The sequence below is a fragment of the Microcaecilia unicolor genome, chromosome 2 (genome assembly GCF_901765095.1).
Source record: "Microcaecilia unicolor chromosome 2, aMicUni1.1, whole genome shotgun sequence".
NCBI lineage: Eukaryota > Metazoa > Chordata > Amphibia > Gymnophiona > Siphonopidae > Microcaecilia > Microcaecilia unicolor.
In genome coordinates, this window is record NC_044032.1 from 11,863,140 (window position 1) to 11,934,650 (window position 71,511).

At 45.3% G+C, this 71,511-nt stretch overlaps 2 protein-coding genes across 4 annotated transcripts; one reads left to right on the plus strand and one right to left on the minus strand.

Annotated features, from left to right (window-relative positions):
• Positions 1 to 1,271: 1,271 nt before the first annotated feature.
• Positions 1,272 to 33,692, minus strand: LOC115462769 (zinc finger protein 501-like). 2 transcript variants are annotated; one of them, XM_030192755.1, is made up of 5 exons: positions 33,448 to 33,692; positions 14,642 to 14,774; positions 3,238 to 3,351; positions 2,731 to 2,765; positions 2,470 to 2,559 (listed from the first exon to the last, which is right to left on the minus strand). In XM_030192755.1, exons 1-5 carry the CDS (start codon positions 33,478 to 33,480, stop codon positions 2,545 to 2,547), a joined length of 330 nt encoding a protein of 109 aa, XP_030048615.1. In that variant the 5' UTR covers positions 33,481 to 33,692; the 3' UTR covers positions 2,470 to 2,544. The 2 variants fall into 2 exon arrangements, with proteins under 2 accessions (XP_030048614.1, XP_030048615.1); XM_030192754.1 differs by lacking the exon at positions 2,731 to 2,765 and having other exon boundaries at positions 1,272 to 2,559.
• An 869-nt stretch (positions 33,693 to 34,561) lies between these two features.
• On the plus strand, positions 34,562 to 53,806 carry LOC115462770 (zinc finger protein 79-like). Of its 2 annotated transcripts, XR_003940955.1 has the most exons (3): positions 34,562 to 34,600; positions 48,646 to 53,347; positions 53,643 to 53,806. XR_003940955.1 is itself a non-coding variant. In XM_030192756.1 (2 exons), the coding sequence occupies exon 2, from the start codon at positions 48,692 to 48,694 to the stop codon at positions 50,594 to 50,596; it is 1,905 nt and encodes a 634-aa protein (XP_030048616.1). In that variant the 5' UTR covers positions 34,562 to 34,600; positions 48,646 to 48,691; the 3' UTR covers positions 50,597 to 53,806. The 2 variants fall into 2 exon arrangements, 1 of the variants encoding a protein (XP_030048616.1); XM_030192756.1 differs by having other exon boundaries at positions 48,646 to 53,806.
• The last annotated feature ends 17,705 nt before the right edge of the window (positions 53,807 to 71,511 follow it).

Below are 71,511 nucleotides of genomic sequence, written 5' to 3' on the forward strand. Positions count from 1 at the left end.
CATATCAGCGGTAACAGTAAAAAGATTCCAGACATGCAAATGTTTTTTCAAGGAATCCTTTGTCTTATTGTCCTGAATATATTTCAACAACTGCCATAACACTGATTTCTCAAAAGAGCCGTGCTCAGGCCAACCCAGAAATGAATTATTCTTGCTATATGTTAGCCATTTTTTATGTAAATCTTTAATGCGTTTTTCATCAAAAGGAAAAGCAGCTATAACATGTTGCAAAGGAGTAAATGTGCTAGAACTATCTACAAACAAAGTATATTTAGATTCAGAATCCTGTGCAGGTACTTCTATGTCAATGTTAATGTTAGCCATTTTACAGCAGGTACAATAATATTGTAAATAATATCCAATAATAAACAATAAAAGAAAATATAAACAAAAAAGCGGGAAGAAAGAAAGCAGCGTTAAAACGTGAAGAAAAGAGTTAAGAATGACGTCAATATTTTATACTCACCATCCGTTGGAATCAGAAGATTGCAGAGCACCTCTCACGAGCTGATCAGTATCGTAAGACCGATGCACCGGTGATCAATCAACATCCGTAGGTATCGGAAAATTGCAGTGGACCTCTCACGAGCTGGCCAGTATCGTAAGATCGGGACACCTTAATGCAAAAATCGAACCAAAAAAATATTGGCTGTGCGTGCACGGTCCTGCCGCGCAGGTCGCCAATTGTTTAAACCTCCTCGTCTAAACTTGTTTACTGAGTATCTTCACCAAAAAAGAATAAAGAATAAAATAAAGAAATAAAAGCAAAAATGCTGTATAATTTTTCTTTTTATTCAACTGCCATTTGGATGACAGGGCTATGCAAGAATATTACATAGGAAGCAAGTTAGGAACAATCTCATCAAATACAGAGATGAAGTTGCCTGTTAAGAAGAAGTTGCTTGCATATACAAATGTCTCCTTTCATATATACACATAATTCTGGCATCATCACACATTCCTTGCATTTCATTTAGCTCGTTACTAGTTTATCTCAAACCTTCTGGTGTCTAACTTTCTCTCCCCTTTTTTTCCCTCATGCTGCACTATCAGACACCTGTTTCACATGTCTTGCCAACCTCTGTTCTTACTTTCATCTCATGGTCATGCTGGAGACATCCGTGCCTCTACTCCCTTTTTACTCAGGGTTCTCAGTACATTCTTTTATTAAGGTTATTATAATGTCAGATTTTCAGTGTCAGCTATTCCAGCTGCACTTCTGGAGTCCATTTTATATTTGCGACTCCATTTTGTCAGTTTTAATATATACATTATTCTGTAAATCTTCTGTCTTTGGCAACACATGCATTGAATATTATCTAGGAACCTGAGGTCTAAGAATGTGTGGGGAACACTCAGCCTCTCTCTCCATTTTCAGGAAACCAGATCCAAGCATATTTGGTCCGTTTCTGATTCAGGGCTAGGTGTATGTAACAATAAACCTAGGCCTGCGTTCACTCCGTTGGCCGATGTTCTGGTTGAGGAGATTGCTTTATGGATCAGAACCCACTGGTTGGATGGGCGGTGGGATTAGACTGCTAGTTCTGTTCACATATGTGCTTTGTGGTCCTGAATCTGTGTGGATTTTCCTATGTAATCTAAGAGTCCTCTTCTGGCCAAAGTTCTGCCCACAGTAGGAGCAGATATAAGGTGTCTCCCCTGTATGCTTGCTCATATGGTCCACGAGGGATTCCTTGCGGCTGAAGCTGCGCTCACACTCTGTACAGTGGAACGGTTTCTCTCCCGTGTGCATCCTTTCATGCTGGAGGAGCAGGGACCTTTTCGTAAAACTGCGCTCACACTCTCTGCATTTGTGGGGCTTGTTTGCTGAGTGTAGCTTCAGATGCTCCAAGAAGTTTCTCCTCTGGCAAAAGCTCTTTTTGCAATCACTACATTTGAAGGGACGGTCACTGGTGTGGGTTTTGAGATGCTCTACAAGATTTCTTTTGTGCCGAAAGCATTTGCTACACTGAGAGCAGTGGAAGGGCCGCTCCCCTGTGTGTGTCCTCTGGTGCTCGACATGCGACTCTCTGCGACTGAAGCTTTTCTCGCATTGAGTGCAGTAATATGGCCTCTCTCCTGTGTGAGAGCGCAGGTGATGAACTAGGGCTGAGCGTCTGCTGAAGCTCCTTTCGCATTCATTGCATACATAGGGTCGCTCTCCTGTATGTGTCCTCTGGTGGACTGTAAGATACGAGTTGGAGCTGAAACTCTTCTCACACACAGTGCATCCATAGGGTTTCTGGCCCAAGTGGCTCCTGTGATGCCGGATTAGGTGGCCTCGCTGCGTGAAGTGTTTATCACAGTATAGGCAGCTGTGAATTCTGGAGGTGAAGGAAGGCACAAGCTGCCCCTGATGTCTGGCTCCTGGACTGGAGCCTTCTCCAAGATGCGTGTACAGGATTTTCACATTTCCCAGCTGCTGTCCAACACCTTCCCTCCGCTCCTGACCCTGGACAGCTTGTGCTCTGTCTGTCTCCGCTGACAAAGGCGAGTGTATCTCCTCAGAACAAACAGAAGGCTGTGGCTTCCTCGTGTCGTTTGTCAGTCTGCACAGAGCTGGATTAAAAAGAGAGTGGAGAGAAAGAGCAGGGAGGGAGAAAGAGGTGAGGAAAGGAGAACATGGCGAGAGAAAGAGGGCGGGAAGGATAGGGAGTTGGAGGGAGAGAAAGCAGAAGGGATAAAGATGGAAAGAGATAGACAGAAAGAAACGTTATTTCCTGTGCTTACCAGTGCTTTGTTATGTGGGACAATTGTTACAGAACCTGCAAAAATGAGAAAATATAAACATTTACCAAAAGCTCCTGAAAAGATAGTTTCTCCATCTGAAGAGATTTTATATGGATTTCCAAAACCCTTCTGGTATTGGCCAGATCATGAACAGATATCTCAGTTTGGTCCATTACACTTTTCTACTCTCTCTTGCCTTCATCTGAATCAATTTCCTGGTAGGGGATTACCAGTATTTTGTTGTGGTTGAGGATGTGATACCTGTGACCAGATTCTACGCAGCCTATTAAGTGGGCACTGGTTCAAAGGAAGGAAGTTGCTGAAGTTCTCAGGAAGGTCAGGATAACTGCATGTGTATGTGAGGTATTCACAGACATGGAAATCTAACATCACCAAGTAGGATCAGTTAGACAACCAGACCCTAAAGAAACCAAGTCTTTGAAGGGTCCATAAAACCACAATGTAGCTCCCCACAAAGGACCCCTTTCCAGTCCTCCGATCACTCACCTGTGCCTGCAGCACTCTTCTTTCCTCGTTTCTCCAGGTATGAAGCATTCTGGACAGATGGCGCCTCCCCCGCATCAATCTTTGCTATAATTTCTGGTTTCATATTTGTTAAGCCTGTACAGAGAAGCAAATTGTTTTAAAGACTATATGACATCAGTGGCTGCTCCCTGCCAATGTTCAGTTCTAAATCCACAGAACAGCACACTCATCGTTCCTGCTGGCACATGAAAACGGTCCCTGCACTTGTCCTTCTGCTTCTAATTTTGTGTAATGACATGAGAAGCTGTGAGGGGCTGAGCACAGAAGACTCCTTGCTATGCTGCTCTTGCAGCTGAATGGAAAGATGGACATAGATGCTGCTTTTTTATTATCAAGGTTTAGTTCCTTATAATCTCATCTGCACTGGAGCAGTATTACAGAAAACCAGTATTACAAATGAAAAGCAACTCATCCGGAAGGTTTGGAGCCTCCCTATTTCTGGTTGGATTTATTTATTTATTTGTTGCATTTCTATCCACTTCCATATGATCACTGGTCTTCTGCCAACCTCCTCCCTAAATATTTAATTTGTGCACTTCAACATATATATAAATGTTGTGTATCCAAATCAAAACATAACCACAGCTACTTAGCTTTATTGTTGCTAGCTTAAGGGCCTCCCCAACGGTCCCGTTTCGCCAACTGGGGCTTCATCAGGGAGAGAGAGCCCCGCAACATCCAACTGTGGAAAAAACCAAGCAAGCTACAAACGCCGCCGAAAAAACGGATTTGGATACACAGCATTTATATATATGTTGAAGCGCACAAATTAAATATTTAGGGAGGAGGTTGGCAGAAGACCAGTGATTATATGGAAGTGACTATATTGTTGTGATCTTACTGATCAATAACTGTCACTGGTCTGAGGTCTTCTTTCTCTCCATTATTGAAAAATTTATCTCGCAATCCATTATTATTACCCATTATTTTTGCAAGTTGTTATTTTACATAATTTAGCGGAGTTGCTCCCAGAGTTTCTTGTTACCTTTGCATTTGTACCCACATTTTCTCACCTATTTGCAGGCTCAATGTGGCTTGCAATGTTCCGTCATGGCATTCGCCATTCCAGGTTAAAAGATACAATTGGTATTACATAAAGAACATGGATAACATAACAGAATTAAGCAATCAGGTATAGAAAGAAAACATTCAGAATAACAGGTAAGTGGAGAAACCATGTGTGGTGACAAATCTGATTTGATTTATCCTCATTACCATTCAGCCTTGACTTTTCTCCATGAAAACAGCAGCCCCTTGAGAAAACAACTTTCAGACTTCAAAGAAAGGAGAGAAAAAGATAGCACAGAGGGGGTGTCAGTTACAACCCCTAAACACAAGGGGGAGGTAATCCAGGAGTCTCACAGGTAGACCCCTTGCAGAGCAGGCTGGCATTATTTGCTGCCAGTTATTCTGTTACTATCCTGATACAGCTCAGATTTCCTGAAACGCAACATTTGCCCTCCTCCTCTTTACCCATTAATTCCCTTGCCCGTTCTATGTCTTGTCTATTTGTTCTACCTAGATTGTAAGCTCTTTGAGCAGGGACTGTCTCTCTATGTCAAGTGTTCAGCGCTGCGTGCGTCTGGTAGCGCTATACAAATGCTATTAGTAGTAATTAAGGCTTCCAGTAATGGATAAAACATTTACCCTTGTACATGTACTTTTACTTATTTATTTATTGCATTTGTATCCTACATTTACCCACCCACTGGTAGGTTCAACGTGGCTTACGTATTACAAGAGAGACGGTTATAGATTTCAGTTTAGTTGGTATATAGCACTTAATACAAAAGATCAGTACTAGCGTAGACTTATGTTTACAGTTTGTCTGAGGGGAATAGGCTGTATTTGCGAGATTGAGGTTTGCATTGTTTTACTCCATTTCTGAGGTAATTTCCGATATGTTTAGGTGGTTTTTGAGATTAGGCAGATGCAGAGGGGAGGAACTTCCTGAAAAGCTGTGTTTTTAGGATTTTAATGGAAGTTTTAGGTAGTTGTTCATGAGCGAGTTCCAGAGTTGGGTGTCTATAAAGGAGAAGCTGGAGGTGTATGATGATTTCTATTTCAGGCCCATCTGGGGTAGTGGAGGGTTTGGTATGATCTCGTTGTTTCCATCATGTTTCTTATTGGTAGATCAATTAGTTCGAGGCTATGGGATTCGTGCAGTATGGTGAATTTGGTGAGGCATTCTGTTAGTAGTTTGGCCACTATGCCTTCCATCATCTTGGTTGTTAGGGTTAAGGATGCAATCGGCCTGTAATTTGTGATTTCTTCTGCTTTTTTTTAATGTCTTTTGGGAAGGGTGTTAATAGAATATTTTTTTGTTCCTTGAGAATAGGTAATCTTGGAGCATGTAATTAAGGTGGTCCGTGAGTTTGGTGATGAACCGCTTGGGGGTGGGGGGGTACTTCAAGATATTGTTGGGCCAGGTGTCTAGTTGGCAATGGGTGGAGAACTTTCTAATTGCGTGAGCCACTGTTTCAATAGTTAGATGGGTGAAGTTAGTCCAGATACGGTCTGCCGGGTATTCCCCTGGGTTAGGATCTAGTTCGTTTATGAAGGTTTCAGGTTTAATGTTTCCCTGATGCAGATTTTTGCGTAGGTTGGTAATTTTTCCTTCAAAGTATCTGGCTAGTTTTTCTGCATGTAGGAGTTTTGCGTTTAGTGTTGTTACTGTTTTGGTGTTCAGTATAATGTTCACTAATTTGTATAGTTTCTTCATGTCTTTGTTGTCTGTGCCTATTTGTTCTTTATAGAATTTTATTTTTGGATTGTCGTATTTTATATTTGAATTTTTTAAAAATCTCTTTCCATGTTTTTAGTGATTGTTCATTTTTTGTATTTTTTCTCCAGTTTCGTTTGAGTGTTCTGGATTGTGTTTTTACTATTTTTAGCTCTTCGTTGAACCAGAGTATCGTGTTGCGTTTGTGTGCGGTTTTAGTTCGTATCGGTGTTATTTTGTTTAGGACTTTGTTACATCTTTTGTCCTATTCAGCGAGCTAGTCAGTGGAGTTGGTTTGTGCCGACCAGTTGTCATCGTATACATATGAAGTATCACATCATACCTTAGGTAATGAGTTTATCTTGTTGGGCAGACTGGATGGGCCGTACAGGTCTTTACCTGCTGTCATCTACTATGTTATTATGTAATTCTTGCACCAAATCATGTGTTTGACTAAAGACTAGATCTAAACTTATCTCCACCTCATGTTGTTCCCGAGTATCAAGTGGGAGTGCTAGTTCTGCTCATCTCCCCCACCCATGAAGCACCTCAAAAACATCTCGGCTCTTTATGAAGCCTCTTCTCCCAGGGGTATCCATAGAAATGTAGGCAGATTGTGAGGGCGTGGATAGTATAATGAAGCACACGCCCTCACGGATGATGCAGTTCAGCATCCTTGCAGCAGGGGGTACTAGTCTGATGAGGCAGTTGCTGAATCAGTGGTGCAGGGCTCAGATCAGGATGGAGCTAAAGGCGCTGAGGCTGAGTAGATCAAAAAGGCTCCGATACAGAGGCCCTAGGAGGAGAGAAGCTACCCTGTAATGTAAGGGTTCCCCTGCTAATGTGCAGTGATCGTGACCTGGCTGAGGGAAGCCACTTTTGCTATTTGACAGAGACTTGCAAGTTGTTTTGAGGTCTGGCTGGAGCCAGACCTGGGCCATGGAGAAGAACCAAGAACTTACAGGCTGTGTTTGGGGTGTGGCAGCCCTATCAGCCACAGACTATGTTTGGGCCTGTCAGCCAGAGGCCTGCTTAAGAATGTTTATTGAATGGAGAAAGGAAGGTTTTGCATAAGTACATAAGTATTGCCATACTGGGACAGACCAAAGGTCCATCAAGCCCAGCATCCTGTTTCCAACAGTGGCCAATCCAGGTCACAAATACCTGGCAAGGGGGCGCTAGAGAGCGGTTAAAGAATGGCAGCATGATTAAGGAGCTCCTCACCTCCATGGCTTAATAACATGATTTAACCTTCTTTTTCTACAAATAAGAAGTATATATTTGCTTAATAACACTTCATTAATGGCTACTAGCAAACAATCGAAGAGTGAGTCGACTCTTACAATGGGTTCCAGCTCTAAATGATCAAAACCGGATCTATCATCACCGGAGAAAGTTACAAGATTCAAGCCTGACGTTGTTGCTACTTTTGCTTTAATAATGGTGCAACATCTCGATAACTGGAATGCTCTCTGAGAATTCTTCAGATGTAAAATTTATCAAGGCAGAGGTGGCTTGCATCAATCCGCGTCTTGATTTATTTGAAGGAAGAATTGATCAATTAGAACAATGCCTTAGCTGCATGGAAGATCAGGCCCTAGTATTTCAATGTGCTACTAAAATGGTGCAGGATATGCAACTAGCCATGGACGATGCAGGGAATCGACAGCGTCGGAACAATATCAGTCTGCTAGGTCTTCCAGAGCATTCAGAGGGGGAAAATCCCATTAAACTTCTTGAGGAATTTATCCCAAAGCTACTGAAGATCTCTTTTCAGCATTCTTTTGAAATAGAAACAGCACACAGAATTCCATCTGGTAATTTTTCTGGCGGGAAAACGCCATGCCCTATTAGAATTTGGCCGGTATTTACCGTCCTATATCTTTGTTAAATTATGACTAAAATATTTGCAAAAGTATTGGCTAATAGGTTAACATCAGTAATTGGTCATTTAATTGCTCCTGAACAAAATGGTTTTGTGCCTAATAGAAATGGATCAGACAATTCTAGTTTTTAGTCATATATTACACCTGTCTAAACAACTTGACATTCCAACTTGTGTAATTTCTTTAGACGCTGAAAAGGCGTTTGATTATGTTGAATGGCCATTTTTATTCCAAGTTTTGAAATGGTTTAACTTTGGTAACCATTGATATGGTATCTGCTTTGTATTCATCACCGACTGCTAAACTTTTGATAAATTCTTCAATTTCAGACTCGTTTCCTCTCTATAGAGGCACTAGGCAAGGATGCCCCTTATCACCTTTACTATTCCTCCTGGTATTAGAACCTCTTCTCATAGCTATTAAAAGTCAGCCAGAAATCCAGAGTGTTCCTGTTGGGAATACTTCAATTAAACTTTCTGCGTAAGCAGATGATATCCTGTTGTATATCTCTAATCCAGAAACATCTCTTCCTTTTCTAGCCAATTTGTTGAAACACTTTGGTTCTCTTTCTGGATATAAAGTTAATTGGTCAAAAACTGAATTAATGCCCTTGAACATACATTGTAATAAATCACAAATAACAGCCTTCCCTGTAAGATGGTGTCCAACTCAAATTAAATAGCTAGGAGTCTTTTTTGGGGTCTCTTGGGAAGACACAATCAAAATCAATATGAATTTACTTTTGAAAAATACTCGAGACACCTGTACTATATGGTCTCCCTTGCATCTTAGTTGATGGGGGAGAATTGAGACTATAAAAATGGTCATTGCTCCACATATTCTGTATATAATGAGTATGCTTCCGTTCCAATTTCCTAAGTCCTTTTTTAAGGTTTTAGATAATATTATTTCTTCTATGGAAAAATAAGCCTGCTAGAATTTCATTATCTAAATTACGTATGCCACGCAATTTAGGAGGTCTGAAATTGCCAGATTTCTATTTATATCAACAGGCATTTTTACTAAATGGAGTAGTAGCATGGCTTAATTGTTCTAGTGTGCCTGCTCCTGCATGGCTTCTTTTGGATCAAAAGATGGTTCATCCTCTTTCATTAGACTTTCTACCTTTATTGTCATCTTCCGCCATAGTTCTGGTCGTTGTATCTCAAATGCTTATCCCACGCGTGTTTGAATTCCGTTACCATTTTCATTTTCAGGAGGTGGTGGAAATGAAAATGGTAACGGAATTCAAAGATGCGTGGGATAAGCATAAAGGAATCCTGTGCAGAAGGAATGGTTCCTCAGGAGCTTAGTCAAGATCGGGAGGCGGGGCTGGTGGTTGGGAGGCAGGGATAGTGCTGGGCAGACTAATACGGTCTGTGCCAGAGCCGGTGGTGGGAAGCGGGACTGGTGGTTGGGAGGCGGGGATAGTGCTGGGCAGACTTATACGGTCTGTGCCCTGAAGAGCACAGGTACAAATCAAAGTAGCACATATGAGTTATCTTGTTGGGCAGACTGGATGGACCGTGCAGGTCTTTTTCTGCCGTCATCTACTATGTTACTATGTTAGTTACCTGATGGCCCATTATTTATGACAGATTCTTATTTTTTTAGATTCTACTTGTGAAATATCCTTGTCCTCTTCTCAGATGGCTCATATAAAATTGGTTCTTCTTTTATTTGGAAGGAGTGGATTTCCTGTGGTATAACTGATTTATGTTCTGGCACTAATAATATCTCTTTTAAAAAGCTAATGCAAAAATTTCACCTGCCTAATACTCAATATTTTAGGTATTTACAATTGAAGTCTGCACTTGCCAAATGGCTGAGGAAGTATTATAATGCACAATTAAATCCTGGCATTTTTCATATATTTGACTCTATAACTAAAACAAAGGGAATAGCCTCACAATTTTATTCTGTACTCCTACCATCTAGTCACTCGAAAATTGTGGCTCTTTAAGATATATGGACAAGGGACACTAATCACGCCATGTCTGATAAGTTATGTAGTGGAGGAGTGGCCTAGTGGTTAGGGTGGTGGACTTTGGTCCTGGGGAACTGAGTTCGATTCCTGGCACAGGTAGCTCCTTGTGACTCTGGGCAAGTCACTTAACCCTCCATTGCCTGCCGCATTCAGCCTGCCATGAGTGGGAAAGTGCGGGGTACAAATGTAACAAAAAAAATGGTTTTGGATTAAATCTATGAAACCTATTGCTTCTGCCCCTATATTGCAATCTCTTTTCTTACTTTCACATAAAGCATTATGGAAACCAGTTAAACAACATAAGGTGGATTCTACATATTCAAATTTGTGCTGGTCTTGTAATGGAGATATAGGTACATTAGAGCATATGTGTTTTTCTTGCCCAGATCTTCAGGATTTCTGGTTATCAGTTTGGGACAGAATTTGCGCTTTCATTTGAATCTCCCTCTTTCATTCCATGTTATAGTTTTTCGTTCTGCAGGGTTGTCACGTCTGTGGTTGTGACCCCTCTCAGACTTACCTTATTTCTGGGGGTCAGCTTCTGAGCTGGCTTCTGTCTGTCCTTTCTGACTTAGTTCTGTCTCTGTGTGCTGGCTGCTTCCAGCGTGGCTCTAATTACTCCACTATACTGCACCTGTGTGTGTTGCCTGACTTAGCTCTGTCTCTGTGTGCTGGCTGCTTCCAGCATGGCTCTGATTGCTCCACTGTGCTGCACCTGTGTATGTTGAGCCTCTCTATGCTTCAGTATGCTTTCTGACTGCTTCTTGGTTTGTGCTCCCCTCGCCCTCTGGTGACCAGAACCGGTGGCTGCCATAGACTGTCTTGCTGTCCCTACCCCTTCCAGGCTTCAGCCCAGTCCGGGTCTTCCAGGCTGCCAGACTTGTCTTTCTTGGTGCCTGAACAGCACCCTTAGTTGCCTTGAGATTGCTGCAACTGAGCCTCAGGTGCTGATGGGCTTCATTTATTTATTTTTTTTGTTACATTTGTACCCCACGCTTTCCCACTCATGGCAGGCTCAATGCGGCTAGAAACTTCTGTGTTTGCCTTTGCATCACCTAAGGTCCCTGGTATGCTGAAGTGCTCTGTGCACTTCTGCCTAGCCCAGTTTATTGTCTGAGATTCTTGCCTGATTCTAGTCTAGTTTTTGTGTAGTTTATCTTGTACTGTATTGCTTGTTTCCCAGTCTTGTTTCTTGTTTGTATTTCTCTGTCTAGTTCTTGGTTGTCTGTGTTTCTTGTTTAGTGGCTGCCTGGCAGCTTTCAGTTCTGTCTCTTACCTGTCTGTGTTTCCTTTCTTAGTGGCTGCTTTGCAGCTTTCAGTCCTGACCCTTAAGCCTGTCCATTTCCTGCCTAGGGTAGTATTGTCTGTCTGTGAGTCCTAGCCCAGGTTCCTGTCTTGCTGCCCATGTTTATTCCTTTCCCCTCTGACCCTTAGTCCTAACCCTGTTCAGCCTAGTTGGTATCCAGTTCCTGCCCTGTCCGGTAAGTCCTGCCGGCCACCTGCACCCAAGGGCTCAACTCCTGGGGAAGGGTGGTCAAGTGCAGGTGAAGTCTAGCTGTCCCTGCCAGAGTTCTGCCTTGTCTCTGGTGTGGGGTGGTTTTGCCTGCCGCTCCTCGGCAGTGGCCCAAGGGCTCACGAACCCAGGTTCTGCCTTGAAAATGTGACAGTTGAAACAAGCAGGAGTTAAGTGTAACTATAAATTATTTGATGCATTATTAGCGGTAGCAATCTCTACTATTATAAAAAATTGGAAAAACCATAAACTGGTTTCTTTTTGCTTTTGGTGGGCTACTGTATGTATGACTTTTAAATATGAATACTACTACTATTTAGCATTTCTATAGCGCTACAAGGCGTACGCAGCGCTGCACAAACATAGAAGAAAGACAGTCCCTGCTCAAAGAGTTTACAATCTAATAGACAAGAAAGTAAGCAAATCAAATCAATTAATGTGTACAGGAAGGAAGAGAGGAGGGTAGGTGGAGGCGAGTGGTTACTAGCTGAACGTACCAATTCTTTACCGGTATTTAATAAAACGTGGGAACAAGTAGCCACATTTTGTCAAACTTCAACAGTGAATTAACTCCTTGATAAGGAAACCTGTCTGTTTTGTTCTTCTTTAACCGTCTGTAATAACATTCTATATTTAAGGATATTGCACTGTATAGAACGTTTTATGACATCCTGGTTAGGACTGTATTTCTTTTATTTGTATATTTTTTGAAAACTTAATAAATACATTTGAAATTAAAAAAACAAATACCAGGCAAGATCCCCCAAAAGTACAAAACATTCTGTACTGCTTATCCCAGAAACAGTGGATTTTCCCCAAGTCCATTTAATAATGGTCTATGGCAGTGGCGTAGCCACAGGTGGGCCAGGGCCCACCCACTTAGGGCTCAGGCCCACCCAACAGTAGCACACGTTTAGTGGTAGCTGGTGGGGATCCCAAGCTCTGCCACCTGAAGAATTCCCCCTGATGGCAATGAAAATGCTACTCTCCACGATACTGGAACATGCGCATGCTCAGTTTTCAGTGCATGCCTGCTTCAGACTCCCAAAGTGGAAAGAAGCATTTTCCTGCCAGCTGACATATTTTTTTGGTGGTGGTGGGGGGGGGGGGGGGGGGGGGGGGGGGGGGGAGGAGAACTTGGTGCCTACCCACTTCTTGCCCAGGTCCACCCAAAATCTATTGTCTGGCTACGCCCCAGGAAGCCGTCCAAACCTTTTTAAAACTCCGCTAAGCTAACCGCCTTTACCACATTCTCTGGCAACGAATTTCAGAGTTTAATTACATGATGAGTGAAGAAACATTTTCTCCGATTCGTTTTAAATTTTCCAACTTATGTTCCTGGCCCTGTGAAGTAACAGGCCTCAGATAAATAAATAAATAAATACTTTTGTTCATACCCAGTTGTCTGGCTGAGTTCTTACGCTGGCCCACCCTCAATCCTCACTCAGGGTATCACACAGATAAATACCATATGGCCTATCCAGTCTGCCCATCCATGCCATCTACTCTCCCTATCACTCCCTTGTGACAGATACAGCAGGACTTGAACTGGTGACCTGAGTGCTCCCAGATATCAGTTTCATTAAACAAAGGCTATATCTTGGGTTATTATGGTCTAGCTCCAGTTTATCTGATTCGATCTTTTATTTTGTCAAACCTTGTTCGTGCTTCCAGGTTTATAAGTTTATTTTCCTTTCCATCAATGAAGGGCTAGAAAGAAACGTATAGATTATCTGCTTTCTTTTCAGGCAGCTAAATTAGGCAGAGAAGTTTCCTCTTTCCTAATTCAGGAGTCAAATTAAGTACGTTTTCGACGATTGCTTGCTTAAGACTTATTTATTTAGGAACTATGGAAGGAGATGAGTGAATTAATTACTTTTCTTACTGTATTTCCAGGGATGTCCAGTCTCTTTATGTGTAATCTGCTTTGATCTGCAAGGGCTATAAGAATAAAATATTTTATGTTATGTTATTAGGTCTCTTATGGGACAATCCCATTCCAAGACACAACCCTAAGCCACAAGATCTTTGATCATTTATTCTTCTCAAATAAACTTAAAATAATCAGTAACAACTTCAAATAAATATTTCCACAAAAACAACTGTGATCAAATACAGTACTTAGATCAATTCATGGGAACAGCCGTCCATTCTGTCTTGACTCGATGTTCACAAATATTGTTCACTGCAAGCACTCCACATTAACGACTAATTAGCATTTCAGCAGGACTCTCCTGCCTGCTTCTGGAGTCTTCCCATGCTCCAAACAGATCGCTCATCATCAGAACCACCACCAGGTGCCTTTTTGACTTCAATAAATGATCAAAATCTTGTGGCCTGGAGTGGGATGTTCCATAAGACACCGAATAACCCAAGATACAACCTGTGTTCAATGAGGCCTATATCCTTCTCATACTGAGTTGTGCAGTTCCTGTTTACCACTATTTTGTATATTTTGACTATTTGATCTTAAAGTAGTGGTTTGTGACCCTCTTTTGCATAGTACTGGCTGTATCTAGTGCTTAGTTTCTGCTCTAGGCAGCAAAACAAATTAAAAAGAAGCCTAACACCTGCGCTGCATGAGAACCCAAAGCGAGGAAGATAAAGAAGCAGCAAAGAGTACAGAATAGTTATGGCAGTTTGGCGCAGTTGTTGAATATTTTAAAAATGTCTGTGTGAGATTATTCACGTTATCTTTCTGTGAGAGTTCAACACTGCTGGAGAGACTGTGGATACTGTTGGATTAATAAAGGGCTGCTTAGGTCTACTACAAAGTTTTTTTCATAATGTAAATAAGGTTGCCACGTGTTTTTGGGACAAATATCAGGATTCAAATAATTAAGCTCCCTCCTTAATTATTATTATGTTAATCGTCTATCCAGTAAGGCTGAAAGCAGTGTGTAGAATGATCTACTGGCATTTATTAATAAAGGTTTAGGTTATTTTCTTTGAGGGAAAACTATCAAAGTGGAGTAGTTTTATTATATAAAAAGTCTGGACAATTGTCTGAAAGGAACTCCGTCAACCTAAAGGAAAAAAGATAAAAGCACAATTCCTTCTCTATGCTAATGCTAGAATATCTTAGAAAGGAGCAGGTTAAATACGCACATTAAATGGATCTCGAAAGAGATGAGCCTTCAGAATAAAGCAACCCAGCTGTAACCATAGAAGGTGTAACTAACTACAGTAACTTTCTGTTGTTTGCTCAGTAAGTAGCAGGGAAAAATCAAACATTAGGAAGCAAAAAACCTCTTTACCCAGCGACAGCAAAGTTTCATAATTCTCCCTCATGGTGTTCTTGTAAACTTCTTTTTGTAGCTCGTCCAGAAGTTCCCACTCCTCCTCCGAGAAAAACACAGCCACATCCTCGAAAGCAAGTAGCGTCTGAAACTGCAAGACACAGGGTGAACTAAACATTTTACAAGCCAAGGCAAACAATTCTTTATGACTTAACTCTTTTACCCTATTTCTTTATTTCTTCCTTTCCCTCTTCCTATCACCCTTCTCTCTTCACTTCAGTAGACTTTGCATGTTTTGTGCTAAACGTACCAAATCCAAATAGGAAATATACCCATTTTCAAAAACAAGAAAAACGTCATATCTTTTTTTTTTAATACTGTTTTGAACAAGGTTTTGTGCTTGGTGCGTTTATCTTTTAGGACATTAAAAAAATAAACCCACACAAATTAAAAACATCCCAAATCAAGCCACTGGGATGTAGGAGGGGCCAGCATTTTTAGCAGACTGGTCCCTCAGACGTCCCAGGACAGCAATGGAGCACCCTAGGGGGCCACCGCTGTAGACTTCAAATAAATGCTCCCAGGTATACATATCACTGTTGCCCCCTTATCTTGTCTGCTGAGCCATCCAAAACCCACTACTCCCAACTGAACACCACTACAATAGCCCTTGTGGGTGAAGGAACATCGGTATGTGGCTACAGTGGGTTTCGGGTGAGTTTTGGAGAGCTCACAGTTTCCACAAGTGTTAACAGGTAAGAGGAAGTATGGCCTGGGTCCACCTGCCCCAACCACTAGACTAATCCAGGGACCTGCATTCTGCTCTAATGGACCTTGCTATAACATCCGAGGCTGTCATAGAGGCTGGTACTATTATTTTTATTCACATTTTTTGTGAGGGTGGGAGGGGATATCTCTGAATCCCTCCGGTGGTGATCTAGTCATTTAGGGCACCTTTTTGTGTCTTATTCATTAGAAAAACAGGTTTTCTTCCACTATGGCTACAAAACGTCCAAGTGACAGGCACGCCCTAACTCACCTTCGAAACACCTCCAACACACTGCAGATGAAACACATAGATATACATCTGCAAAATAGGTTCTGAAAATACCGATTTGGACATTTTGAGAAGGAACCTGTCCAAATGGTGCTTTACAACATTTTGTGGACATTTTTCTCTTTTGTAAATGAGCCCCATACCCCTAAGTGTATGATACAATCTAAACAAGACAAACAATAAAAGATACCTCCTGAAATGTATTAACTGTAGTAAATATGACTGAAATATACAAACAGTACCAATAAGGTGAAATTATGTCTTACCTGATAATTTTCTTTCCTTTAGTCGCAGCAACTGAATCCAGGAACTGGTGAATTATATCCGTCTACCAGCAGGTGGAGAAAGAGATAGACAAACTGAAGGCAGTGACACCAGACAGTCAGCTCCTCCATCAGTTCGTATGTCACATTCAAAAGCAGTAGCAAAAAACCCACCACATAATGGAAAACCTTCCTCACAACTGAAAGTTGCAAATGAGCAACTGCAAACAGAACCCAGGTTGCAAAAACTTAAGAACAGATTTCCTAATTTGTGGTGTCTCCTATCTGTAGAATCCCTTGAAGGACACACCAGCTGCACCTGAAAAAGAGCAAAGGATGGAAATAAGCCCTCGGACTGATTAAAAAAAAAAAAAAAAAAGAGTAGGAAGGCAGAACTCGCAGTGGCCAAAAAACAGGAGAGATCTTGGATTCATCTGCTGCAACTAAAGGAAAGAAAATTATCAGATAAGACATAATTTTACCTTCCTTAGTGTCAGCAGCAGATAGAAGCCAGGAACTGGTGGGATGTACCAAAGCACTCCTTAAGCAGGGCAGCAAGCCGCCAACCCTCAGGACAACACCGCTACTCCAAAATGCGTTGCCAAGTCCACCCTAACAAACGAATGGTGGGATGCCCGACAAATCTCCTCCAATGGGAAAACCCATGTTTCCATCCAAGAGGTCGCCTCAGCCCACAAACCAGCTTGTGGGGCTTGCCCATCCAAAATGTAGGCCAATATGATGGCTTCCTTAAGCCAGCGAGCAATAGTTGCCTTAGAGGCCATCAATCATCCAAAAAAACAGAAGCGAGGCCCGAAACAGTGGGGACTCCCATAAGGATCAGTGCCTCTGGCTCCCTGATCCATGGCTGTTGTTCAGGCGCTACTCACACAGGTCAGCACCTAAGCGGCTGACTGTGAGATTGACTGACTGTGTTCAATTCTGGTCGCCGCATCTCAAAAAACATATAGTGGAATTAGAAAAGGTGCAGAGAAGGGCGATGAAAATGATAAAGGGGGTGGGACGACTTCCCTATGAGGAAAGGCTAAAGCGGCTAGGGCTCTTCAGCTTGGCAAAAAGGCGGCTGAGGGGAGATATGATAGAGGTCTATAAAATAATGAGTGGAGTTGAACGGGTAGAAGTGAAGCGTCTGTTCAAGCTTTCCAAAAATACTAGGACTAGGGGGCATGCAATGAAGCTACAATGTAGAAAATTTAAAACGAATCGGAGAAAATGTTTCTTCACTCAACGTGTAATTAAACTCTGGAATTCGTTGCCGGAGAATGTGGTAAAGGCGGTTAGCTTAGCGGAGTTTAAAAAAGGTTTGGACGGCTTCCTAAAGAAAAGTCCATAGACCATTATTAAATGGACTTGGGGAGAATCCACTATTTCTGGGATAAGCAGTATAAAATGTTTTGTACATTTTTGGGATCTGCCAGGTATTTGTGACCTGGATTGGCCACTGTTGGAAACAGGATGCTGGGCTCAATGGACCTTTGGTCTTTCCCAGTATGGCAATACTTATGTAACTCTCTGAAGTGTTTTTTGTTTTTGTTTTTTTTCAATTGTAAGGAAGGAAACCTCAGCCACAGAAAGCCAAACCAGGCACTGGGAGAAAGGAGATATCGGGGTAAGGCAGGGACCCAGAAACCTAGGTATGCCTCTAAAGAAGGCACCGTCGGCCAACCACCCCATCTCAACTGGTCACCTGCCCAGGAGAATCCCCCAGCAACTTCGAATCCAGAAGCTGATGAGAACCCGCCCACCACCTGCTGGAGATAAGAGATATGCTAACTGATGGAGGAGCTGACCATCTGGTATCATTGCCTTCAGTTTATCTATCTCTGTCTCAACCTGCTGGTAGATGGAAATAACCCACCAGTTCCTGGATTCTCCTGCTGCTGACATTAAGGAACAGATAGATCTGGGGTTTAAGATTTAAAAGCACCTTTACTTTCAGATTTCCCTGTAAATGTATGGTTTGGTTTTAGAATAAAGTTTATGCATTCTTCAGCCCTCCCAGTTAAGATATTTCCTGGATAAGCCCAAGTAAGTTTCAGGATGTGAGTCATGTATTTAGGTTCCACTGCATGTGAGGTTTTTTCTATTACTATAAATCACTTCTTCCCCCCTTTTTCATGTTAAGACGTTTTTCAGATATGTACGTGACAGGAGGAAGGGCCATAATAACATTGTGAGGCTGAAAGCTAAGGAGGAGGAATATGTGGAAGCTGATTTGCTTAACAACTATTTCTGTTCTGTGTTCATGGACGAAAGGCCGGGGTAGGACTGCAGAAAACAAATGCAAATGGGGATGGATGTATGGTAGACCAAGACCCATTCTCAGAGGACTGTGTTCGTGAGGAGCTAGCTAAACTAGAAGTAGACAGAGCGATGGGGCCTGATGGAATACATCCAAGGGTGCTCAAGGAACTCGAAGAGGTTCTGGTGGCTACACTGACGGACCTTTTCAATGCTTCCTTAGAAACTGGAGTGGTCCCGGAGGACTGGAGAAGGGCGAATGTGGTTCCTTTGCACAAGAGTGGAAGTAAGGAAGAATTACAGACCTGTCAGTCTGACCTCGGTGGTGAGTAAGCTAATGGAAATGCTACTAAACCGAAGGATTGTGAGGTTTCTCGAACTGAATGGAATGCAGGACCTGAGGCAGCATGGCTTCGCTAGTGGCAGGTTGTGTCAGACTTCTTCGAATGGGTGACCAAACAGTTGGAAATGGGAGGGGCGACTGAAAAACAAAATTGAGTGCCCTCGGTATGGGACCTAGAGTAACTGATTGGGTTAAAAATTGGTTGAATGGAAGGAGACACAGGGTAGTGGTAAATGGGGCTTGCTCTGAAGAAAAGGATGTTGTCAGTCGAGTACCGCAGGGATAGGTCCTGGGGCTGGATCTTTTTAACATCTTTGTGAGTGATATTACGGAAGGGATGTCTGGTAAGGTTTGTCTCTTTGCAGATTACAAACTCTGCAACAGGGTGTCCACCCCGAAAAGTGTGGATGACATGAGGAAGAACCTAGCGAAGCTTAAGGAATGGTCCAATATTTGGCAACAAAGATCTAATGCTAAAAAATACAGAGTCATGTACTTGGGTTACTAGAATCCGAGGGAACAGTACAATATAGGGGGTGACGTGCTTCTGTGTACAAAGGAAGAGCAAGACTTGGGGGTGATTATGTCTGATGAACTTAAAGTTTCCAAACAGGTAGAAAAAGTGAGGGTCATAGCCAGAAGGATGCTTGGGTGCATAAGGAGAGGGATGACGAGCAGGAACAAAGAGGTGATAGAGCCCTTGTATAAATCTCTGGTGAGGCCCCATTTAGAGTACTGTCTGCAATTCGGAATTATATAAACAAGATGGAATCGGTCCAGAGGGCAGCTACAAAACTGGTAAGTGGTTTTGAACATAAAACAAACAGAGACAGGCTTATGAACCTCAACACGTATACGCTGGAAGAGAGGAGGGAGAGGGGAGATATGATAGAGACGTTTAAATATCTCAAGGGAATAGGAAGTGAGCCTTTTTCAAATGAAGGAAAACTCTGGAATGATGGGGGCATACGATGAAGTTAAGAGGAAATAGGCTTATGAGGAATCTAACAAAGTATTCGTTCATGGGAAGAGTGGTAGAAGCATGGAATGGCCTCCTGGTGGAGGTCGTGGAGACGAGGACTGTGTCAGAATTTAAGCATGGGACAGGCATATGGGATCCCTTAGGAAGAGTTAGTGGTTACGGAGGATGGGCAGACTGGATGGCCATTTGGTCTTTATCTGCTGTCATGTTTTCATGTTAATACCAGTTCTCTAGCATTATGGTTCTTGCGCCCAGCATTCTGGACTCTAGTTGAAACTCCATTTGATTGGTTCCTTCTTTGTTATGTGAGTTTTATATTATCTAGTCAGATATCTTTGATGTAAAATGTTCACCAATTTGAGGCCTACACAATTCAATTAGGAACAGATGTATATCAGAGGATGGTAAAATTATGTATAATCATACCTGATAATTTTCTTTCCATTAATCATAGCTGATCAATCCATAGACTGGTGGGTTGTGTCCATCTACCAGCAGGTGGAGATAGAGAGCAAACTTTTGCCTCCCTATATGTGGTCATGTGCTGCCGGAAACTCCTCAGTATGTCGATATCAAAGCTCCATCCGCAGGACTCAGCACTTAGAGAATTACACCCACGAAGGGACACTCTGCCCAGCTCACCACCGCCGAAACGGGGGAGGGGAATTAACCCAGCTCATCCCCACACAAGTGGGGGAGGGGAATCCGTCCAGCTCATCCCCGCGGAGCGGGGGAGGGACACCACACCCGCCGATGCGGGGGGATCTGGCTTATCCTGCAACCGCAACCGCGGGAGGAGCTGACTGACCCTAACACCGCCGAAGCGGGAAGGGTACAAAGCTGCCCTACAGCCGCACGAAGCGGGAGGGAGTGCCGGCAGAATTTATGTCTCAATCCAGCCCCGTAAAACGGAGGGGAGAGGAATGCAGCAGCTCACTGTAACACAAACTCGTCTCAACTCTTGAAGAATCCAAGTGAAAAAACTTGAACACGAAGTCTTTCTGAAGAAACTGAAGACTAAACTTGAACCTGAAATGCAACCAGAATAAAAACAGTACAGATATCTGGGAGGGGCTATGGATTGATCAGCTATGATTAATGGAAAGAAAATTATCAGGTATGATTATACATAATTTTACCTTCCATATCATCAAGCTGATCAATCCATAGACTGGTGGGATGTACCGAAGCAGTACTCACCCAGGGCGGGACATTGAAATCCCTGACCTCAACACTGAAGCTCCAAACCGGGCCTCCGCCCGTGCAGCCACAGTCAAACGGTAATGCTTGGAGAATGTATGAGCCGAAGCCCAAGTTGCCGCCTTGCATATCTCTTCCAAGGAGACGGACCCGGCCTCTGCCATCGAGGTCGCCTGAGCTCTCGTGGAGTGAGCCTTCAGCTGGATAGGCGGCACCTTCCCTGCGGCCACATAAGCCGCTGCAATGGCTTCCTTGACCCATCTTGCCACTGTAGGCTTAGCAGCCTGCAGACCCTTACGAGGACCTGTAAACAGGACAAACAGATGATCCGATTTCCGGAAATCATTGGTCACTTCCAAGTATCTGATGATGACTCGTCTCACATCCAGATATTTAAGAGCAGAGTACTCCTCTGGGTAGTCCTCCCTCCGAAAGGAAGGGAGACAGAGCTGCTGATTCACATGGAAGCGAGAAACAATCTTGGGCAGGAAGGAAGGCACTGTGCGAATAGTCACTCCTGCTCAGTGAACTGCAGAAAAGGCTCTCGACATGAGAGCGCCTGGAGCTCGGAAACTCTTCTGGCTGAAGTGATAGCCACCAAAAAGACTGCTTTCAACGTCAGGTCTTTCAGAGATGCCCTCGACAAGGATTCAAAAGGCGGCTTCTGCAAGGCTCTTAACACCAGGTTGAGATTCCACGCAGGCACCACTGAGTGCAGAGGAGGGCGCAGGTGATTAACTCCCTTGAGAAAGCGCACCACATCTGGCTGCGAAGCCAGGGAAGCACCCTTCAGGCGGCCCCTGAAGCAAGCCAGAGCCGCTACCTGGACTTTAAGGGAACTGAGCGACAGGCCTTTCTCCAGACCTTCTTGCAGGAACGCCAACACTGAAGAAATTGGAGCAGTGAAGGGAGAAAGTGAGCCTGCTTCACACCACGCTGCAAAGATACGCCAAACCCTGGCGTAAGCAGTAGAAGTAGAGCGCTTCCTCGCTCTTAGCATAGTGGCAATGACCTTGTCTGAGAAGCCCTTCTTCCTCAGACGCTGCCGCTCAATAGCCAGGCCGTAAGACCAAAGGGGGAGGGATCCTCCATCACCACGGGACCCTGATGTAACAGGCCCTGCTCCACTGAGAGCCGCAGAGGATCGTCGACTGAGAGCCTGATCAAGTCCGCATACCAGGGACGTCTGGGCCAATCCGGACCCACCAGGATTACCCTGCCGGGATGCTTTGCCACCCGGTCTAGCACCCTGCCCAACATGGGCCAGGGCGGGAACACATAGAGAAGCTCTTGTGTCGGCCACTGTTGGAGAAGAGCATCTACTCCCAGGGATCGAGGGTCCCGTCCTCTGCTGAAAAAGCGCGGCACTTGGCAATTGGCCGATGACGCCAACAGATCTAGGCTCGGCTGGCCCCAGCGCTTCGTGATGTCCAAGAACGCCTGAGCAGATAGTTGCCACTCTCCGGGCTCCAAGGTATGGCGACTGAGAAAGTCCGCCTTGACATTCATGACTCCGGCAATGTGGGCCGCTGAAAGCTGCTCCAGGTTCGCTTCCGCCCACTGGCATAGACTCATAGCCTCCTTGGCTAGAGGGGCGCTCTTGGTACCTCCCTGGCGGTTGATATAAGCCACAGCCGTGGCATTGTCCGACAGGACCCGTACAGGCTTCAACACCAGTACCGGGATGAACTCCAAAAACACCAACCGAATGGCTCTGAGTTCCAGGAGGTTGATAGACCACTTGCCTCTGCAGGAGACCAGAGCCCCTGCGCTGTCCTTCCCAAGCATTGGGCTCCCCAGCCCATCAAAGAGGCGTCTGTCGTGACGACAATCCACTCCGGGGTCACCAGAGGCATTCCTGCAGACAACTTGACTGTCTGCGTCCACCAGCTCAGCGCCTTGCGCACTGCTGGGTCCAAGGGAAGGCGCACAACATAATCCTCCGACATCGGAGTCCAGCGCAACAGCAGAGATAGCTGTAGTGGTCTCATATGAGCCCTGGCTCAGGGCACTACTTCCATCGTGGCCGTCATAGAGCCCAACAGCTGCACGTAGTCCGAAGCCCGAATAGGAGAGGCTACTAGGAACTAGTCCACCTGAGCCTGAAGCTTGACAATCCGATTGTCTGGCAGGAACACTCTGCCCACTTGGGTGTCGAATCGAACTCCCAGATACTCCAGGGACTGAGTCGGGCGCAGCTGGCTCTTCTTCCAGTTGATGATCCATCCTAGGGAGCTCAAAAGAGCAACTACCCGGTCCATAGCTTGCCGCACTCTGCATAAGAGGGGGCTCGGATCAACCAGTCGTCCAGATAAGGATGGACTTGTACTTCTTCCTTTAGCAGGAAGGCCGCTATGACCCCCATTACTTTGGAAAAGGTCCGCGGAGCAGTAGCCAACCCGAAAGGGAGGGCTCTGAACTGGAAGTGTCGTCTCAGGACTGTAAAACGCAGAAAGCGTTGGAGAGGAGGCCAGATGGGAATATGCAGGTACGCTTCCTAGATGCCCAAGGAAGCCAAGAACTCTCCTGCCTTCACTGCCGCTATAACAGAGCGGAGAGTCTCCACTTTCAAGGCCCGATTGACCCCTTTGAGGTCGAGGATAGGCCGGACAGAATCTCCTTTCTTTGGTACCACAAAGTAAATGGAGTAACGTCCCTTGCCAATCTGATTTTTTGGCACCGGAACGACCGCACCCAGGCGGATCAGGTTGTCCAAGGTCTGCTGCACTGCCACAGCTTTGACCGGAGACTTGCAGGGAGAGAGTACAAACCCGTCTCTTAAGGGTCGGCAGAACTCTAGCTTGTAGCCGTCTCTGATGACTTCCAGCACCCAAGCTTGTGAAGTTACTGTGGTCCGCTCACCCAGAAACGAGGACAGCCGTCCTCCAATCTGCACTGGGGCGTGGACCAAGGCCCCGTCACTGGGTACGAGACCCTGGGGGAGGACCGGAGGGAGCACCTCCGGGACGGCGGTCTCTGCGAAATGAATGCTGCTTGGGGGAGAAAAACCTCTTGAAGGAAGAGGGGGCAGAGGAGCCCGACCTGCCCGGGCGGTACCGACGGGCTTCCTGAAACCGTCCTCTGGAGGTACCGGGACGAGTACTAGCCCGAGCCCTGACCTCTGGTAACTTCTGCCCTTAGACGTGCCGAGATCGGTCACGATTTTGTCCAGCTCGACCCCAAAGAGCAGCTTGCCTTTAAAAGGCAATCTAGCCAGGCGGGATTTAGAGGCGTGGTCAGCAGACCAATGTTTCAGCCAAAGCCACCGCCGCGCAGAGACTGTCTGAGCCATGCCTTTAGCTGAGGCTCTCAAGACATCATACAGCAAGTCTGCCAAATAGGCTAGGCCCGATTCCAGGGCCGGCCAATCAACCCTCAAGGAATGATCCGAGGGGGAAGCCCGCTGCACCATAGTCAGGCACGCCCTGGCCACATAGGAACCGCAAACCGAGGCCTGCAAACTTAAAGCAGTTGCCTCAAAGGACGACCTTAAGGCCGCCTCCAATCTTCTGTCTTGGGCGTCCTTTAGGGCCGTGCCACCTTCCACCGGCAAAGCCGTTTTCTTAGTCACCGCAGTGATTAAAGAATCCACAGTAGGCCACAGATAGGCCTCACGTTCACTTTCAGGTAAAGGATAGAGGCGGGACATAGCCCTAGCCACCTTGAGGCTCGCTTTCGGGACATCCCATTGAGCCAAAATTAAGGTGTGCATGGCATCATGCACGTGGAAGGTTCTAGGCGGGCGCTTCGTCCCCAGCATAATGGCAGAGCCAACAGGGGCTGAGGGAGAGACGTCCTCCGGAGAGGAAATCTTCAAAATGCCCATGGCCTGCACTAACAGGTTGGGCAAATCCTCTGGGCTAAACGCGCTGCAGAGGGGTCATCCGCTCCATCCGAGCGGGGATCCGTCTCCTCCAAGGAATCCGCAAAGGACCGTTGGGAGACCTCAGACACGCTGCCCTCATCTACATCGGAGGAGACACAGTCCTCCAAGGCCTGGAAATCAACCCGAGGGCGTTTACCTCTGGGAACCTCAACCTCTTTATCAGAAGAGGGAGCAGGGGCAGCGTTGTGCATGAGGAAAGCCTGATGCAGCAGCAAAACAAACTCGGGGGAGAAACCCCCCAGACTGTGCACTTCCGCAGCCTGGGCAACAGCCCTAGACGCACCCTCAACCGGCGCTCGCAAGAGCGGGGGAGAAACATGCTGCGCATCCAAAATGGCGTCCGGCGCGACACTCCGCGAAGGAGCCGCGCGGGAAGAGCGGCGCTTACTTTAGCCGCTTTGTGCCCTCGCCCAAATTAAGGGCGTTCATGGCATTAATGTCTCCAACCTCAAGGGCGGCCCCGAAGAAGCCGTCCGAGCCGTGTGGCCGGCCAAGATGGCGGAGGCGAGGAGCGGGGGATGGGCGTTTATGGCGGGAAAAACCGCCACGCCGGAGGAAGGACCGGGACATTCATCGGTCACGAAACTGTCACCCAACAAGGGCGAATCAGGCTGTAAGACCCCCGCATCCCCTCTAGAAGCGCTCAAGCGATCCGGGGAGCGACCCTTTGCGCCCTCGCCCTCCGACGCCATATGCCACGAGGAGAAGAATCGGGGAACCCCCTGCCCGCTATAAAAAGGTAAAAATTACCTGCTTGCCGCTCCGAGCTGTAACGAACTGGTGTCCCAGTGAGTAGCTGCAATGAACGTTTAAATAAACGTCGAAATAAACGCCTTTAAGGACGTTTAAAATTTTTTTTTTTTTTAAACGGAGCCAGCGGGAGGGGGGAGAAAAGGAGGGACCTGGCACCACCAGGTTTGCACTTGCTCAAAAGAGCCCTCAACCCCAGGCCTCAACAAAACCTAAGGATTAGGCTTGGAGGCCTAGCCAGAGCTGCTGCTGTGTGTGACCACCACCTGCTGAGATAGAGAACATACTGAGGAGTTTCCGGCAGCACATGACCACATATAGGGAGGCAAAAGTTTGCTCTCTATCTCCACCTGCTGGTAGATGGACACAACCCACCAGTCTATGGATTGATCAGCTTGATGATATGGAATCACTGACTTTGCAATCTTGTGTCTCCATGAGGAACTCTCCTCCCTCCTTTCCTATAATATAATGGCATTCTGTTCGAATTATTTAACTATTAGTGTACATTGCCTTATCATCACACTGTAGCAGCAAAACAGAAGTACCCCATCCTAAGGGAGACAGAGAGATACATAGAGGAGGCCTACAGGAAAGTTGTACAGAAGTCCCACTTCCATCTGGCAGCCCCTGTGCTGCTCTGGAGGAGGGAGGTCTCCTAGAATGAGAGAATCGCCCTGCTGCAGTAGGACTTGCCCACCATGGGATGCAATATCCTTTCACACCGAGGATGTGTCTCCAGGAGCTTCTGCCTAGGAGAAAAAGGTTAGACAGCTGTTGTAGTTGGTGATTTGATCATTAGGCATGTAGATAGCTGGGTGGCTGGTGGGTATCATGATCACCTGGTCACTTGCCTGCCTGGTGCGAAGGTGGCATCACATAGATAAGATTTTAAATACTGCTGGGGAGGAGTCTGCTGTCTTGATACATGTGGGACCCAATGACACAGGAAAATGTGGGAAGGAGGTTCTGGAAGCCAAATTTAAGCACAGGTAGAAAGCTCAAATCCAGATCCTCCACGGTAGCATTTTCAGAAACACTCCCCATTCCACGCACAAGACCCAAGAAGCAGGCAGAGCTCAGCAGTCTCAACGTATGGTTGAGATGATGGTGCAAGGATGAGGGATTTAAATTTGTTAGGAACTGGAAAACATTCTGGGGAAGGGGGAGCCCATTCCAAAAGGATGGGCTCCACCTTAACCGGGATGGAACCAGGCTGCTGGCATTAACATTTATAAAGGAGATAAAAGCAGCTTTTAAATGAAAATTGGGGGGGGGGGGGGGGGGGGGGGGTAAGCAGACAGTCACTCGGGAGCACATGGTTTGGTGTGGAGTATCCTTTGAGGATACTACTGAAACAGGATCTTTAGGGAATCCCAATACAGAGGTTTTAATAATGGTGAAAGAAAGCCACGAGTGTTTAATGGGAGAACAGAATAAAGGATGCAAATTATCCCCATCAACTTCAAAGAAGCTTGTAGATGCAAGGAAAAAACACAATTTGAAGTGTCTATATACAAGTGCTAGAAGCCAAAAAAAATAAGATGGGAGAGTTACAATATATAACACTAAATGAGAAAGTAGATATAATAGGCATCTCAGAGACCTGGCGCCAGGAGGACAATCAATGGAACACTGTGTTATCAGGTACAATTATATCACAATGATAGAAAGGATCAAATTGAATTGGGAGAGGGGGCGTTGCTCTAAAGAGAGAATTGAGTCAAACAAAATAAATATTCTACATGAAACGTAAGTACTACTACTACTTAACATTTCTAGAGCGCTACTAGGGTTACGCAGCGCTGTACAATTTAACAAAGAGAGACAGTCCCTGCTCAAAGAGCTTACAATCTAATAGACAAGTGAACGGTCGGTCCGATAGGGGCAGTCAAATTGGGGCAGTCTGGATTCAATGAATGGTAAGGGTTAGGTGCCGAACGCAGCATTGAAGAGGTGGGCTTTAAGCAAAGACTTGAAGATGGGCAGGGAGGGGGCTTGGCGTAAGGGTTCAGGAAGGTTGTTCCAAGCATAGGGTGAGGCGAGGCAGAATGAGCGGAGCCTGGAGTTGGTGGTGGTGGAGAAGGGTACTGAGAGGAGGGATTTATCCTGTGAACGTACATAAAGAATAGCTATACTGGGTTATACTAATGGTCCATCTAGCCCAATATCCTGCTCCTAGCTGTGGCCAATCCAGGTCATAAGTAACTAGCAGAAACCCAATAGCACCATTCCATGCTACCAATCCCTGGGAAGCAGTGGCTTCCCCCATGCCCATCTCAATAACAGAGTATGAACTTTTCCTCAAGGAAATTGTTGAAACCTTTTTATTTTAAAGCCAGATACGCTAACCGCCGTTACTACATCCTCCAGAAACAAACTTCTACTAGTAAGGCAAATTTGCAGCCCTGTAGATAGCAGTGTGGAATCCTTGTGGATAGAAATTCCACGTGTAAGGGAAAGAGTATACTGGTAGAGATATACTACCGTCCGCCAGGACAGAAAGAACAGATGGATGAAGAAATCAGGAAAGCTGGCAAATTTGGCAAAATTATAATAATGGGTGATTTCAACTACCCCAATATTCACAGGATAAATGCTACATCAAGGAGTGCTAGGGAGGTAAAATTCTTCAATGTAATAAATGACTGCTTCTTGGAGTAACTGGTCCAAGAACTGACAAGAGGGGAACTATTTTAGATCCAGTTCTTAGTGGAATGCAGGGCATGGTGCCTAACAGTGTTGGATCTACTACTACTAATCATTTCTATAGGACTACTAGATATAGGCAGCGCCCTAGAGGGCTCACAATCTAAGTTTTGGTACCTGGGGTAATGGAGGGTTAAGTGACTTTGCCAGTGTCACAAGGAGCTACAGTGGGAACTGAACCCAGTTCCGCAGGATCAAAGTCTGTTGCACTAACCACTAGGCTACTCCTCCACTGCTGGGAAACTGTGACCATAACTTGATCAAATTTGAGCTGGTGTCTGGAGTGAAGTCACTTGAGGAGAGGGCTAATATGAGCATTCCGCCAGTGCCGTTATGCTCATATTAGCCCTCTCCTCAAGCCACTTCACTGGCTTCCTATTTTTTATTTTTATTACATTTGTACCCCGCGCTTTCCCACTCATGGCAGGCTCAATGCGGCTTACATATTATATACAGGTACCTGGGGCAATGGAGGGTTAAGTGACTTGCCCAGAGTCACAAGGAGCTGCCTGTGCCTGAAGTGGGAATCGAACTTAGTTCCTCAGTTCCCCAGGACCAGGGTCCACCACCCTAACCACTAGGCCACTCCTCCTATCCGTTTCTGCATACAGTTCAAACTCCTCTTATTGACTTATAAGTGCATTCACTCTGCAGCTCCTCAGTACCTCTCCACTCTCATCTCTTCCTACATTCCTCCCCGGGAACTCTGCACTTGTGGTCCACAAGATTATCTACAGCATAGTCCCAGGTTACGATAGACCTCATAGTACGTAAGTACATAAGTAATGCCACACTGGGAAAAGATCAAGGGTCCATCGAGCCCAGCATCCTGTCCATGACAGCGGCCAATCCAGGCCAAGGGCACCTGGCAAGCTTCCCAAACGTACAAACATTCTATACTACTACTACTTAACATTTCTAAAGCGCTACTAGGGTTACGCAGCGCTGTACAATTTAACATGGAAGGACAGTCCCTGCTCAAGGAGCTTACAATCTAAAAGACAGGTGTACAATCTACAGACAAGTGTACAATCTAAAAGACAGGTGTACAATCTAGAGACAAGTGTACAATCTAAAAGACAAGTGTAGAGTCAATCTGATAGGGCATACTATATTTCTCGAAAGGTTAGGTACTGAAAGCAGCATTGAAGAGGTGAGTTTTAAGCAGAGATTTGAAGATGGGTTGGGAGGGGGCTTGGCGTAGGGGTTGAGAAAGATTGTTCCAGGCATAGGGTGAGGCAAGGCAGAATGAGCGGAGCCTGGAGTTGGCAGTGGTGGAGAAGGGTACTGAAAGGAGGGATTTGTCCTGTGAGCGGAGGTTACGGGCGGGAACATAGGGGGAGATGAGAGTAGAGAGGTAGTGAGGAGCCGCAGACCGGGTGCATTTTGTTTAAATGCTCCCTCTTGTAGACCTCCTTCTGACTCTTTCCCACGGGGGACTAAAGGTACTTATTTCATATAACAGGTTCTGTATAGTTTCTCTGACCTCCATTGTCACCCAATCACAAGGGGGTCTGTTCTGGGGTGACATTAGGAGCCGTAATTGAAAACTAATTCCCATAACTACTGCTTTCTGTCTTTCTGGATCTAGGTATACTCTGGGTCATTTATGTTCCCATATAAGACCTATTAAAAATCTGTCTAAGTTTCTCCAAAGACTGAGTGTCACTTGTATGTGATCTGCCTTGTAGGCTAAATAAATGTAAGGTAAAGAGAAGATAGAATCAATAAAAATAGAGGCAGAGATAGGTTTAGATAGATAGGTACATTTTATTTCTTACCCAAAGACAAGTCTTCAAGTTGGTACAAATACAGACATCAAACAGATTCTGGGTTCATCTGCACAGGGCCCTACCGTCTGAGAGAAGCGTTAGGGAAGACTCCGACACTAAGGCAAAATCTCCCCTCTTTTATACACAAACCTCTCCATAGAAGTAAATGGTGAGATACCTTGCTCTCAATTTCTGAGATGATACTTTCCCACGCGGTCTTATCAGCATGTTTTGGGAACAAGTTCTTTTTCTCATCTCACGGTCGAGATGCCAGTTTCACATCTCCCTGTCGCAATACTTTTCACACCATCTTATGAACTCTGTATGACCTCTGTATTATTTTATACAAAAATTATAAGCTCCATTTTATTCATCTGATCCATCATTCTTTCATTACAAGTGCTGTATTTGATTTAAAAATTGTACCAATTTGTGGCAGGACTCATTGTTCAGACCTGCTTTTTTCAGATTCTCAAATATTAAATCATTTACTTGTTGTTTGGCCTAGTCAGTACTTTTTCAGTTGTTTTAGGCTGCATAGCTTTGGCCATCACTATTCCAGTGGTAGCCTTAAAGCCAGGCCATATATTAACAATTTGTAGGTAAGGAGGAGAAGCTTGAATTGTATGCGGTATCTGATCGGAAACCAGTGGAGTGACTTGAGGAGAGGGGTGATATGAGTATATCGGTTCTGGCGGAATATAAGACGTGCGGCAGCGTTCTGAACAGATTGAAGGGGGGATAGATGGCTAAGTGGGAGGCCGGTGAGGAGTAAGTTGCAGTAGTCAAGGCGAGAGGTAATGAGAGCGTGGACGAGAGTTCGTGTGGTGTGCTCAGAGAGGAAAGGGCGAATTTTGCTGATGTTGAAGAGGAAGAAGCGACAGGTCTTGGCATGTTATTCCTGGAATTGTGGGTTTTTCCCAAGTCCATTTAGTAGCGGTTTATGGACTTGTCCTTTAGGAAACCGTCTAACCCCTTTTTAAACTCTGCCAAGCTAACCGCCTTCACCACGTTCTCCGGCAACGAATTCCAGAGTTTAATTACGCGTTGGGTGAAGAAAAATTGTCTCAGATTTGTTTTAAATTTACTACACTGTAGTTTCATCGCATGCCCCCTAGTCCTAGTATTTTTGGAAAGCGTGAACAGACGCTTCACATCCACTTGTTCCACTCCACTCATTATTTTATATACCTCTATCATGTCCCCCCTCAGCCGTCTCTTCTCCAAGCTGAAAAGCCCTAGCCTCCTTAGTCTTTCTTCATAGGGAAGTCGTCCCATCCCCACTATCATTTTAGTCACCCTTCACTGCACGTTTTCCAATTCTACTATATCTTTCTTGAGATGCGGCGACCTGTTTTCCATACCTTTCCTAATAATACCCTACATTCTATTCGCTTTCTTAGCTGCAGCAGCACACTGAGCAGAAGGTTTCAGTGTATTATCGACGACGACACCCAGTCCCCTTTCTTAGTCCGTAACTCCTAATGTGGAACCTTGCATGACGTAGCTATAATTCGGGTTCTTTTTTCCCACATGCATCACCTTGCACTTGCTCACGTTAAACGTCATCTGCCATTTAGCCGCCCCAGTCTCAGTCTCGTAAGGTCCTTCTGTAATTTTTCACAATCCTGTCGCAAGTTAACGACTTTGAATAACTTTGTGTCATCAGCAAATTTAATTACCTCGCTAGTTACTCCCATCTCTAAATCATTTATAAATATGTTAAAAAGCAGCGGTCCTAGCACAGACTCCTGAGGAACCCCACTAACTACCCTTCTCCATTGTGAATACTGCCCATTTAACCCCACTCTCTGTTTCCTATCCTTTAACCAGTTTTTAATCCACAATAGGACATTTCCTCCTATCCCATGACCCTCCAATTTCCTCTGTAGCCTTTCATGAGGTACCTTGTCAAACGCCTTTTGAAAATCCAGATACACAATATCAATCGGCTCCCCTTTGTCCACATGTTTGTTTACTCCTTCAAAGAATTGAAGGAAATTGGTCAGGCAAGATTCTACCAACCAGAAATAGAATCGGATCATCACGATCATACCTAAACCTACATTACCCAAACTGTAAAGGCCTAACATATAAAACAACTTACGCATCTAGCATAAGCGCACAACTATGGAATGGACTCTCAAATGCTGTGAGAACAATTCATGACCACTTGGAAATCACTAAAAACTCACCGCTTCAAAAAGGTCTATCCCACAGACCAACGTAAATCCTCACACCCAGCAACACTGCATAACTAATGATCGTACTAGTCAATTTATAATCTTCACTTCCTTTGATCATATGACGCCTGATCCACACCTACGTCATCTGAACACAACATAACTTACACAGTAACATAGTAGATGACGGCAGAAAAAGACCTGCACAGTCCATCCAGTCTGCCCAACAAGATAACTCATATTTGCTGCTTTTTGTGTATACCCTACTTTGATTTGTACCTGTGCTCTTCAGGGCACAGACCGTATAAGTTTGCCCAGCACTATCCCCGCCTCCCAACCACCAGCCCCTCCTCCCAACCACCGGCTCTGGCACAGACCGTATAAGATTGCCCAGCACTATCCCCGCCTCCCAACCACCAGCCCCGCCTCCAGATCTTGACTAAGCTCCTGAGGATCCATTCCTTCGGCACCGGATTCCTTTATGCTTATCCCACGCATGTTTGAATTCCGTTACCGTTTTCATTTCCACCACCTCCCGTGGGAGGGCATTCCAAGCGTCCACTACTCTCTCTGTGAAAAAATACTTCCTGACATTTTTCTTGAGTCTGCCCCCCTTCAATCTCATTTCATGTCCTCTTGTATTTGTTATCAACTAAATTGGCAAATGCCTCTATGGTACTATGTAGGCCACATTGAGCCTGCAAATAGGTGGGAAAATGTGGGGTAGAAATATAACAAATAAATAAATAAATATAAATAAATCTCTCTTATCTGCACCCTTCTTCTCCACTGCTAACTCCAGACTCCGTTCCTTTTATCTTGCTGCACCATATGCCTGGAATAGACTTCCTGAGCCAGTACGTCAAGCTCCATCTCTGGCCGTCTTGAAGTCTAAGCTAAAAGCCCACCTTTTTGATGCTGCTTTTAACTCCTAACCCTTACTCTCTTGTTCAGAACCCTTATCTTATCATCCTCACTTTAATATTCCCTTATCTCTTGTTTGTCCTACTACTACTTATCATTTCTATAGCGCTACTAGACGTTCGCAGCGCTGTACATCTGAGAGACAGTCCCTGTATAGAATGTTTGTACGTTTGGGAAACTTGCCAGGTGCCCTTGGCCTGCATTGGCCGCTGTCGTGGACAGGATGCTGGGCTCGATGGACCCTTGCTCTTTTCCCAGTGTGGCATTACTTATGTACTTAGGCCAGACAAACAGGGCAAACAAGAGCTAAGGGAACATTAAAGTGAGGATGAAATGAAAGAGAATATCACAGCCAAAAGAGCATCTTTCAAAGGATGGAAAAAGGATCCAAATGAAGAAAATAAGAAGCAGTTTTTTCTATTTTCTTATCTTCCAAGTATAAACATAAAATAATACGAGTCAGACGGACGGACGGTCAGAGCGAGCCCCTCACCCGCACAGCCTCCTGCTGAGTCTGGTCACACATTGTCTCCTCCGGTCGCCTCAGGCTCCGTCTTCAGCCTCGGGAGAAACAGAGAATAGTAATAATAATAATAACACCATTAATGATAATAATCCCTCTCCTGCCGCGGTGTCTCTCTGGGGATTATGCGGAAATGTTTCCTTCCCACGCAATTCTGGGAATAATTCCAATGCTATAATTTATTAATAATGCTGCAGGATTACTCCGGGCTTTCTGCAAATATTTTGCTTCCGGTTCATGTCAGAATCGAAGTTTAATGACAGGAGGAGCCACTATGACGTCAATGAGCTGAAGCCATTCCTCCCGCTCTGCCGCCATATTGGTCAGAACAAACTATTGCCTTCGGAATGCAAAAAGGTAATCAACAGTAATAAAATAAAACATAGAAAAGATGATTTTTTCTTAATTTGACTAACTTAATACATTTTATGATTAGCTTTCGAAGGTTGCCCTTTTTATCAAATCAGATAGGAAAAGAATAGCAACCATGTGAGGTTTTATTAATTGTTAGGTTTTTGCATCCTTTGTGTTAGGAGAGGAATGTTAACTGCAGTTGGAGAGGGAGAGGGGGGGGTCTGTGGAAGGGAAAAGGGTTATTTTCAAAATGTTTTCTCCCTGCTCTAGACCTTGTTTTCTTATTTGCAACGCCTTCATTTTTTCGTATGATGGCAATGAAGACATTTCAATAATAAAAAAGAAAAGAAAAGAAAAAAGTGTATTGTAGCAGCACCATCTCAACCCAACCTCCTCGGGGGGCGGGACTTGTCGTTGATAGCGGTAGCAGGACAGGAGAGCTTATACTAAACTCATTTGATAGGTACATCGGAGCCCCTGATTGCTCAGCTAGACGGAAGGAAAGGCAGTGATTGGTCCATGCGCTTCCCGTTGCATATCGGAGTCTCTGGTTGGTCTATGGGAAGCAAATGTTCTCATTGACAGGCGCTGATTGGTCCGTGCGGTTACGGTTGCATAACGGAGCATCTGGTTGGTCGATTGACAGCACTGATTGATCCAATGCGGGGAGTCGTTCTATATTGGTGCCGCTGATTGGTTGGTGGTAGGCGCTTCTGTATCTCTGATTTCCGGGTAGCGGCTGCGATAGAGTGAGAACAGAGCAGAGGATGTAAGTTCTCCTTCCAGTGTTAGAAAATGTTTTCCTAGTTGTACGTTAATCTCGCTTTCTTTTGTGAACCCCTCAAATTCTCCTCCTTACCTGCATCTTCCCTGTACCAAGAACACAAACCATAGAACAATCTTAATCTTCTACTGTGATGTGTGTGGATTTCATCACCCCATCTACTCCAGCAGCTGTAATGTGTGTGACCCTATTACCCCACCCCCTCAGTCCAGAAACTGCAATGTGTGCGTATCCCATCACCCCTCCATTTCAAAGAACTATAATGTGTGTATACCCCGTTACCCCACCTCCCTCAGTCCAGGAACTGTAAAATGTGTGTACCCTGTCACCCCCCATTAGTCTAATGTGTGTGTACCCCATCACCCTCCCTTAGTCAAAAGAACTGTAAATGTGTGTGTACCATATCACTCCAGTAACTGTACTGTGTGTACATCACCCCCCCCCTCAGTCCAGGAACTGTAATGTTTGTGTACCCCATCACACCCTCACTCCAGCAACTGTAATGTGTCTGTACCCCATCACTCCACCACCTCAGTCCAGGAACCGTAATGCGTGCGTGTGTGTGTACACACTATCACCCCATCCCCCTCAGTCCAGGAACTGTAATGAGTGTGTACCCCATTACACCACCTCCCTCAGTTCAGGAACTGTAAAATGTGTGTACCCTGTCACCCCTCCCCCATTAGTCTAATGTGTGTGTACCCCATCACCCCCCCCCCCTTTAGTCAAAAGAACTGTAAATGTGTGTGTACCATATCACTCCAGTAACTGTACGGTGTGTACATCACCCCCCCCCCTCAGTCCAGGAACTGTAATATTTGTGTACCCCATCACCCCACCCCTCTCAGTCATAAGAATATAAGTATTGCCATGCTGGGACAGAGAAAAGGTCCATCAAGCTCAGCATCCTTTTTCCTACAGTGGCCAATCTAGGTCAGAAGTACTGGCAAGATCCCAAAACAGTAAAACTGATTTTATGCTGCTTATCCTAAAATAAGCAGGATTTCCCCAAGTACATCTTAATAATAGCTTATGGACTTTTCTGTTAGGAAATTAATCAAACCTTTTTTTTTAAACCCTGCTAAGCTAACTGCTTTTAGCACATACTCTGGCAATGAAGTCTAGAGTTTAATTATACGTTGAGTGAAGAAGTATTTTCTCCAATTTGTTTTAAATGTAGTATTTAGTTGTTTCATTGTATATTTTTGGAAAGAGTAAATGATTCACATCTACCCGTTCCACTCCACTCTCTATTTTATAGACCTCTATCATATCTCCCCTCAGCTGCCTCGTCTCCAAGCTGAAGAGCCTTAGCCTCTTTAACCTTTCCTCATAGGGAGGTCGTCCCATCCCATTTATCATTTTCGTTGCCCTTTTCTGTATTTTTTTCTAATTCCGCTATATCTTTTTTGAGATGCAGTGACCAGAATTGCACACAGTATTCAAGGTATGGTCGCACCAGTGAGTGATACAAAGGTATAATATTCTCATTTTTATTTTTCATTTCTTCCCTAATAATTCCTAACATTCAGTTTGCTTTTTTAGCAGCAGGACACCCAAATACTTGTTCCATATCATCAAGCTGATCAATCCATAGACTGGTGGGTTGTGTCCATCTACCAGCAGGTGGAGATAGAGAGCAAACTTTTGCTTCCCTATATGTGGTCATGTGCTGCCGGAAACTCCTCAGTATGTTCTCTATCTCAGCAGGTGGTGGTCACACACAGCAGCAGCTCTGGCTAGGCCTCCAAGCCTAATCCTTAGGTTTTGTTGAGGCCTGGGGTTGAGGGCTCTTTTGAGCAAGTGCAAACCTGGTGGTGCCAGGTCCCTCCTTTTCTCCCCCCTCCCGCTGGCTCCGTTAAAAAAAAAAAAAAAAATTTTAAACGTCTTTAAAGGCGTTTATCTCGACGTTTATTTAAACGTTTATTGCAGCTACTCACTGGGACACCAGTTCGTTACAGCTCGGAGCGGCAAGCAGGTAATTTTACCTTTTTATAGCGGGCAGGGGGTTCCCCGATTCTTCTCCTCGTGGCATATGGCGTCGGAGGGCGAGGGCGCAAAGGGTCGCTCCCCGGATCGCTGGAGCGCTTCTAGAGGGGATGCGGGGGTTTTACGGCCTGATTCGCCCTTGATGGGTGACAGTTTAGTGACCGATGAATGTCCCGGTCCTTCCTCCGGCGTGGCAGTTTTTCCCGCCATAAGCACCCATCCCCCGCTCCTCGCCTCCGCCATCTTGGCCGGCCACGCGGCTCGGACGGCTTCTTCGTGGGCCGCCCTTGAGGTTGGAGACATTAATGCCATGAACGCCCTTAATTTGGGCGACGGCACAAAGCGGCTAAAGTTAAGCGCCGTTCTTCCCGCGCGGCTCCTTCGCGGAGTTTCGCGCCGGACGCCATTTTGGATGCGCAGCATGTCTCTCCCCCGCTATTGCGAGCGCCGGTTGAGAGTGCGTCTAGGGCTGTTGCCCAGGCTGCGGAAGTGCACAGTCTGGGGGGTTTCTCCCCCGAGTTTGTTTTGCTGCTGCATCAGGCTTTCCTCATGCAAAACGCTGCCCCTGCTCCCTCGTCTGGTAAAGAGGTTGAGGTTCCCAGAGGTAACGCCCTCGGGTTGATTCCCAGGCCTTGGAGGACTTTGTCTCCTCCGATGTAGATGAGGGCAGCGTGTCTGAGGTCTCCCAACGGTCCTTTGCGGATTCCTTGGAGGAGATAGATCCCCGCTCGGATGGAGCGGATGACCCCTCTGCAGCGCGGCTTTTTAGCCCAGAGGATTTGCCCAACCTGTTGTTACAGGCCATGGACACTTTGAAGATTTCCTCTCCGGAGGACGTCTCTCCCTCAGCCCCTGTTGGCTCTGCCATTATGCTGGGGACGAAGCGCCCGCCTAGAACCTTCCACGAGCATGATGCCATGCACACCTTAATTTCGGCTCAATGGGATGTCCCGGAAGCGAGCCTTAAAGTGGCTAGGGCTATGTCCCGCCTCTATCCTTTGGCTGTGAGTGAACGTGAGGCCTATCTGTGGCCTACCGTGGATTCTTTAATCACTGCGGTGACTAAGAAAACAGCTTTGCCGGTAGAAGGTGGCACGGCCCTGAAGGACGCCCAAGACAGAAGATTGGAGGCGGCCTTAAGGTCGTCCTTTGAGGCGGCTGCTTTAAGTTTACAGGCCTCAGTTTGCGGCTCCTATGTGGCCAGGGCGTGCCTGGCTATGGTGCAGCGGGCTTCCCCCTCGGATCATTCCTTGAGGGCTGATTGGCCGGCCCTGGAATCGGGCTTAGCCTATTTGGCAGACTTGCTGTATGATGTCTTGAGGGCCTCAGCTAAAGGCATGGCTCAGACAATCTCTGCGCGGCGGTGGCTTTGGCTGAAACATTGGTCTGCTGACCACGCCTCTAAATCCCGCCTGGCTGGATTGCCTTTTAAAGGCAAGCTGCTCTTTGGGGTCGAGCTGGACAAAATCGTGACCGATCTCGGCACGTCTAAGGGCAAGAAATTACCAGAGGTCAGGGCTCGGGCTAGTACTCGTCCCGGTACCTTCAGAGGACGGTTGCAGGAAGCCCGTCGGTACCGCCCGGGCAAGTCGGGCTCCTCTGCCCCTTCTTCCTTCAAGAGGAATTTCTCCCCCAAGCAGCATTCCTTTCGCAGAGACCGCCGTCCCGGAGGTGCTCCCTCCGGTCCTCCCCCAGGGTCTCGTACCCAATGACGGGGCCTTGGTCCACGCCCCAGTGCAGATTGGAGGACGGCTGTCCTCGTTTCTGGGCGAGTGGACCACAATAACTTCAGACGCGTGGGTGCTGGAAGTCATCAGAGACGGCTACAAGCTAGAGTTCTGCCGACCCTTAAAAGACGGGTTCGTACTCTCTCCCTGCAAGTCTCCGTTCAAGCTGTGGCAGTGCAGCAGACCTTGGACAATCTGATCCGCCTGGGCGCGGTCGTTCCGGTGCCAGAAAGTCAGCTTGGCAAGGGACGTTACTCCATTTACTTTGTGGTACCAAAGAAAGGAGGTTCTGTCCGGCCTATCCTCGACCTCAAAGGGGTCAATCGGGCCTTGAAAGTGCGGCTCTTTCGCATGGAGACTCTCCGCTCTGTTATAGCGGCAGTGAAGGCAGGAGAGTTCCTGGCATCCTTGGACATCAAGGAAGCGTACCTGCATATTCCCATCTGGCCTCCTCATCAACGCTTTCTGCGTTTTGCAGTCCTGGGACGACACTTCCAGTTCAGAGCCCTCCCATTCGGGTTGGCTACTGCTCCGCGGACCTTTTCCAAAGTAATGGTGGTCATCGCGGCCTTCCTACGAAAGGAAGGGGTACAAGTCCATCCTTATCTGGACGACTGGTTGATCCGAGCCCCCTCTTATGCAGAGTGCGGCAAAGCTGTGAACCAGGTAGTTGCTCTTTTGAGCTCCCTGGGATGGATCATCAACTGGGAGAAGAGCCAGCTGCGCCCGACTCAGTCCCTGGAGTACCTGGGAGTTCGATTCGACACCCAAGTGGGCAGAGTGTTCCTGCCAGACAAGCGGATTGTCAAACTTCAGGCTCAAGTGGACCAGTTCCTAGTAGCCTCTCCTCCTCGGACTTGGGACTATGTGCAGCTGTTGGGCTCTATGACGGCCACGATGGAAGTAGTGCCCTGGGCCAGGGCTCATATGAGACCACTTCAACAATCTTTGCTGCGGCACTGGACTCCGATGTCGGAGGATTATGCTGTGCGCCTTCCCTTGGACCCAGCAGTGCGCAAGGCGCTGAGCTGGTGGATGCAGACAGACAAGTTGTCTGCGGGAATGCCTCTGGTGACCCCAGAGTGGATTGTCGTCACGACGGACGCCTCTTTGTCGGGCTGGGGAGCCCACTGCTTGGGAAGGACAGCGCAGGGGCTCTGGTCTCCTGCAGAGGCAAAGTGGTCTATCAACCTCCTGGAACTCAGAGCCATTCGGTTGGCGCTTTGGGAGTTCATCCCGGTACTGGTGTTGAAGCCTGTACGGGTCCTGTCAGACAATGCCACGGCTGTGGCCTATGTCAACCGCCAGGGAGGTACCAAGAGCGCCCCTCTAGCCAAGGAGGCTATGAATCTTTGCCACTGGGCGGAAGCGAACCTGAAGCAGCTTTCAGCGGCCCACTTTGCCGGAGTCATGAATGTCAAGGCGTTCTTTCTCAGTCGCCATACCTTGGAGCCTGGAGAGTGGCAACTATCTGCTCAGGCGTTCTTGGACATCACGAAGCGCTGGGGCCAGCCGAGCCTAGTTCTGATGGCGTCATCGGCCAGTTGCCAAGTGCCGCGCTTTTTCAGCAGAGGACGGGACCCTCGATCCCTGGGAGTAGATGCTCTTCTCCAACAGTGGCCGACACAAGAGCTCCTCTATGTGTTCCCGCCCTGGCCCATGTTGGGCAGGGTGCTAGACCGGGTGGCAAAGCATCCCGGCAGGGTAATCCTGGTGGGTCCGGATTGGCCCAGACGTCCCTGGTATACGGACTTGATCAGGCTCTCAGTCGACGATCCTCTGCGACTGCCTCTGGAGCAGGGCCTGTTACATCAGGGTCCCATGGTGATGGAGGATCCCTCCCCCTTTGGTCGTACGGCCTGGCTATTGAGCGGCAGCGTCTGAGAAAGAAGGGCTTCTCAGACAAGGTCATCGCCACTATGCTGAGAGCGAGGAAGCGCTCTACTTCTACTGCTTACGCCAGGGTTTGGCGTACCTTTGCAGCGTGGTGTGAAGCAGGCTCACTTTCTCCCTTCACTGCTCCAATTTCTTCAGTGTTGGCGTTCCTGCAAGAAGGTCTGGAGAAAGGCCTGTCGCTCAGTTCCCTTAAAGTCCAGGTAGCGGCTCTGACTTGCTTCAGGGGCCGCCTGAAGGGTGTTTCCCTGGCTTCTCAGCCAGATGTGGTGCGCTTTCTCAAGGGAGTTAATCACCTGCGCCCTCCTCTGCACTCAGTGGTGCCTGCGTGGAATCTCAACCTGGTGCTAAGAGCATTGCAGAAGCCGCCTTTTGAACCCTTGTCAAGGGCATCTCTGAAAGACCCGATGTGGAAAGCAGTCTTTTGGTGGCTATCACTTCAGCCAGAAGAGTTTCCGAGCTCCAGGCGCTCTCATGTCGAGAGCCTTTTCTGCAGTTCACTGAGGCAGGAGTGACTATTCGCACAGTGCCTTCCTTTCTGCCCAAGATTGTTTCTCGCTTCCATGTGAATCAGCAGCTCTGTCTCCCTTCCTTTCGTAGGGAGGACTACCCAGAGGAGTACTCTGCTCTTAAATATCTGGATGTGAGGCGAGTCATCATCAGATGCTTGGAAGTGACCAATGATTTCCGGAAATCGGATCATCTGTTTGTCCTGTTTGCAGGTCCTCGTAAGGGTCTGCAGGCTGCTAAGCCTACAGTGGCAAGATGGGTCAAGGAAGCCATTGCAGCGGCTTATGTGGCCGCAAGGAAGGTGCCGCCTATCCAGCTGTAGGCTCACTCCACGAGAGCTCAGGCGGCCTCGATGGCAGAGGCCGGATCCGTCTCCTTGGAAGAGATATGCAAGGCGGCAGCTTGGGCTTCGGCTCATACATTCTCCAAGCATTACCGTTTGGCGGTGGCTGCACGGGCGGAGGCCCGGTTTGGAGCTTCAGTGTTGAGGTCAGGGATTTCAATGTCCCGCCCTGGGTGAGTACTGCTTCGGTACATCCCACCAGTCTATGGATTGATCAGCTTGATGATATGGAAGGTAAAATTATGTATAATCATACCTGATAATTTTCTTTCCATTAATCATAGCTGATCAATCCATAGCCCCTCCCAGATATCTGTACTATTTTTATTCTGGTTGCATTTCAGGTTCAAGTTTAGTCTTCAGTTACTTCAGAAAGACTTCGTGTTCAAGTTTTTTCACCTGGATTCTTCAAGAGTTGAGACGAGTTTGTGTTACAGTGAGCTGCTGCATTCCTCTCCCCCCCGTTTTACGGGGCTGGATTGAGACATAAATTCTGCCGGCACTCCCTCCCGCTTCGTGCGGCTGTAGGGCAGCTTTGTACCCCTCCCGCTTCGGCGGTGTTAGGGTCAGTCAGCTCCTCCCGCGGTTGCGGTTGCAGGATAAGCCAGATCCCCCCGCATCGGCGGGTGTGGTGTCCCTCCCCCGCTCCGCGGGGATGAGCTGGACGGATTCCCCTCCCCCACTTGTGTGGGGATGAGCTGGGTTAATTCCCCTCCCCCGTTTCGGCGGTGGTGAGCTGGGCAGAGTGTCCCTTCGTGGGTGTAATTCTCTTAAGTGCTGAGTCCTGCGGATGGAGCTTTGATATCGACATACTGAGGAGTTTCCGGCAGCACATGACCACATATAGGGAGGCAAAAGTTTGCTCTCTATCTCCACCTGCTGGTAGATGGACACAACCCACCAGTCTATGGATTGATCAGCTATGATTAATGGAAAGAAAATTATCAGGTATGATTATACATAATTTTACCTTAGGCCATAACCACTCCAAACAATCACCGTGATGTTTGGAATGAATTGACACTAATTTTGCTGCTCGAAAAATCATGGGATGGTGAGTCTGTTCCAGCTTTAAGAGTGGGCATGTACCTGTGGGGAGCTTAACTTTTTAATGTCTGCAGGGAGTTGTTGAATTTTTAACCATTACCATTGGTTAGATAAGATATAAGCAAAGTTTTTAAAGAATAATGGTCATGCAAATTTGTTATAAATTTTTAGTTTCCCTGTTCACAAGCAGGATGAAATGAGTGATGGTGTGGATGGCTCTGTCAGGGCTTTCTGAGCATGTGCAGCTGGTCGGCTCTCTCTCCACCATAATGGACACCGTGTGAAAATTCAGAAAATGAAAGTGGAGCTGTCAATCAGACAGAGTTGGAAGCAATTTTGGGTGGAGTTGATAAAAATGCACTGACGAGGGATGGACTGACAGTGATCTGGGTACTTGGGCAAAAAGGGTCATGGGCCTCCAATCACCTGTCAAAAGTGATTAAATTATATAGAATTAGGGTACAGTGGGCCCTCTACTGTTGTTGGCCATCGGTCACTGCCCTATTGTCCCAATGGTCGTCCACCCCTGGTACCGACTCCAGCTTCAAAATAAAAACGTACATTATTATATTATTTGGTAAATTAATCACCTTATATGTATATTTTTTTGTCCTGGATCTAAAGTACTGGTAAATATAAGTGCTTTAGATCCAGAACAAAACAATTTAAAGCCTAATATCAGTAGAAGTCGGAGTGGAAGGTTTGGTGTACTGACTGCACAGCACTGGCAGAAAACAGCATGGGTAACCTGGCAACATTGTGTGATGACAATCATTTCAGAATCTTCGTGTAGAGATAGTGAGGTGAAGGTTTCTGACAGATCATACACACGGCAGGCTGGCATGGTCATCCAGGAGCACACCTCCTCAGTGGAAGCATTTTGGGAGTGGCTCTTGCACTGAATGCATCACCTTCATAGGATGGCAGCAGTTCGTCCCCTTGATGTTGCTGAAGCAAGAAGAACCCAGGGCAGATGTTTTGGGTAATGGAAGGGAGGGGAACAGCTAGAACAGATATAGTCTACACATTAAAAAGGGAGAAAGGACATCCAGATAACAAGAAGGCATGATTAAAAAGTAAGGTGAAGGATCCAAATGAAGTTAATAGGTAACAGTATAAGGAATGGCAAGTCGAATGCAAAGTACTGATAAGGAAGCCAAAGACAGATTTTGAAAGGAACATAAGCATAGCCATACTGGGTTAGACCAGTGGTCCATCTAGCCCAGTATCCTTCATCCAGTGGTGGCCAATCCAGGTCACAAGCACATGACAGAATCCCAAATAGTAACAAGATTCATGCTACTGATCCCAGGGGGACAAGCAGTGGCTTCCCCCATGTCTATCTCAATAGAAGTCTGTGGACTTTTTCTCTAGGAACTTGTCCAAACCTTTTAAAACCCAGATACGCTAATACTACATCCTCTGGCAACGAGTTCCAGACCTTAACAATTCAAAGGCAAAAACAAATAATACAAAATATTTTAGGGTATATTTGAAGCAAGAAGCCAGTAAGAGTATCGGTTAGACCACTAGACAATCAAGGGGTAAAAAGGGCACTCTGGAGGAAAGGCTGTAGCTGCGAGACTAAGGCGTGCTATCGTTTTTGGCGCGTGCTAAAAATAAACATGTGCTTAATGCTAGAGAAGCCCATATATATTCCAGTGGGTGTCTCTAGTGTTTAGCGTACGCTAATCGTTAGTGCGCACTAAAAATGCTAATGCACCTTTGTAAAAGACCCCTTAAATGAATTCTTCGCTTTCACAGATGAAGATGTGGGGAACATATTCATATCAGAAATGTTATTTATTGGTGATGGATCAGAGGAACTGAAACAAATCTCTACAAACCTGGAAAATGTAATAGGGTGAATTGACAAGCTAAAGAACAGCAAATCACCTGTACTAGGTGGTATACATCCGAGAGTACTAATAATAGATCTGTAACTTAATTTCTCAGTTTTATTAGTAATTTTTTTAATTATCCTTAAAATCATGTGTGTACCTGAAGATTGGAGAATGGCCAATGTGAGGACAATTTTTAAAAAGGGTTCTAGAGGTGACCAAGGAAATTTATAGATCAGTAAGCCTTGCATCACACTTCCAGGCAAAATGATATAAAGTATTCTAAAGAAAAAAGTTACTAAATATGGACATTGGTATGGGTTAATGGGACAAAGCCAGCATTGATTCAGCCAAGAGGAATCTTGTCTCATTCATTTCTTTGAAGGGATAAATAAATGTGGATAAAAGTGAGCCAATTGATGTAGTGTATCTGGCGTTTCAGAAAGCATTTAACAAAGTACTTCATGAACAAATCTTTAGGAAATTAGGAAGTTAAGGGATAGGAGGCACTGTCCTATTGTGGATTAAGAAATAGTTAAAAGAAAACAGAGCAGGGTTGAATATTTGCTATTCTCAATGGAGAAAGGTGAATAGTGGGGTTCCCAGGAATCAGTGCTGGGACTGCTGCTTTTGGAAATATTGTAAATGACCTGGAAACAGGAGTAATGAGTGAGGTAACCAAATTTGCCGATGAGACAGTTTTGTTTTTTCAAAGTTGTTAAATCACAAGAGGATTGTGAGACATTGCAAGAGGACCTTACGAGATTGGGAGACTGGGCATCCAAATGTCAGATGACATAATAGTGTGAGCAAATGCTTGGGTGCATAGGGAGAGGGAAAAAGAGGTTATGTGCCCTTGTATGTCTCGAGTGATGCTCCATTTAGAATACGATGTGCAGTTTCTGGAGACTGCACTTCAAAAAGATATAAACGGGATAGAGTCGGGCCAGAGGGCAGCTACAAAATTGGTCTCTGTCATAAAGCATGTGGGGACAGTCTTAAGACGCTCAATATGTATACATTGGAAGAAAGGCGGGAGAGAGGGGATATGATAGAGATGTTTAAATATGTCTGTGGCATTAATGTACAGAAGGTGGGCCTTTTTCAAAAGATGTGGTGGTTGTACGCACACTGAGGTTTTAGGATGATATGTATACATTGGAAGAAAGGCAGGAGAGAGGGGATATGATAGAGATGTTTAAATATGTCTGTGGCATTAATGTACAGAAGGTGGGCCTTTTTCAAAAGATGTGGTGGTTGTACGCACACTGAGGCTTTAGGATGATATGTATACATTGGAAGAAAGGCAGGAGAGAGGGGATATGATAGAGATGTTTAAATATGTCTGTGGCATTAATGTACAGAAGGTGGGCCTTTTTCAAAAGATGTGGTGGTTGTACGCACACTGAGGTTTTAGGATGATATGTATACATTGGAAGAAAGGCAGGAGAGAGGGGATATGATAGAGATGTTTAAATATGTCTGTGTCATTAATGTACAGAAGGTGGGCCTTTTTCAAAAGATGTGGTGGTTGTACGCACACTGAGGCTTTAGGATGTTGAAAAACTGTATCTTGTGCTCCAATTTCTAGAAAAACAGCATCATCAAAAAGCTTGATAAGAAAATAACTCCAATCATCCAAAAGCTCGCTGAAATGTATTTGCCTTCAGTTGTTTACTAGAAGAAAGCAGTGATGTAATTCCAGAGAGTGAGCCCTGAATAAACATAAGTGATGGATTTTCTTCAAGACAGTATTAATAGAAAGAGGGAACATAAAGCAAACATTTACTCTGGGATCTCAAAGGCCATGTGATTATGTTCCAACAGGAGCAGGAGAGAGAAAACTCTGGCCCTGGGGAGGAGCAGACATAGCAGGGCTTTGGGCCAGGGCCTCTGGTTTGGCTGGCGGGGGCCCCCCCAGCAGAAGAGGTCTTCTTCCAGCGCTGCTCTTCACTCTGCCGCATTGTCTGCCAAGCGGCTGCTTTTCCCCTCAGGCCGCGAATGCATGATGTGAGAGAAAAAGCTGCTGAAGGAGCAGAGCAGGCAATGCTGCGGAGTGAAGAGCTGAAGAGCAGCGCTGGAGGAAGACTTCTTGCAGGGCCTCGGCATCCCCACCAGCTAAGGTATTTGGAATTGCGGCAGGGGTGGAGGGGCCTGGCTCAGTCTTTCAGTGGCCCTGCTTCTTAGAAAGCATTCCTGTATAAGAGTTGTGCTTCAGTTTTGATTGTTTGAATCAAAGATTTTTTTTTTCTAAAATATTTTTTGAATTAGAATTATCACATCACTTTTTTTGTGAGATTGAGTATATATGCATGTGAAGAAACAGGGAATTTTCCGGCTTGAAAATTGTATAGCTAATTGTTTATGATGTGCATTTCCTTTGTCTGGGCAGCAGGTGGTGACTTCCTTTTGTTTGTAAACTACTACTATTTAACATTTCTAAAGCGCTACTAGGGTTACGCAGCGCTGTACGATTCAACATAGAAGGACAGTCCCTACTCAAAGAGCTTACAATCTAAAGTTGTTACAGAACTGTCAGTTTCTTCTTCTTGCCAAAGCTGTTAGCTTAAGCTGTGAAGTCATTTTTTTTTAGTGGCAGATAAGACTTGGAAAGAGAAGGTTCTCTTTTCCTGAGACCCTGTGAACAGTTAGACTTCATAACCTGTGAGCAGCTTGTTCCCGAACTCCCCAGGTACTATTTAGATAGTTTTATATTTGATCCATATTCAGTTATCTGTTATTGCTTGTTCTTTTCCACCTGTTTATATGGTTCACTGTTCTACTCTGACAATAAACTACTACTACTACTATTTAACATTTCTAAAGCGCTACCAGGGTTACGCAGCGCTGTACAAAAAAAACAAAGAAGGACAGTCCCTGCTCAAAGGAGCTTACAATCTAAAGGACAAAAAAGTGCAGTCAATCAAATAGGGGGCAGTCTAGATTTCCTGGGTAGAGGTACAATGGTTAGGTGCCGAAAGTGACATTGAAGAGGTGGGCTTTGAGCAAGGATTTGAAGATGGATAGGGAGGGGGCTTGGCGTATGGGCTCAGGGAGTTTATTCCAGGCATAGGGTGAGGCGAGGCAGAAAGGGCGGAGCCTGGAGTTGCCGGTGGTGGAGAAGGGTACTGAGAGGAGGGATTTGTCCTGTGATCGGAGGTTACGGGTAGGGGCGTAAGGGGAGATGAGGGTAGAGAGGTAGTGAGGGGCTGCAGATTGAGTGCATTTGTAGGTTAGCCAGTGAAGTGACTTGAGGAGAGGGGTGATATGAGCATATCGGTCTTGGCGGAAGATAAGACGCGCAGCAGAGTTCTGAACGGATTGAAGGGGGGATAGATGGTTAAGTGGGAAGCCAGTGAGGAGTAGGTTGCAGTTGTCAAGGTGAGAGGTAATGAAAGAGTGGATGAGAGTTCGGGTGGTGTGCTCAGAGAGGAAAGGGCAAATTTTGCTGATGTTATAGAGGAAGAAGCAGCAGATCTTGGCTGTCTGCTGGATATGGGCAGAGAAGGAGAGGGAGGAGCCGAAGATGACTCCGAGGTTGCGGGCAGATGAGACGGGGAGGATGAGGATGTTATCGACTGAGATAGAGAGTGGAGGGAGAGGAGAAGTGGGTTTGGGTGGAAAGACAATGAGCTCAGTCTTGGCCATGTTCAGTTTCAGGTGGCGGTTGGACATCCAGGCAGCAATGTTGGATAAGCAGGCCGATACTTTGGCCTGGGTTTCCGCAGTGATGTCTGGTGTGGAGAGATAAAGCTGGGTGTCATCAGCATAAAGATGATATTGGAAACCATGAGATGACATCAGCAAGCCCAGGGAAGAGGTGTAGATTGAAAAAAGAAGGGGTCCAAGGACAGATCCCTGAGGAACCCCAACAGAGAGTGGGATGGGGGTGGAGGAAGATCCATGAGAGTGTACTCTGAAGGTACGGTGGGAGAGATAAGAGGAGAACCAGGAGAGGACAACGCCCTGGAACCCAAATGAGGACAGTGTGGCGAGAAGTAAATTATGATTGACAGTGTCAAAAGTGGCGGATAGGTCGAGGAGGATGAGGATGAAGTAGTGACCTTTGGATTTGGCAAGGAACAGGTCATTACAGACTTTAGTGAGTGCCATTTCTGTCGAATGTAGAGGGCGAAAACCGGATTGAAGCGGGTCGAGGATGGCATGAGAGGAGAGAAAATCAAGGCAGCGGCTGTGAACGGTGCGTTCAAGTATCTTGGAGAGGAAGGGTAGGAGGGAGATGGGGCGGTAGTTTATTGACTCTGCTGTCCTGGACTGACTAAGGATCCTGGTGGTTTGTGTTTTGGTCTGTGGGTGCTTTCTGGGAACTGTGGGACCCCTTAGAATGTGGCCCCAGTAACCTAGAAATTACCCGGGAATAGCTTGAGAGTGGGAGACTCGCCCAGAGGCAAGTGGGACCCAGCAAGCAGATGGAAGGATATGCTAGTGTAGAGCACGTGTGCAGGTGGTAGTGGACCTGAGCAGTGCTGGGACGGACCCTTTAGTTGGCTGCAGGCTTAACCCCCCCCCCCCCCCCCCCCCAGATGAGCTCTAGGCATTTTGTCACAATGCACCAGAAAAAGAACAGTAACCCAAAATCTGTATCACATTGATAAAGATAAATTGATGTAGAAAATACCTCTCCTGCACAAAGTAATTCTTTCTTTTTCCTTTTTTCAGTTTATCTGAAATAGCTTTTGGATTCTATTTTACACTGGCTGGATCCATGAATAAGGTCTGTAAACAGGAGCCTTCAGATCAACTTCATCACCAGTGCAAACTTCAAACAGAAGAGTCATATGAGGAGAGCAGTATTAAACTGTACACTCCAGTCCCCTGTCACCAGAGAGCACACACCGAGGACGACCCCTACATCCACAATATCTGGACACCTGCCCTTCAGCCCCAGTGCAAAGTTAAAACAGAAGAGGCATATGAGGAAAGCAATGTAAAACTCTACACCCCAGCCCTTCACCACCAGGGAGCACAAACTGTGGACGACCCCTACATCCAGAGCGCTACATCTGTCCCTCAGTACCAGGTAGCACAAACAGAAGATGAGTCATACATACATGGTATCTCCACTCCTGCCTCTCAGCACCAGTGCAAGCTTAAAACAGAAACGTATGAGGAAAGCAATGTAAAACCCATTGCTCCAGCCCCTTGTCACCATGGAGCAAATATGGTGCATGACCCCTACATCAATTGTCTCTTCACATCTTTCCATCAGCACCAGCCAACACACACGGAGGATGACCAGTACATACATGATATCGCCACTCCTGCTCCTCAGCATCAATGGAAGCTTAAAACAAAAGAAGTAGATGAGGAAAGCAATGTAAAACCCACTGCTCCGGCCCCTTATCACCAGGGAGCAGACATGGTGCACGACCCCTACATCCACGATCTCTTCACGCCTGCCTCTCAGCACCAAAGAGTACTCACGAACGATGACCCCTACATCTACAATATCTCCATACCTGCCCCTCAGCACCGGTGCGAGGTTAAAACAGAAGAGGCGTGTGAGGAAAGCAATTTAAAATTCTACACTCCAGCCCCTCACCACCAGGGAGCACAGACGAAGGATGACCCCTACATTCAACATACCACCACACCCACCCCTCAACACCAGACAGCACACACAAAGGATGACCTGTGCATCCCTAATATGACCACACCCACTCCTCAACACCAGAGCAAGATTAAAACAGAAGAGGCGTATGAGGAAAGCAATGTAAAACCCTCTGCTCTGGCCCCTCATCACCAGGAAACACACACAGAGGGTGACCCCTACATCCACGATTTCTTCACTCCTGCCCCTCATCATCAGACAACACACACGAAGGATGTGCACATGGAAGATAATCCTTATATATGCAATGCCTGTGGAAAAAGTTTCAGTAGTTACTCACACTATATTAAACACCAGGAAACACACAAAGCTGAAAAACCATATAAATGTACAAAGTGTGAAAGAGCCTTTGGTTATAATTCACATCTCATTCAGCACCAAAGAATCCACACTGGGCAAAGACCATTCAAGTGTACTGAATGTGGGAAAAGCTTTCGGCAAATCTCTAGTCTTATTAAACACCAAAGAACTCATACAGGGGAGAAACCTTATAAATGTACAGAATGTGAGAGAAGCTTTATTCAGAAGTTCAATTTGATTGAGCACTTACGAACCCACACATCGGAAAGATTGTACAAGTGCACTGACTGCGAAAAGAGCTTCAGTCAAAGAGCAGGGCTGTATCAGCACCAGAAAACTCATGCACGAGAGAGGCCACACCAGTGTGGAGAATGTGAGAAAAGCTTCAATAAAAGCTCAGCTCTCATTCAGCACAAAAGAACCCACACAGGGGAGAGACCGTACAAGTGTGCCAACTGTGAGAAAAGCTTCCGTCAGAAGGGAAATCTTATTGAACACATGAGAACGCACACAGGAGAGAAGCCATATAAATGCATGGTGTGTGAGAAATGCTTCAGTCAGACTTCCCATCTTATTAAACACAGGAGAATCCATACTGGAGAAAAACCTTACCCATGTACTGAATGTGGGAAAGCATTCATTGAGAAGTCTAAGCTTACTGCACACCAGAAAATCCACTCAAGAGACAAACAGAAGTGACTGAGATGATAATTCTGACACCTATAGAGCTATAGACACCAGCTGTATGTGACAGCATCCAGGTGCTCAGCAGAGGCTAAGGCTTTTGCATGAATGTTGTTTCTTTTCTTCATATGCAATCCACATGCGTTCACTGCCCCCCCTTCTTTTCAGAAATGTACAGTTTGCAAGAAACGTGGAGGAGGGAAGATACGATAGAGACATTTAAATATTTCTGTTCTATAAATGCAGAAAAGGTGGGTCTCAACTGAAAGGAAGCTTGGGAATGAGGGGGCATAGGATGAAGGTATAAGGGGACAGCCTCAAAAGTTATCTAAGAAAAGACTACTGTACGGAAAGGGTGGTAAATGCATGGAATGGCCTCCTGGTGGAGTTGGTGAAGATGAGGACCGTATCTGAATTCAAGAAAGCTTGGGACAAGCACTTAGGATCTCTTAGGGACAAGAGATAGTAGATGGTATGGATGGGTAGATTGGATGGGCCATATTGTCTTTGCCATCATTTTCTGTGTTTCATATGCACACTCACATATTTTAGAAGCATTGAAACTAGTGGAGGACCTACAACAATGAAAGAAAGAAGTAGAGTTGTGGGATCACACCAGTGCCCAGCCTATCAACAGAAGTGTTTGGCAGAGTATTGGTTTAGGAGGGTCAACAAGCTTCGAGGGCTGACAGTGCCCAAGATCCTGTGGCTTCAGTAATATTCGATCATCTAACTATGTGTGTAAATACAAAAGCAGTGTCGAGATAATAGCAGCAAAGAGAGTGTGGATCCAACAAGGTTCTCATTTTCTGATGTAGTGAAGGCTGCTGTGACTGGACTGGTGAAGACATCAGTCATTCATACAGTCCCTCTTTCATAGGATGAGTCTTGGGTTTCTGAAACTGAGGAAGGATAATCTTCCCTTTGAATACTGTAGAATCTGTAATCCTTACTGGGCTTATATCAATGGCAAGACAAAATGATAGCCAGTATCCAGACTTATCCAATGGTGTCAGTCAAGTTATCTCTTATTCACAACCAGACTCTGGTGGTCTCGCTGTTCCATTGTTAGCACCTAGTTTGAAGAATGAGGAGGACTGAGGCGAAAAGAGATTCTACACCATGTTTGGGATGTTAAGTTAATACTTGAGTAGAATTGCAGAGAGATCTGTCTGGAGTAGCATAGAAAGAGATCTCCAGGCCTATCAAAGCTGTTTATTTTTTCTCTCCTCCCCAATGTATTTTTGTATCACACACCTTAATTGAACTTCCCCTTTTCTAAAGATCTTTAGTCCTTGTGCTTTTGCCTCATTGAACATTCATATCGTTTCCACTGGGAGACTGTTCTATGGATCCACTGGCTTCCCTGTGAAGAAATATTTCCTGATGTTCCAAATCTGCCTTCTCCAATCTCAGGCCATCATTTCCTGAAACATCTTTTCTTCTGGAGAAACTCTTGCATTTTCTGTATTATTTGTATGTTTTGAGTTCCTTGAATAACCCTATTATATTCCCTTTGTCTTCACTTTTCCAAGATCCTTGAGGGTTTTGTAGCAAACTCTAGCACTCTGGTAGTCTTCCTTATGCCTTGTCTCTGCCGAGACAGGCCTCCAAAACTCAATGTGATGGTTGAGAGTACTCGCTAATAACCCTAGCACTTTACTCATTATGCATTCTGCCTTCAGATCAGATTCGCTTAGCTCTGGTCCCTCTTCTGTTTAATGGTACTTCATTTCACTTATTAGACCCATCCAAATGAGACTGCAAGGTTTGTTTATCATCTAGCAGCTTCCTCTGTTTCCAGCTCGTTTGGGATCAGTTCTGAGATCAGCATGAAGATCCATCATTCACAACTAACTGGAGATGTTTTAACTCATGCAGCTTGATCACTGTAGTGATGGTCCTCAGCTAGGAGCCATGCACCAGGACAATCGTAGCTCCCAGCTGACAACTGACTCCTTCATGGAGCTGTAAAGTGCTCCTCTCACCTCTGCCAAACCCAAGCAACCTGTACACGTGGGTCTAAATTACTTCATCCTGCTGTAACTAAGCCAGAAGCTGAGCTCTCAAAACCAGTCATTTGCTCATAATCAGCTTGTTCATCTGTCTTTTCTCTGTATCCGTGTGACCTAATATAGCTGAACCATGTCTTTTTCAGCAGGAGTGACTGAGGTGCTAGGCTGTATGTTTTTTATCCATTGGCCATGAGTCCTCTGCTCCCTGCAGCAGAGCACTGAAGGCAGGATGGAAAAACTTTGCCTCTTGGGAGCCTTCATGGACCTTTTTGTGTAGAGAGGCTGCCTTGCGTCCCCTGGTGTTCTTAATTGCAAGCTTGCCATATAAACAATAGAGACTTGGCCAGAGAAAATGAAATTTTTAAAAGATATGTGACAATTGGAAGACAGTGATAGAATGAAAGCAAAGTTTCTGCACTACACAACTGTACAAAAACTTAGATTTGATTTGGAACAGGTTTCCTATGGACCAGCTGCCATTAATTTATGTATTGGTAGGGAATGGAGGATGGTGAAGAGAAAAGCTTTCCAGCACTTAGGAAGCTCCCTGGAGGAAGAATCAGCATTGCCATGGATCCTGCCACAGTTTTCACCCTCCTATATACATGTCAAAATTTAGCCATTCTTCATACAAAAGGGAAGCCGTTTCCTTTCATCTGTAAGCTTGAAGCTTTGGTAGTTGGCACTACTGTTCTCAGTTTGCACACGCTTTTCCGTATGTTTTGTATTTGTGTGTGTGTGCTGTATTGTGGTGTTCTTTTGCTAGGACACTGAAGATTTGGTAGTGGGCACGACTATTCCCAGTTGCATGTATCCCCATATGTTCTGTGTGTGTGTGTGTGTGTGTGTGTGTGTGTGTGTGTTGGTGTTCTTTTGCTAGGTTACGTTGATACATAAGCAGTTGACACTACTGTTCTCCATTGCATGTATGTTATGTGTGTGCGTGTGTATGTTCTGTTGTGGTGCTAGGACATTGAAGGTTTGGTAGTGGGCACGACTGTTCCCAGTTGCATGTATTCCTGTATGTTCTGTGTGTGTGTGCTGAGGTTCTGTTATTAAGATACGTTGATACATTAGCAGTTGACACTACTGTTCTCCATTGCATGTATGTTGTGTGTGTGCGTGTGTATGTTCTGTTGTGGTGCTAGGACATTGAAGGTTTGGTAGTGGGCACGACTGTTCCCAGTTGCATGTATTCCTGTATGTTCTGTGTGTGTGCTGAGGTTTTGTTACTAAGATACGTTGATACATTAGCAGTTGACACTACTGTTCTCCATTGCATGTATGTTGTGTGTGTGCGTGTGTATGTTCTGTTGTGGTGCTAGGACATTGAAGGTTTGGTAGTGGGCATGACTGTTCCCAGTTGCATGTATTCCTGTATGTTCTGTGTGTGTGTGTGTGTGTGTGTGTTGGTGTTCTTTTGCTAGGTTACGTTGATACATTAGCAGTTGACACTACTGTTCTCCATTGCATGTATGTTGTGTGTGTGCGTGTGTATGTTCTGTTGTGGTGCTAGGACATTGAAGGTTTAGTAGTGGGCACGACTGTTCCCAGTTGCATGTATTCCTGTATGTTCTGTGTGTGTGTGTGTGTGTTGGTGTTCTTTTGCTAGGTTACGTTGATACATTAGCAGTTGACACTACTGTTCTCCATTGCATGTATGTTGTGTGTGTGCGTGTGTATGTTCTGTTGTGGTGCTAGGACATTGAAGGTTTGGTAGTGGGCACGACTTCCCAGTTGCATGTATTCCTGTATGTTCTGTGTGTGTGCTGAGGTTCTGTTACTAAGATACGTTGATACATTAGCAGTTGACACTACTGTTCTCCATTGCATGTATGTTGTGTGTGTATGTTCTGTTGTGGTGCTAGGACATTGAAGGTTTGGTAGTGGGCATGACTGTTCCCAGTTGCATGTATTCCTGTATGTTCTGTGTGTGTGTGTGTGTGTGTGTGTGTGTTGGTGTTCTTTTGCTGGGTTACGTTGATACATTAGCAGTTGACACTACTGTTGTCCATTGCATGTATGTTGCGTGTGTGCGTGTGTATGTTCTGTTGTGGTGCTAGGACATTGAAGGTTTGGTAGTGGGCACGACTGTTCCCAGTTGCATGTATTCCTGTATGTTCTGTGTGTGTGCTGAGGTTCTGTTACTAAGATACGTTGATACATTAGCAGTTGACACTACTGTTCTCCATTGCATATATGTTGTGTGTGTGCTTGTGTATGTTCTGTTGTGGTGCTAGGACATTGAAGGTTTGGTAGTGGGCATGACTGTTCCCAGTTGCATGTATTCCTTTATGTTCTGTGTGTGTGTGTGTGTGTTGGTGTTCTTTTGCTAGGTTACGTTGATACATTAGCAGTTGACACTACTGTTCTCCATTGCATGTATGTTGTGTATGTGCATGTGTATGTTCTGTTGTGGTGCTAGGACATTGAAGGTTTGGTAGTGGGCATGACTGTTCCCAGTTGCATGTATTCCTGTATGTTCTGTGTGTGTGTGTGTGTGTTGGTGTTCTTTTGCTAGGTTACGTTGATACATTAGCAGTTGACACTACTGTTCTCCATTGCATGTATGTTATGTGTGTGCGTGTGTATGTTCTGTTGTGGTGCTAGGACATTGAAGGTTTGGTAGTGGGCATGACTGTTCCCAGTTGCATGTATTCCTGTATGTTCTGTGTGTGTGTGTTGGTGTTCTTTTGCTAGGTTACGTTGATACATTAGCAGTTGACACTACTGTTCTCCATTGCATGTATGTTATGTGTGTGCGTGTGTATGTTCTGTTGTGGTGCTAGGACATTGAAGGTTTGGTAGTGGGCATGACTGTTCCCAGTTGCATGTATTCCTGTATGTTCTGTGTGTGTGTGTGTTGGTGTTCTTTTGCTAGGTTACGTTGATACATTAGCAGTTGACACTACTGTTCTCCATTGCATGTATGTTGTGTGTGTGCGTGTGTATGTTCTGTTGTGGTGCTAGGACATTGAAGGTTTAGTAGTGGGCACGACTGTTCCCAGTTGCATGTATTCCTGTATGTTCTGTGTGTGTGCTGAGGTTCTGTTACTAAGATACGTTGATACATTAGCAGTTGACACTACTGTTCTCCATTGCATGTATGTTGTGTGTGTATGTTCTGTTGTGGTGCTAGGACATTGAAGGTTTGGTAGTGGGCATGACTGTTCCCAGTTGCATGTATTCCTGTATGTTCTGTGTGTGTGTGTGTGTTGGTGTTCTTTTGCTAGGTTACGTTGATACATTAGCAGTTGACACTACTGTTGTCCATTGCATGTATGTTATGCGTGTGCATTGGTGTTCTTTTGCTAGGACACATTGAAGGTTTTGGCAGTTGACACTACTATTTCCAGTTTAGGCAGTTGACACTTATTTCTCTCCCTTGTGCACTATTTCTTACTATCCTATTAAAATTGTAGTTCATCCCCTCCTGTCCTACTCGTTATGCCTCTTTTTCCCCCTTGTTTTGTAATTTTAGATTGTAAGCTGCCTAGATGATACTATGTGATGGGTGGGATGGTAAATCCTCAATAAATTTGAAACTTGAACTTCTGTTCCTACTTGCATGTACTCCTGTGTGTGTTGTGTTTTGGTGCTTTTTTGCTAGAACACATTGAAGGTTTGACTTTGGCAATACTGTTCCCAGCTGCATTATTCCCCTATGTTGTGTGTATGTGTGTTGTGTTCTGGTGTTCTTGCATTGACAGTTGGCACTTCTGTTGCTAGTTGCATGCATTCCTGTATATTCTGTGTGTGGTGTTCTTTTGCTGGGACACATTGAAGGTTTGGCAGTTGGCACTTTCTGTTTCCATTTGCAAGAATTCCCATAACACTCTCATCCTTCCTGTCTCATCAGCTCGTAACCTTGGGGTCATCTTCGACTCCTCCCTCTCCTTCTCTGCACATATTCAGAAGACTGCTAAAACCTGTCATTTCTTTCTCTTTCTGAGCACACTACCAGAACCCTCATCCACACTCTCATCACCTCTCGCTTAGACTATTGCAACTTGCTTCTCACAGGTCTCCCACTTAGCCATCTCTCTCCTCTTCAATCTGTTCAAAATTCTGCTGCACGACTAATATTCCACCAGTGTCGTTATGCTCATATTAGCCCTCTCCTCAAGTCACTTCACTGGCTTCCTATCCGTTTCCGCATACAGTTCAAACTCCTCTTATTGACCTGTAAGTGCATTCACTCTGCAGCTCCTCAGTACCTCTCCACTCTCATCTCTCCCTACATTCCTCCCCGGGAACTCTGTTCACTGGGTAAATCTCTCTTGTCTGCACCCTTCTCCTCCACTGCTAACTCCAGACTCCATTCCTTTTATCTTGCTGCACCATATGCCTGGAATAGACTTCCTGAGCCGGTACGTCAAGCACCATCTCTGACCGTCTTCAAATCTAAGCTAAAAGCCCACCTTTTTGATGCTGCTTTTAACTCCTAACCCTTATTCAGAACCCTTATTTTATCACCCTCACTTTAATATTCCCTTATCTCTTGTTTGTCCTAATTAGATTGTAAGCTCTGTTGAGCAGGGACTGTCTCTTCATGTTCAAGTGTACAGCGCTGCATACGCCTAGTAGCGCTTTAGAAATGATAAGTAGTAGTAGTATGTTCTCTGTGTATGTGTGTTGTGTTCTACTGTTGTTTTGCTAGGATATGTTGATGCATTGACAGTTGGCACTAGTGTTCCCAGTTGTATATATTTCTGAGTATGTGTGTAGTTTTCTGGTGCTCTTTTGCTAGGACACATTGAAGGTTTGACAGTTGGCACTTCTCTTCCCAGTTGCATGAATTCCCATATGTTCTGTGTGTGTGTGTTGGTGCTATTTTGCTAGGATACGTCCTCCCCCCGCCAAGCTCTACTGTCCTCCACTTTGCTGCTAACCCATGTCCTCATATACACAGTGTGTTCACTGTGTCCTACACATTCTTCCCCCTCCCAGCCCTACCTTTCGCCTTTCATTGAAAAATCTACAAAAGTTTTGACCCCAGGCTGTGCTGCCATACCTGTTTGGTTTTCCCTCCTTTTGGACCCCTTTGATCTCTCCACTGCCTGTTTTGCTGGTTCCTTTTGAACTCATGGTACAGGAAAAAGCTTTCTAATTTGGACCCTATCTGCCCTTCCAACTATCGCCCCATCTTCCTCCCTTTTTTATCCAAGATACTTGAACGTTCTGTTCACCGCCATTGTTTTGACTTTGTTTCATCTCAAGCTAGTCTTGATCCACTTCAATCTGGCTTTTGCCTTCTACATTCAACTGAAACAGCCCTTGCTAAAGTCTCCAGTGACCTGTACCTGGCTAGATCCAAAGGTCTCTATTTTGTCCTCATCCTTCTCGATCTATCTGCTGCTTTTGGCACTGTTGATCACCACCTACTCCTTGATATGCTGTCCTCACTTGGATTCCAGGGCTCTATTCTTTCTTGGTTTTCTTCTTATCTCTTCCATCGCACCTTTAGTATATTCTCTGGTGGATCCTTCACTTCTATCCCACTATCAGTTGGTGTACCTCAGGCCTCTGTCTTGGGACCTCTTCTTTTTTTCCATCTATACTTCTTCTGTTGGTGCTCTGATCTCCTCCCATGGTTTTCAGTATTACCTTTATGCTGATGACTCCCAGATCTACCTCTCCACACCAGAAATTTCAGCAGGAATCCTGGCCCAAGTCTCAGCCTGCCTGTCTGACATTGCTGCCTGGATGTTTTACTGCCATCTGAAACTAAATATGGCCAAGACTGAGCTTCTTATCTTTTCTCCTAAACCCACCTCTCCTCTTACCCCATTCTCTATCTCTGTACATATTACTCTCATCCTCCCTGTCGCATCAGCTCATACATAAGAATATAAGAACAGCTACACTGGGTCAGACCAATCGTCCATCTAGCCCAGTATCCTGTTTCCAACAGTGGCCAAGACAGATTCCAAGTACCTGGCAGAAACCCAAATAGTGACAACATTCCATGCTACCAATCCCAGGGTCATCTTTGACTCCTCTTTCTTTCCACACACCCAACAGACTGCTAAAAACATGTTTTTTCTTTTTCTATAATATCATCAAAATTCATCCCTTCCTTTCTGAGCACACTAACAGAACCCTTATCCACACTCTTTATCACCTCTTGCGTAGACTACTGCAACCTTCTCATAGGTCTCCCACTAAGCCATCTCTCTACCCTTCGATCTGTTCAAAACTGTGCTGCATGACACATTCCGCCAGGGTAACTACGCTCATATTAACCCTCTCATGTCATTTCATTGGCCCCCTATCCATTTCCACATACAATTCAAACTCTTCTTATTGACTTACAAGTGCATTCACTCTGCAGCTTCTCAGTACTTCTCCACATAGCCATATTGGGTCAGACCAATGGTCCATCTAGCTCAGTATTCTGTTTCCAACAATGGCCAATCCAAGTCACAAGTACCTGGCAGAAACCCAAACAGCAACATTCCATGCTACCAATCCCAGGGCAAGCAGTGGCTTTTCCATGTCTATCTCAATTACAATCTATGGACTTTTCCTCTGTGAACTTGTCCAAACCTTTTTAAAACCCAGATATGCTAACTGCTGTTACCACAGCCTCTGGCAACAAGTTCCAGAGCTTAACTATGCATTGTGTGAAACATATTTCTTCCTATTTCTTTTAAAAGTATTTCCATGTAACTTCATTGAGTGTCCCGTAGGCTTTGTACTTTTTGAAAGCGTAAAAGATCGATTCACTTCTACTCATTCTACACCACTGAGGATTTCATAGACCTCAGTCATATCTCCCTCAGCCATCTCTTTTCCAAGCTGAAGAGCTCTAATTTCTTCAGCCTTTCCTCATGTGAGAGGAGTTCCATCTCCTTTATCATTTTGGTTGTTCTTTGAACCTTTTCTAATTCTGCTATATCTTTTATGAGATACAGTGATAAGAATTGAACTCAATACTCCACACCATGAAGCGATACAGAGGCATTATATTATTCTTGGTCTTATGTACCATCCCTTTCCTAATAATTCCTAGCATTCTGTTTGCTTTTTTGTCCACCGCCACCACCACGCACTGGACAGAAGATTTCAGTGTATTGTCTACAATGCTACCTAGATCTTTTTCTTGGGTGCTGACTTCCAAGGTGGACCCTAGCATTGATTCGGATTATTCTTTCCAATGTGTATCACTTTGCATTTGTCCACATTAAATTTCATCTGCCGGAGATCTCGCGATGCTGTGAGCTGGACGGACGCTTAGCGCTGCAGCTCTGGGACCCCGGCTCCTAAACGCCCCCAAAATAAAAGAAATCAGCTGAGTTGCCTCCCTCCCGCGAACACACATAACGGAGGACTGTATGGACAGATATTTACGCCGCTCACCAGCTCAGATGGCGCATAAAGCGGTGAAAAAAGAAAAAAACAAACTCGCGAGCGAAAACAAAATGGCGGACAACGAGAACGAATTGAGAACGGAATTCTCCGAAGCTCAATTGGCACAGATTACAGCAGCGATCATGAAGGCACTAGCCCCGCAGTGGGACTCCCTGTCCGAAAAACTAGACAGTTACGCGGCGGGCTTTGATGGCTTGCAAACGCGAATGGGAGATGTGGAGACCAGAGTAATGGCGCTGGAGGACGATGTTAGAACACATGGGCCTGAGATTGTCAGCTTGAAACAGCAACTGATAGATCTGACAGACAAGTTCGATGATCTCGAGAATCGCTCGCGGAGAAATAATATAAGGTTAGTTGGCCTGCCTGAAAGCATACCGGAGGCTAACATGGCGGAGTGGCTGGAACAATGGCTGGGCAAAGAACTGGCTTTGACTGATTCAAGAGGGCCATTGGTGGTAGAAAGAGCCCATAGAGTAGGCCGGAAAAACGAAGATGTTAATCGACCCCGAGTGGTAATAGCAAAAATACTGAACTATAAGCATAAACAAGAAATCCTGCAGGGTTTCAAATTGAAGAGAGACTCACTGACCTATAACACTAAACGAGTACTAATTTTTCAAGATTTTTCCCGGATTATACAAGAAAAAAGGAGACAATTTCACCCCCTCTGCACAATACTGATCAAGAAAAAAATTAAATTTATGCTAACATATCCAGCTCGATTGCGAATCTTTTACCAAGATAAATGGCAATATTTTGACGCAGCACAGCCTGCACGAGCATTTCTGAATGGATGTGGATTATTGACGGGAGAATGAGAGCTGCTGGACAGGCGCGGGAGTCTGGTCATGAAGCATAAGCAGATTGTAAGGTGAGGGAAGCACAGGGAACGGGGGGGCAGGCGGGGGTCGGGGCTCCTTAGCGTCACAAGAGATCCCCCACTTTCAGCTAGCGCTGGAAGGGCACATAGGGTTTTGGCAGAGGGTGAAGGGGGGAGGGGAGGGAGGGAGGGACAAGAAGAACGGACAACTAATGATCTATGAAAACCAATCATCAGGGCAGGAGAGACAACGATTAATAACAGAGGACAGATGTTCCAGAGGGATAGGGGGAGGAAGAATAGATAAAGAATTGGATATAATACATAGGATTAAGACTCATGCAATCCAGCATCACAAGACACAAACATGCCAATTAGGCTAGCTACATGGAACGTAGGGGGAATAACTTCCCCCATAAAACGAACAAAAATCTTGACTGCACTAAAGAGACATAAAATAGACATTGCTTGTTTACAAGAAACGAGGCTATCAGACCAAGAGCATAAAAAATTGAGAAAGCAGTGGGTTGAAGAGGTTTATGCAGTTTCGGCCCAGGGACGGAAGGGGGGAGTGGCTGTCCTAGTGAGGAGGGGAGTGACCTGTAAGTTTACAATAATTGAAAGAGGAGAACAAGGGAATTATATACTGCTCCAAGGGTGGGCACAGGGAATAAAATTTCACTTACTAGTAATATATGGTCCTAACGTACCGGATAAAAAGTTTTTCCAAAGTTTGATAGCTAGATGTTTGGCAATCCGGGAGGGAGAGCTGATGGTAGTGGGCGACTTTAACCTGATTTCTGACCCCACCTTAGACTGCTCGGCGACCGCGTCCCCATACTATCGGGGGTATAGAACACAGATGTGGCAGACTTTCGCCGACACTCTGGGATTGGTGGACACATGGAGGACCTTCCATACGGGGGAAAGGGACTACACCCACCGTTCTAGGGCCCATAATACCCAGGCTCGATTAGATTACATACTAACAGATCGTTCCCTGTTCTCCCGGATACAGGCGGTCCACATAGGCCCTGAAGAGATTTCGGACCATGCCCCAGTGTGGGCGGACATTGAATTTGCTGTGGAAGGGGGAGGGGGTGGCCCAGGCTGGCGTTACCCAATTCACTTGGCTAAGGACCCCCACTTCAATCAATATATACATACAAAATGGGCCGAATTTAAAGAATATAATATACAACATAGGGACCAACCCAAGTTATATTGGACAACCTCGAAAGCGGTGCTGCGAGGAGATATAATTGCTTATGTGTGCAGAAGGAAAAAACAAATGGCGAATAGCATCCTACAGTTAGAGAAACAAACCCAGGTAGCTAAAAGGACATATATCCAAAACCCTAATACATACACAATGGAGGCCCTTAGGGCGACACAAGTCGCTCTAAACACTCTTATCCATGAGAAAACAACCCACTCCATGAATTATCAGAAATACAGACTTAAGCGCTTTGGAAACAGATCAGGGAAACTGATGGCCAGGCTAATTAAGGGATGGGGAGGCTCTAGAATTATAGAAGCGATTAAAGGCCCTAATGGACAGACAATAAACGATCATAAAGCAATAATTGACCAGTTCACGAAATATTTTGCCTCCTTATATGGAGCAGAGGAGGGGGGGCCGGGGACACCCATGGAGATACAACATTACCTAGAACAGGCGAAGGTCCCCAAACTGACGGAAATAGAACTAGAATCCCTAAATGCACCTTTGCAACTTAATGAACTTCAGGCAGCGATAAAGACTTTAAAGACATGCTCGGCCCCGGGACCTGATGGATACTCCGCGGAATACTATAAAAACATACCGATAGAAGTAATGGGAGACTTGCTAGCCTATTTTGAGGAGATAGTTGAGTCAGGTTCATTTCCCTTACACGAAAACACAGCATTAATCACCCTGATCCCGAAACCAGAAAAGCCCAGAGAGCAAGTGACATCTTACCGACCTATCTCTCTCATAAACGTAGAAGTAAAACTGCTGGCTAAGATACTGGCAGAGAGGATGGCAGCACCCCTTGCTAGGATGGTGACCCCAGAACAGGTGGGCTTTGTCAGAGGGAGACAATCTTCATTTAATGTTAGGCGCCTGCTGTTGGCGATGGCTCGCTGCCGGGCGGGGGGGAATCCCGCCCTGGTGGTGAGCCTAGATGCAGAGAAGGCCTTCGACAGGGTCGCTTGGCCGTATCTTTTCCAGACGCTAGAACACATGGGTTTCGATGGGTGGTGTATGGAGGTGATGCGGGCACTCTACAGAGAACCCTGGGCAGGGCTATTGGTGAATGGAAGGCAGGGCCCGCGATTCCCGATAATGAGAGGGACGAGACAGGGTTGTCCCCTGTCGCCACTCCTCTTTACTATAGCCTTGGAACCCCTGCTCCGAACTGTTTTGTTAGCGGAGGAGGTAAGGGGGGTGGCGCTGGGACAGGAACAAGTCAAACTTCTGGCTTATGCTGATGACCTACTCCTAGTGTTAGAGGAACCGGCACGCTCTCTCCGGGGCATGATGACCTGCCTGGAGACCTATGGACGCTATTCTGGATTTAAACTGAACTATGATAAATCTTGGGCGCTCCCACTGATGCCCTCGGTGAAGGGCGACTGGCGTGGTCCCTTCCCTCTCGGATGGACAGAAGACTCCCTCAAATATTTGGGGATTCAGATTCCAGCAAACTTGAAGAAACTTCATGAACTTAATTTAACTGCTTTGCTGTCAGATACTAAATCAAAGCTGGAGGGGTGGGAGAACCTCCCGATATCCCTATTTGGACGAGTGGCACTATACAATATGTTTATTATTCCAAAATGGATATACGTCTTTCAAACAGTGCCCCTTTATCTTACCAAAACGGATGAACGGCAACAGAACAGACTCTTAAATAAATTTCTGTGGAGGGGAGGGAAACCAAGACTCCCGTTGAGGATGATGTGCACCCCAGTGGAATATGGAGGGGTGGGCCTCATGAGCTTACGGCATGTGACTGTCGCCTGCGGAATGCGCCATGTCAACGACTGGCATAGACGAACTTCAGATTTTTCAAACACCCCTCTGGAAAGACGGATGTCCCCGGTTGCGGACTTGGGATGCCTCCTGCATCTGACAGGGAGGGAGACCCCTACGGAACTACATCAGTCAGGTATAATGCCGGCGGCGCGGGCCGCGTGGCGCTGGGTGTGTAAGCTACACCATTTTTCGTCGAGAGTAACACCATTTCTACCCATATGTGGCAATCCGCGGTTTCCCGCGGGAAATCTATACCCAACATTTAAACGCTGGGAGAGACAAGGACTCAAGTATCTGTTACAAGCGGTGACTGACGAAGGGAAAATTAAACCCTTTGCGGAATTACAAAGGGAGTACAGTATCCCCAGCAAAGATTATTGGCACTATTATCAACTGGCACATTATATACGGGGGCTGCCTTGGGCAGACCTGGCGGAAGATGTTAGGGAGGAACTGTCGACGGCATTCTCCTTTGAAGCACAACAACGAGTGCCACTGACCTTCTACCACAGACACATCAAGGACTCCGCCTCAGAACTGGATTATAAAAAATTAGCGGAGGCCTGGACTAAGGATCTCGGAACCCCTATTCAGGAGGAACACCTCAAGTCTTTTATCCTGGGCATTCGCAAAAGGTCCAGATTCATTGAGCACTGGGAGACATGGTATAAATTTGCGCTCCGAATGTACATTTCACCCCGCAGAGCATTCCACATGGGGACCTCCCCCTGGGGAGAATGCCCGAGGTGTGGTACAGCAGGAGTATTAATTGGGCACATGTTCTGGGAATGTAGGAAGGTGGAAGAGTTGTGGAGGGAGGTGCTGTTCCAGGTCTCCTCTTGGTGGAGATCTAAGTGGTACTATGATGTGTTGCTGTTGTTTGGCAGGCCCCGCCTGGGACTGCCAGCACCAAAAGGCTATAAATCTTTTGCAAATAAAGTAACTTTAACAGTAATACAATTACTCCTGGCAGGATGGACTACTGGACAGTGCCTAAATATTCAGCAATGGCGGGTCCAGCTGATTGAACTGATGAGACTTGAAAGGCTAGACATACAGGACTGGCAATCCGAAAGGGGGGTAGAGTTCCAGGACTGCTGGAACCCCTTCTGGAGAACGTTGTCATCTGGAGTTAGAAGTAGACTTTTAAATGTTTGAATACTTGCCTGTTCTTCTGCAGGGGGGTGGGAGGGGGGGAAGGAAGGGATAGGAATTAACATTGGGGGGGGGGGGAGAAAATAAAATGCTTGGTGACACAGTTGGAGATGATGTTAAATACCAGATTTCATTCATGTTCATGTTGGAACAATGTATAAGTTGTGTTACCAATAAACAGAGTTAAACATAAATTTCATCTGCCATTTGGATGCCCAGTCTTCCAATTTCCTAAGGTCTTCTTGCAATTTTTCACAACCCACATGTGTTTTAACAACCCTGAATAGTTTTGTGTTATCTGCAAATTTAATCACCTCACTTGTTCTGATTTCTAGATCATTTATAAATATGTTAAATAGCACTAGTCCCAGTACAGATCCCTGTGGCACTCCACAGGGATCTATTGAGAAAAATGGCCATTTAACCCTACCCTCTGTTTTCCGTTCAATAACTAATTCCTAATCCACAACAAAATATTGCCTCCCATCCCATGACACTTAAACTTTTTCAGGAATATCTCATGAAGAACTTTTTCGAAAGCTTTCTGAAAACCTAAATATACTACATCAACTGGCACACCTTTATCCACGTGTTTATTCACGCCTTCAAATAAATGAAGTAAATTAGTGAGGCAAGACTTCCCTTGGCTGAACCCATGTAGACTCTGTCCCACGTTTATATATTCCATAATTTTATTCTTTATAATAGTTTCCACTATTTTGCCTAGCACTGAAGTCAGACTTGCCGGTCTGTAATTTTCTGGATCACCCCTGGATCCCTTTTTAAAAAGCGATGTTATGTTGGCCACCCTCCAATCTTCAGGCGCTATGGACGATTTTAACGATTGGTTACAGATCACTAACAGCAGATCAGCAATTTTATGTTCGAGTTCTCTCAGTACCATAGGATGCATGGCAACCGGTCCAGGTGATTTACTACTCTTTAATTTGTTGATTTGACTCAGTGTGTCTTCCAGGTTCCTTTGAGTTCCTCTGCATCAGCAGTGGATCTCTCGTATCTTTTCCCCTATAGAGTGAAGCAAAGAATTCAGTCTCACCGCTATGACCATGTCCTCCCTGAGTGCCCCTTTTGCTCCTTCATGAACGGTCCCATGAATTCCTTTACAGATTTTCTGCTTCTGATATACCTGAAAGTTTTTACTGTGAGTTTTTGCCTCTGTGGCAAGTTTTTCTTCATATTCTCTTTTATCTTTCTTTATCAGTGCTTTGCATCTATCTTGCTGGTGCTTATTTTGCTTCTTATTTTCTTCATTTGGGACCTTTTTTCCATTCTTTGAAGAATGTTCTTTTGGCTCCAGTTGCCTCTTTCACTTCATCTTTTACCCATGCTTGCTTTTGTTTGCTCTTTCCACTTTTTTGAATGTGTAGAATGCATCTGGTCTGGGCTTCTAAGATGTTTTTTTTTTTAAACAACATCCATGCCTGATTTCAAGTTCCTAACCCTTTGCAGCCCCCATCCTTTTAGCTTCTTTTTAACCATGTTCCTCATTTTATCATAGTCACCCTTTTCAAAAATTAAATGCTGCTTCAGTAGATTTCCTTTCTGATTTCACTCCAGATATTGGCTCAGATTTGATCATGTTATGATCACTGTTTCCCAGGGGACCCAATACTGTTACCTCTTGTATTATGGCTCCCCCTGTTGTCTGTTCCTGGACCAATTCGCTCCAAGAAGCAGTCATTTATTATGCCTAGGAATTTTACCTCCCTAGCGCTTCCCGTCAATATTGAGGTAATGAAATCACCCATTATTATAGCGTTGCCCAATTTGCCAGCTTTCCTAATTTCTGTAAACATTTCTTCATCTGTCCGTTTGTCCTGGTGGATGGTAGTACAGCCCTACCAGTATACTCTGTCCTCCTACTACTACTGCTTCTTATTTCCATAGTGCTACTAGATGTACGCAGCACTGTACACTGAACATGTATTAAATAGTCCCTGTTCAAAAGAGCTTACAATCTAATCAGGACAAATAAGGGAATTACTAAGGTGGGAATGTTAAAACAGACACTGATACTGTACAAGTAAATAGGGGTTAGGAGTTAAAATCAACATGAAAAAGGTGGGCTTTTAGATTAGATTTTAAGATGGCCAGAGCTGGAGATTGACATATAATGATTTAGGAAGTCTATTCCAGGCGTATGGTGCAGCAAGATAAAAGAAACGGAGTCATACATGGAATTTCTATCCATAAGGATTCCATTTTGCTGTCTGTGTCATGTGGAATCTTTATTTTGTTTGATTCAATTCCCTCTTTAACATATAGCTCAACCCCCCCCCCCCCCCCACCAAATTCCATTGTTTCTATCATTGCGATACAATTTGTACCCTGTTAACACTGAGTCCCATTGATTGACTTCCTTCCACCAGGCGTCTGAGATGTCCATTATATCTACCACTTCATTTAGGGGGTCTTATTACAGAGGCATTGCTTGTGATTTTAGCATGCACTAAACACTAGAGACGCCCATAGGAATATATGAGTGTCTCTTAGTTTAGCACACGCTAAAAATGACCATAGTGCTTTATACTCCAACTCTCTCTTCTTATTTTTTAGGCTTCTAGCATTTGAAATTATGGGGGGGGGGGGGGGGGGGGTTCCTTGCTTCTACAAGCTGCTTAGAAGTTGACAGGGATAATTTGCCTCCTTTACCCTGCTCTCTCCTTAAAGACACCTGGATTTCTTTCACCATTGTTGAAACCTCTCTGTTGGGATTCCCTAAATGTCCTGTTTCAACAGTATCCTTCAAGCATACTCTACACTGAACCATGCACCCCTGGGTGGCTATCGGCTTCTCCCCTCCCAATTTTAGTATAAAAGCTGTTCTGTCTCCTTTTTAAAAGCTAGCTCCAGCAGCCTGATTCCATTCCATTTAAGGTGGAGTCCATCTGCCTCTTGGTCCTGTGCATGAAATGAGGAACATTTCCAAAATGCTACCCTTCAGTATCTGCATTTTAGCTTTGTACCTAAGAACCTAAATTTGGCTTCCAGAACCTCCCTCGCATTTTCCTGTGTCATTGGTACCCACATGTATAGGACAGCTGTTTCCTCCCCAGCACTATCAAAATCTTGTCTAGGTGATACATGAATTTTGTCACCTTTGTACCAGGTAGGAAATGACCAGGCAGTGCTAACAACATTCCTCAGCCACCCAGCTATCTACATGCCTTTTTCTTTTAAGACAAATTTTGAGCCCTGCTCTGTTACTATCCTTTTTAATGCTCTAGGCTGTTAAAGCTAAGCTTACCTCTGACAGAAAGTTTCAGTTTAAAACTATGGGAAAAAGGGTTGTATGCTCTGGAAACTAGTTAATAAAGTTTGCTTTTTTATGCAGACTGAACTAGGCTCTGCTGTGCCTTTTAGAGGCTATCTGTTAATGCTGTAAGCTGTGGCAAAAAGTTAATGTTTGCTCTTTTAAATTCAAACAGTCTTTATCAATAAACCTACACTTCCTCTTTTAGCCCCAATCTTTATGTTTAAATCATTTTTATTGATGGTAACAGAGTACACAATTCACCAAACTAAACAATTTCTCAACTTATCAACATCTAAACAGCTGTATTCCTACCATTTTACATTTTCTCCCCACCTCCCAACCCCAAGGTCACAAGCGTTCCATAGTCTTCACATTAGGCTTCCGTATTACATACATATTGTGACAATACGTAATGTAATGAAAGGTATTGCCTATTATCCAACAGGGCATCTTTTATTTCGCCCCCGCCTGTTTGCTGCATATATCGAAATACCTTTCAATGTCATAACCGTACATCTTCATTCCCTCTAGAGTGTGAGCAGCAGTGCCCCCCTGCAAGCACCCGGCATCCCAGCACACTAACTAGGAAATGTGGCATCGGTAAGGCATGTGTCTAACTACGGTTCTCCCAGTAATCCCATGGCCTCCTTTCTCTCTGTTCTGTCGTATATCCCCAATCTTTAAATCACCAAAGCATAGAGCAACATAATGTTCGTGTACCCACAGAAATGTCCTCTTCTCTTGGAACAGGGTTGACTTTCAGTGAATGTTTAAAGAGATATTTGTGTGTGGCTAGTTTTGCATAAATTGGCTGAACTGAAAAACAAACCTGTTTGTGACACTGGAGGACTGGGGTGGAAAGAGACATTACAGATCATGTTCTTCTTCCACTGTGGGATTGCAGCTTGCTAACCCATTAACTAGCAAGAACTCAATGCCACCATGTGCTTGGTGATGTAATGCACCGATACCCTGTCCTCTCTGCATCACAGCTCAAGGTAACCCTTGTCCCTGCTGTCCTATTCCCTGGGCTTGCATTGCAACTGCTTTCTTCTCCTGCTTTTATCAGCACTGTACCAAGAGCTGTGTGGCCACACAGGGTGCAGATATGGAGGGTGTGCTTGGTCTCCTCTTATTGCTAGTGGTAGGGCAGGTTGCAGCAGTGGGTGAGTCAAACAAGGCAAAATTATAGCTCTAGACATTCCTGGCCTTGGTAAGGAAGGGAGAAAAGGAGTCAACGTGGAGAGAGTTTAAGCCTTCATTTAAAATAATTCTTTTATTAGTGGCTGCAGATGAAAAACAACGCAGCCTAAAAAATGTCAATAATTCTTTCTTGAGTCAATTTTTTAGACTTGTAGGCAAGTATACAGTGATTTCAGCTCCTGTAAGTGAGTGAATAAGAAAGGTGACATTAGCCCTCTTGTTTGCTCTGTTTAGCCACCTGTAGGCATAATATCTGCAGTGACATTGCCAGAATTTTCATCAGTCCCACTCAAGCATTTCTTACAACTTTCTAGCATGGATCTGCCCTGGTGCACTTTATCCACCATTTCTGGGGCGAGTATCCTTCCGGCAGGTAGACGTATACAAGTATAACAATGATATGTCCAAACAGAAAAATAATGATATACAGGTGACAGTATACTAAACAAAATATCATCCCCCATGCGAACTAACCTCTACTACTGATAATAAACAGATTCCTAAAATAGCCTGTGAGACAGGCATTGTACAAAATTGATAAATAAACTCGATAATTGAGGATCCGGTTTCACGCTTTATGCACCACTGCAGCCCACACAAGTTCCTGCACTTTCTAATAATGCTTCCAGTGATCTGGATGAAGCCTTCCAACTCTAAACCTAACAAGTTCATGTAATAAGTTCCACTATCGTGTAATAGTTGGAGGTTCCAACTGTCTCCATTGAATCAAAATCATCGTATAATATAGAAATTCCCATTCGCTCTTATTTGTTGCTTGATCTAATAAATCAAAATACACAAATAAAATGTGGAAGACAACAGCCCTTGCAAATGGAGCACCCGGGCAATATAAGCAGTAATATCCCTCCAAAAAGGTTGTATCATCCTACAGGACCAAAACAAATGGCCCAATCGAGATCTTTCTTTACATTTAGTACAGGCACTAAGGAAAAGGAAAGTTTTCTTTAAACTTAAGCAACTTAGATTAATCTGATCGTATTTTCTTGAGGAATATTTTGCCTTGTTAGTTCAGCTGTTAATTCTATATATTATATAATTCTTATATTATTGTAATTCTGTTTATCCTGGCGTTTCAGAATAATCATTAGGCTCCAAATGCTTCAGAACACAGTTGCAAAGCCTGATGGTAGCAAATTCCCCTCCATGGTTCACAGAGGCTCCCGGAGCTTCTGTCTCTATAAGTCACGCTCCTATGCACCTTCCCAGGAGATAAGGTGGATAAAGTCATTAGCACAGTTAAGAAGAACTTTTCCTCTGTAGAAAGCTGGTTTCTGATGTATTCAGGCCAAAGACTGCAGAATCCATATTAGATCAAGAAAAGATGGTTCAGGCTTTCCAGGCCTCAGACCAGCAAAGATGAGAGAGCAGGAGAAGACCCCTACAACACCACACAAGAAAAGGCCTAGATTAGGTACTTCTGGCAGACTCTCGTGAGTTGAAAAGACTAGCGATTCCCTCACAACACAGGGCCTGAGTATCGGTGAATTCTAATATATTGAAGATTTATGGGGTCTGAAATCTGAGATTGATCATAAGGGTACTATAGATTAAGCTCCGGCAGCTAGAGCATGAAAGAGTCTTGAGATCTCCATGTTCCATTTGCAGCCTGCAGTAAAGGAGTAACACCACAACACAGTCATTCTTCACTCTTTCTTCTCCTGGAATTAGAGTAACTTAGTAAATTCTAGTACCAAAATGTGATGTTTCGGCTTTGAAGTGCTAAAGGAGGAATTTGGTAATTTCTAAATGAATGAAATAAAATTAAACTAAAAAGTGCAAAGTAAAAAGCTAGCCAGTGCCTGCCATGGCTGGGAAGGAGAGGAGGAGGTAGCATAGTGCTGGCATGGGAAACTGCCATCTAACCGGTTTGCCATTACAGATTCACTGCGTTCAGGGCTGAGAATGTCAGTGACCAGTTCTGTTTGCTGAACCATGACCATATGATTGCAAAATAGAGCACATGGCAGCACTGCAGAGGGCTAGGAAGCAGTAAACTATTTAATCTGACATATCCTGACGCGATTCATCCTTTCATCCACA

Bases quoted from the DNA above. Each gene is read 5' to 3' on its own strand.
- LOC115462769 (XM_030192754.1), bottom strand. From the start codon at position 33,480: ATGTGTGACCAGACTCAGCAGGAGGCTGTGCGG. The intron at 14,775-33,447 runs GTGAGGGGCTCG...TGTGTCTTGCAG, and splicing joins CTCAGCAGGAGGCTGTGCGG to TTTCAGACGCTACTTGCTTT. The intron at 2,560-3,237 runs GTGAGTGATCGG...TTTTTAATCCAG, and splicing joins GAAGAGTGCTGCAGGCACAG to CTCTGTGCAGACTGACAAAC.
- LOC115462770 (XM_030192756.1), top strand. From the start codon at position 48,692: ATGAATAAGGTCTGTAAACAGGAGCCTTCAGATCAACTTCATCACCAG.